Source organism: Elaeis guineensis, chromosome 5, assembly GCF_000442705.2.
Source record: "Elaeis guineensis isolate ETL-2024a chromosome 5, EG11, whole genome shotgun sequence".
Lineage (NCBI taxonomy): Eukaryota > Viridiplantae > Streptophyta > Magnoliopsida > Arecales > Arecaceae > Elaeis > Elaeis guineensis.
This window is the reverse complement of record NC_025997.2, coordinates 15,136,085-15,208,173: the sequence shown is the minus strand read 5'-3', so window position 1 is coordinate 15,208,173 and position 72,089 is coordinate 15,136,085. Positions and strand designations below refer to the sequence as shown.

At 38.5% G+C, this 72,089-nt stretch overlaps 2 protein-coding genes, 1 long non-coding RNA gene and 1 pseudogene across 3 annotated transcripts; 2 read left to right on the top strand and 2 right to left on the bottom strand.

Moving 5' to 3' along the window:
- Window positions 1–9,656: 9,656 nt before the first annotated feature.
- Window positions 9,657–11,936, bottom strand: LOC140858093 (uncharacterized). Its single transcript, XR_012141400.1, has 2 exons — window positions 11,487–11,936; window positions 9,657–9,874 (listed from the first exon to the last, which is right to left on the bottom strand). It is a non-coding gene; the product is annotated as an uncharacterized lncRNA (long non-coding RNA).
- Window positions 11,937–37,341: 25,405 nt separating this feature from the next.
- On the top strand, window positions 37,342–46,699 carry LOC105044982 (uncharacterized). Its single transcript, XM_010923106.4, is given in 11 exon segments — window positions 37,342–37,673; window positions 37,968–38,120; window positions 39,017–39,212; window positions 39,215–39,231; window positions 39,392–39,574; window positions 40,704–40,925; window positions 41,642–41,758; window positions 41,850–41,993; window positions 42,301–42,402; window positions 43,335–43,403; window positions 46,169–46,699. Coding segments are annotated over 11 exon segments (1,641 nt in total). The 5' UTR covers window positions 37,342–37,469; the 3' UTR covers window positions 46,403–46,699.
- Window positions 46,700–47,069: 370 nt separating this feature from the next.
- Window positions 47,070–48,327, bottom strand: LOC105044981 (uncharacterized). Its single transcript, XM_019850918.3, has 2 exons — window positions 47,896–48,327; window positions 47,070–47,343 (listed from the first exon to the last, which is right to left on the bottom strand). Exon 1 carries the CDS (start codon window positions 48,191–48,193, stop codon window positions 47,927–47,929), a length of 267 nt encoding a protein of 88 aa, XP_019706477.1. The 5' UTR covers window positions 48,194–48,327; the 3' UTR covers window positions 47,070–47,343; window positions 47,896–47,926.
- Window positions 48,328–49,895: 1,568 nt separating this feature from the next.
- On the top strand, window positions 49,896–61,787 carry LOC105044979 (importin subunit alpha-4-like; annotated as a pseudogene).
- Window positions 61,788–72,089: the final 10,302 nt, after the last annotated feature.

The following is a 72,089-nucleotide window of genomic DNA, read 5'->3' as shown; positions in this document are numbered from 1 at the left end:
AACCGTCAGAGAGACCAGCGGTTCCGAAGGCCTTTGTTGCCAGATGATTCGCAGCTCACCACAAGAAGATACGTGGTATTATGATCCTGCCACAGAAAAAATATGGTCATAGCTCATGGTTGACGAAAAGAATTTAAGAATGAAAGAAATTGAAATCTTGAAAGAAACTTGAATTTTCGAAAAAGAAATGAATTTGGCATGAATTATGTTGCATAATTGAAATTGATTTCGAATTGATAAACTCTATATGCTTATTTTCTATAAATGATTATTTACTTAAATACCTGATGAAATCTGTTGAAAAGTGATCATTGCTTACTGGGCTGTCTAGCTCATTACCTCCTATTTTACTATTTTTATAGATGTTGAAGAATTAAGATGATACAAGATGTGAATGGAAAAGTGATCAAAAGCAGAATCTTCATACTTTTATTTTAGGTTGAAAGGCTTATTGAATTTGATGTAAAGCCTATGAATCGTTGTTAAATTTATTGAGATATTAAAGAAGAAATTTAGATCGTTATGTTTTTAGATTTAAATTATTGATTAATTATTCCACTGTTGTTTTAGAATAGCATGATAAGATGCCTTGCATGCTTATGGGAAGAGTTTTCTATGAGTATGCGGCGGTTACCATGACCCTCGATTTACAATCTCGGATTGGGGGCGTGACAATAATAGTAGTATCAGAGCATAAGTGGATGAATTATGAAATATAGAATCAGATATAGAATGGGTATAAGTGGATAGACACTGGGACATTATAGTGTAGATCTTTGATGATTGTAGTGGGAGAAATATTTATAAATTTTGATTAAACATTGACATTATGTATAAAAAGGATCGTAAGAGATTATGACATATCGAGTTTGAAATATGATGGATAATCTATAGATCATGATATGATTAGTTAGATCTTGATCGAAAGTAATCACAAAAGGATTGATATAAAATTTTATTGTGCATTATGATTATTAATTTGATCATTGGTTATTCAAGTGAATCGTAAGTTCAAATTCGATGTGAAAATAATACTATGATATTACTTCTAGTTGAGAAGTTGACTATTATTGGCAAGATAAAGATTTGATAATAAAATATTATTCCAGGATGGACTAAGAAAAAATCTTTTATGATGCTTGATTGGAATATTTATCGAAATTGAATTTGGTATGTGGATTATATATAAAGTGGCATAATAGGATGAATGCATATTTGAGGATATTACAAAGAAATCTATTTTTTATTGATGAAATCGATTTTGAGATTGAAGGATATTCATCATACTGAAATCTTTAATCATTATCCTTAGATCTAAATAATAGATCTTATTATGTCTCTTGGAGACTACATGATGTGTATGAAATTTTAATTTAAAGATTTCGTATCTAAGTTGATCAAGAGATTTTCTGATATTATTGTTGAGGTTGTTAATGAAAAATTGATATCTTTAGATTAAGATAAAAGATCTGATTTATATTTATTTCAGATTAAGGGATCCATATGAATTTACAATTTAGAAATTTTGGACTTAAGAATTGATATGGAGTTCCTTTGCTTTTGTTAACGAGGTCCCTAATTGAATCTACTATTAAATGGAGATTTGATTTTTTTGAAGCTTGTATGATTGTTATGAAAGGATATTTGATAGATATTGAAGATCTTGATGATAGAAATTTTAGAAAAAAAAATAATGATTTGAAGTTCTTATATCTATTCTGATTATGTCCAAATTTGGTAGAGCATCGAAATATTTTTTTCATTGATTTGACTTATAAGAATTTTGATTTGAAAATTATCGAATTGAATTGACATGAGAATTAAGATTTGATTCATATTGATTATAGTAAATCTGTATGATGGTTTAAATATGATATTGGACTCAAGGGTTAATCAAGATTATTGTACACCAGTAAAAATATGAATGAGAATCGAAAGTTAATCTTTCAATTGAAATCTAAAATTTTAGATCTTTTCTATCAATAAGATAAAAAAATAATTTGATCAAACTTTTTTTTTGGTGAACCTAAGAAATTTTGATTGTTAGATCAGAGTGCGTAGCGGAAGCATGATAATCTGGATTACTTTGAGTAAGTCAGAAATATTGACCCTTTGAGTTAAAAAATTATGATAGATGATATAAAAAATTTATTGATATTAGAAAGAATAATATTTTAAAATTTTGAATTATTTTAGATATCCTAATGTGATTTTTAAAAGTAGTGCTTCCACCTACTATGCTAAAATATATATATATATATATGTATTTAGCATCCTAATTCTAGGATGAGTGGACCCTTGATTTTTTATTTTAGATTTTTTCTATCCTAGAATTAAATTTTATAATTCTTTATTTATTAGAAAGAATTTGAGATTGTTTATCGAATGATGATTTCAATCTTAGATTATTATACTCAAATATTTATCTCCAGGATATAATAAAATTTGAAGTTTGGATTCTTTTGATCATTATTATTTTTCTGACTGAATAGAAAAGATTGAGGTTATCTATTAATATTGATGATTATTCTACAAAAAATAGATTGGAGTTATTTATAATTTAATTTGATAATGAATCGATTAATTAAGAGTTGTTAATGTTTAGATAAAAAAAATTGATATACTTACTTAGAATAGAGACATTGATTTTGATTATAAGAAAAATATAGTTTTGATTTAGATCAATTTTTGAGTTATTGATTTTTATTATGGAATGACTTAATGATAAAATTTGCTTCAAGAATTAGAATATTTAAGAGTTTGAGAGTTTGAGTAAGAAAATTTCGATGACTAGAAATAGTGATATTGATTCTAATCAACATCGGTGATATTGATCTTTTCTTTATGAAATGATTAAATGATAAAGTTATATCGAGAATTAAAAAATTAAAAGTTTGAGAATGAGATTGAAATGATAAATATTTAACCTTTGAAAGTGCGAATAAGAGAAAATATTTTTAAATTTTGATTGATTGGGATGTCATCATATGATTCATAGAAGTATGTTTTTCTATCTTATGATGGGTTGAAATTAAGAGTGGTTAATATTTTAAAATAAATAAAAAAATAAATGAATGATGATGAATGAAGTTCTTATGCAAGAATAGAGACATTTACCTTCTTCTATTCACAAGAGATAGATTTAATTTTAATTTGAGTCGTGAGATATTGAACATGATTTTTACAGAAAATGAGATCATAATTTCGAAATTCTGAAATATTGAAAATCTTTAAGATGTTGATCTTGATAAATAAGGAAATGGATGGTTCCGTTTCAGATCAATATTTGATGTATTTACTTTTTTCTTATGAAATGATTTAAGAATGAATTTATATCAAAAATTAGAATATTGAAATATTTATGGATGAGATTCAAGTAAGAAACTATGAAGACTCAAGCAAGAAAAAAATTTGGAGGACGAAATTTTTTTTAGAGGTGAAGAATGTTATAGCCCAAAGCCCAAGCCCATCTAGCAAGACCCAAGCCCAAAAAAAAAAAAAAAAAAGAAAGCAGGGGAACCGGGAAGAAGACTCCCGGTAGGAGTCTTCTTTTCCGATTAAACCCCGGCAATCGGGAGTCCTAGGACCCCCAGGAGTCCTAGGGCTCTCTATAAAAAGACCCTCCCCTTCCTTAGAAGCCGATCATCGGTCCTCTTCCCCTCTCTTTCTCCCTGATTTCCCGATTGGAGCCGCGGATACTCATTTTGTTCTCGCCGTGATTGCTCACCGACGAGGTCACCGGAGGCCGAAGTAAGTTTTCCTCCACTTCCTCTCTTCTTTCCCCTTCTTCCTGTGCCTTTGTGCGCGACTGCCGGCGACGGGTGTCGCCAATTTTTGATCAGAGAAGAGACTTCTGTTTTGGTCTCTTCTTCCCTTGGGTTTTCCGACGCCGGCGATCACAACCGACCGCCGGCCTTGCCTCTTCGAACCCGGGAGAGTGGCCCCCCTCTGCCGCCGGCCTCCGTCGTGACGGTTGTGGCTTGAACGGTCGGGCAAAGGAGGGGACCCGTCGGTCCCCTGTTTCGGCCATGAAGGAGCCTGAGAGAAAAGAAAAAAAAAAGAAGAAAAAGAGAAAAGAAAAGAAAAGAAAAAGAAGAAAAAGAGAAAAGAAAAGAAAAGAAGAAGAAGGAAAAGAAAAGAAAAAGAAAAAGAAAAGAAAAAGAAGGAAAAGAAAAGAAAAAAAAAGAAAAAAAAAGAAAAAAATAATATAATAATAATAAATAGGATTTTGTCCTCTCTCTTCCGTCAAGAAAAAAAGAAAGAAAAGAAGAAAGAAAAGAAGAAAGAAAAATAAAATAAATAAATTAATAAATAATGATATAAATAATAAAATATGAGAAAAAGAGTTTCTCCCTCTTCCCTCTCTCTCTTTAGCCTGAACTAGTATTTTCTCTCTCTAGAATTGGACTTTCTCTCTCTACTTTCTCTCTCTAAAATTCTCTCTCTAGATTATTTCTCTCTCCTAAGATTTTTTAAAATTTTGAGAAGAATGATGATGAATTTAAATGATTCTCGTAATGAATTTTTGATCTGTGATCGTCGGACGATACACCGACATCCACTTTGATCAGATCAGGTATTTTTAGATTTTATTTCTCATGATCTTATTGAATTGTCCACATGATAATTTCAGTATGATTTGATCTGATCGATCAAATTTGTTGAATCATATTGTCTAAAAAATTCAAGATGAGTTTTCTCTCTCTAGAATTTTCTCTCTCTAAAATTTTCTCTCTCTTGATTGATTCTCTCTCTAAAAGGGTTAGTGAATGAAGAAATTTTTTTTAATAGTCCTGATCTGATTCTAATGAAGAATCCTGATCCATGATTGTCAGATAGCGTACTGGCACCCACCTTGATCAGACCATGAATCTTTAGATTTAATTATCCATGATCTCGATTTAATCATGATTTGATCATATTGATTTCACCACTCGAGATATTAGACCAATCGTAATATTGGATTGTGTCACTTGATCAATTTGAATTGTACCTCATGAATTCTCTCTCCTCTGATTTTCTCTCTCTACTTGATTTTATGAAATCGATAAAGAAACTTCGATCCTATCACTTCGAATCCGATTTGATCTGATAGTCAAACTTTGGATCGTTTAGGTCCTAATTAGATTTTGATTAGATAAAATTAGATGATCGGACCTAATCTAAACCGTTGAAATATGGTATTCGTATTCTTTCTAATTATTGAAATTAATTATGTATAGGATTGTAGATGTTTGATCATGGGATATCGCGATATGATCTACAAATAGAATTTTTGGAAGAAAAAAATTTATAGAATTATGTGGGTTTATTGGAATGCGTTCGAGGTAAGTAATGTTTCACTTTTTTTAGATTTATCGGCAAATTATAATGTATTTTTCTGACATGATTTGTGAAACGATGCATGAATTGGATGAATGATATTTTGTTATGAAAATATCTTATTTGAAATGTTATGATGAAGCATGATTGAACATATTGATTCCATGATGTATTATATTGATTGATTTCGATACTACATGTTTATATGTTTTATTATCGAAATTAGAATATGAAATATGATTTATGAAGAATTATGATATAAGAAACATTATGAATTGACAGCCTGACTATGTAAAGGACTCTGCCAATGGGGGCATATACGTTGGCAATTGATTTGTCCTGAGGGTTCATGTCGCCAGAGAGACCAGCGACAAACCGTCAAAGAGACCAGCGGTTCCGAAGGACTTTGCTGCCAGATGATTCGCAGCTCACCGCAAGAAGATACGTGGTATTATGACCCTACCACAGGAAAAATATGGTCATAGCTCATGGTTGACGAAAAGAATTTAAGAAAGAAAAAAATTGAAATCTCGAAAGAAACTTGAATTTTCGAAAAAGAAATGAATTTGGCATGAATTATGTTGCATAATTGAAATTGATTTCAAATTGATAAACTCTATATGCTTATTTTCTATAAATGATTATTTACTTAAATGTCTGATGAAATCTGTTGAAAAGTGATCATTGCTTACTGGGCTGTCTAGCTCATTACCTCCTATTTTACTATTTTTACAGATGTTGAAGAATTAAGATGATACAAGATGTGAATGGAAAAGTGATCAGAAGCAGAATCTTCATACTTTTATTTTAGGTTGAAAGGCTTATTGAATTTGATGTAAAGCCTATGAATCGTTGTTGAATATATTGAGATATTAAAGAAGAAATTTAGATCGTTATGTTTTTGGATTTAAATTATTGACTAATTATTCCACTGTTGTTTTAGAATAGCATGATAAGATGCCTTGCATGCTTATAGGAAGAATTTTCTATGAGTATGCGGCGATTGCCATGACCCTTGATTCACAATCTCGGGTCGGAGGCGTGACATGTACAAAATGAGTTAAATTCAATTTCTGTATAATTTAAAGTCCAATCCTACGTAAAATAGATCCTAAAAAGGTAAGTATAGATTTTTCAAATTATTATATACAAAAATAATTTATTTCTAATCTTAAATAAGTTTTTATAATTTATTAAAAAAAATAAAAATCTCTCTTTAGAACTAAAAGAAAGAGGACCCGCATGAAATTGTTGCCGGACATAACAAACTTTCCCATCGGTACTCAACCCCTCTCTCCCTCTCTCTCCCTCTCTCTATTTATATAAAAAAAAAAACATATTTGTCCTTGATTTGAGCATAGTTTTAAAAAAAATTATTTATAAATCTCTAGATGGATCCAAAATTATTTTTAAGTCTCTGAACTTTTCAAGTTGAATAAAAAGTCCCTGAAATGCTAAGAAGTTATTTCTGTATAATCAAGGTATATATCTGTATAACCTGAATATTAATGTGCATAACCAGATATTGAAACCAGATAACTTGCGTAACTGGAACATAAATCTGTGTAACTTGAACCTAAATCCGTGTAATCTGAACATAGACTTGTGTAACCAATCTGACTGAACGGCGGGGACCTAGAAATAACTTCTTAGCATTTCAGAGACTTTTTATTCAATTTGAAAAGTTCAAAAACTTAAAAATAATTTCGGATCCATCTAGAGATCTATAAATAATTTTTTTCTAGTTTAAAATAGCTCAAGTGTTTTTTTTTTTTTTTTTGAAAAAATATGGATCTCCTGGTAGCTGGTTGGTCGGCTGTTGAGCAGGTTGTCTTCACTTATCCACTGCACTCTTTCTTTCTTCTCCTAATTAATCCTCGTGTGTGCATTAATTTGCTTGTGTTAAGAAGAGGTCATCAAGCTAGCAGTAGGAAGACCAGAATAAATGCATTTCACCTTATGTAAAGGGAGATGGATGCAGATAAACAAACTTCAACCCATATATATCAAGACCAGGTTTATGAGAAGACGATGAGAATAGTTTGGATATCCAAGTTGCATTGGGTTTCTAGTAAATGACATCACTAGAAGTATAGATTATAGAACGTAGAACGCCTTTCAAATGCAAAGAAATCAAATCAATGATCGTGTACAAAGCCATGTGTATTCGTCAACATGGACTTTCTTTTTTGATCCTACATTTTGGGCGGGTGGGTATTATGGGTTGCGCTAATTAGCAATGAGTTGTGCGAATTGGCAATAATTTGGTGCAACCAAACTCCAGCAACACCATAGAATCCCCCCACCCACTTCCGCACAAAGATTTGAATTAGAAATATTTTAGGGGTGGTGAGCCGTGTGATGTTGAATGGCAGTTTGTATTCTTGTAACATAACGTTTATTATAATGAAGTAGTACATATGCTCGTATGCACGTATGCATGATTGCGTATATTATTGTAGTCATTATAACAACATAATGACTAATTTACAAAAGCCAGTTTTACAAAGCTAGACCTCTCCCAACAAACAATACGGCTAGAAGGACTCGCTTGGTTCACCAAAAGTGAGGAGTGTAGGGAAATTTTTTTATTTGATTAAAATTTAAAAAAAAAATATTTTATAAAAAGATATTTTTTATATTTCATCAAAAATAAAAATTCATAAACAAGATAGATTTTAATATTTTTTATTGGATAGAAATTTAATTTTTTTTCTTTCCAAAGTATTCTTTTAAAATTTAGCACTGAAACTCTATAAAATATCAATAGATAATTGAAATAAAATACCGAATAGTGATATATTTCTAATTATATTAATATAACATAATATCTATATGAATATAATATTATATTGAATATTATATTTATATGTATGAATAAATTTATTATATTTTTGTTGCCTGAGAGCTCTCATGAGAGATTTTTTTGCGATATATAGGCCTGCAGCTAGTATCAGGATTAAGACAGCCTAGATCTAGTGAGTGGCTACTCATCCTAGGATGAGATTCTTCTTTTGAAAGTTGTCTAGGACTGACTTCAAAGGCGCACTCTACTCAGGGACAGAGGAATGGAGCTTGCGGTCTCCTAGCCAGTTTGCGGGTTGAAGGATGAGTTGATAAAACATAACCTCTTGCATTGCTCAAGAGCAAGGTTGATCTGGAGGAGGATGGGTGGTCAGTCATGGGAGGTGAGTATTGTTCTTTTGCTGACCCACTTCTTAAATGCAATTCATCAGAGTATTGTTGAGGGGTCGACCAATGCCTAGAGAGAAGAATAACATATGTCACCTATCAAATCTGGCTCTTTAGAAACAGCTTGATCCTTCAAAGCAGAGATGGTACCCGCTCAGCATTGTGTTTGGCTATCGAGTATAGCCGCTTCACACTGTTTAGTCCCTCCCTCGATGTCTCTGATTCCTAGAACTTGCATGCTACTTCTATGGTGATCCCGAGGGTTAGTTTTATTTTTTTAGAGCCCCGACCTTCGGAGTATATCAAGATTAATTTTAATGATAGTGTCTAAGATGGTAGAAGTGGTGCCGGTTTTGCCATCTAGAGGTCGAATGCCAGATTACTGGTGATCGGGGGATCATATCTCTTTGAGCCTTGCATACCAAGTGCAGAGCTTCGCACCGTTTGGACTAATATTGTCCATGCCCGACAAGAGTTACGAACCGAGAGGATCATTATTGAGGACAACTGTGCCACCATGATAGGCTAAGTTCAGAACAACGCAACTAGATACCCACCCACTCCACGACATTCAAATCTACCTTAGGGACTTCACGGTGGTTTCTGCTCAACACGTCTTTCGAGAGATAAATAATACCACTGATTGGATCGCCTCTTACATGACAAGCATACTGGTGACTAGATCTGGCATTAGGGCCTGACATACCCACGAGCCTTGTGGGATATTTTATTTTTTGACTTTTTGGGATGACTCATGCTAGATCGATGTAAATACATGTTTGTACCAAAAATAATAATATAATATTAATATATTAGTATTATATTAATGTAATAAATTATTATGATCTAATGTTAATATCGTTGATTAGGTCATCTCCTACATGATTGAGCATACTGATGACTAGATTTAGCATCAAAGCTTGACCTGCCCATGAGTCTTATGGGATATTTTATTTTTTTGACCTTTTGAGATGCTAGATAGTTTATATTTTTTTTTCAGAAAATAAATGCTCAATCTAACATAAATCATTTTGAAAGAAGACACTTTCTCATATTCAACCAAATATACCAAAATCATATTCTTAAAAAGTAATCTCATGAAAAGTTAATAGAAAAAAAAAAAAAAAATTTTACGAACTAAATGGGTCCAAAATAATTTTATTGAAACATCGTCTCAATTGCGTCCATGCTCAGAATTCCCAGCATCGTTACCAAATATTAAGATTACAAAACCCACACCACAAATACTGGCAAGCTTCCGGATCGCCCTGCTCCCGCAGCACATGCAAGTGTTCTGTTTGTGTGATTGCTTCAGCAAATAAGCCTACATGGCTTGATCCTGTTTCATGGGTCTCACCAACTGCAAGCATAGCTTCAGCACTGTTCATTTCATCTGATTCCTTTTGCTCAAAAATAAAATAAAATATCACATGCATAAAACAAGTCACAATCTTTATTTAGTCATATTATTTGGGAGGGTTAGAGGATGTGAACGAGTGGATTTTTAGCATCTTTTCTTCTTCAATCAAACTCGGATCAGGTTCCCCTTGATAATTTTGTATAATGTGTATAATAAAGTAATAAGTGGTAGAAACAAAGAGGCTTAAAGGCAGTAACTTGGGAAAAAAACTAGGTAGACTCCTTCAATACTTTGAATTCCCAGATGGCATTCAAATATACACTCTAGAACAAGTGTGCATACACCAAGAGACTTTTTTAGCTGGCAAAATTAGCATCTCTAATGATTTTTTGAACAGTTGCTAGCTCCTTTTTTTGTAGCCCACCTACTTAGAATATCAACTTAAAATCATATAATCTAGATCTCCTTAATCAACTCTTGTAGATAAATAAATAAACAATGAATGAGCCGACCCATGTCCTTTCCAAGAGACGGAAGCGTGAAGGCTTCAAAAAGTTTGAAAGCTTTTACTTGGAAGCTAGATCATTCCTATATGTCGTGGTATTGAATTTATGCCAATAGGTTCCGTATTTTGCATTCTCACTATATCTGTGCAAAGGAGGTGCCACCATACTAATGCCATCTGCTGCCTTCCAAAGACTAACACTGACAATAATATTATATTGGAGGAACATAGAATCCCCAGAAATCTCAACCCCTTGCACTTTGTTGTTATCAACCTATACTAGACTCTTGCTGAATCCCATCAAAGTTCATAGCCCTTGTCCATAGAGTCTGGATAAATTACAATCTTTGATTTGGAGGACTTCATCATCCGAACGAGAAACTGAGATCATTCCTCCTGGATTAAGGTTTCTCTGCATCACCATCTATTAGGTTGTTGCCAAAAGACCATCACCACCCACTGATCAAAAGGACAACTTTGCCTCGTACGATCAAAATACCATACTGGAAACAGGGGAAAGTCACCCTTAAACTGAAGGGAATCAAGTAAGGGTTCATTATCAGACCTTTGTAACTTACAAGTTCATTTTATGATACAGGAGCAATGGATTCTCGCCACTAACATCAGCCTAAACCCATAATACTATCCCCAGTCATCAGAACTCACAATGGACTTGAACTAATTTTGGAACGATAAATTCAGCAAACACTTTGCCTGCTAGCAGTGCAATCAAGTGGATAATTCCAACCTAAGCAACTACAATGGCAAAGCTGACCCTAATCTACCAGCATATTTAGACTGCCATCCATGAATCAGAGTTCTGATTACAAGAATACTTAGATTACTAATTTGTGTCACTTCCATTTCAGATCGAATAATGTGACATTACCGATCATAAAACGACCCGTTAATCCTATATGTAAATTTCTGTATAAGGACCGAATCTGCTGCCAAAACTTCGAAGTTGTAATTATGCCTAGTCTTAACTCCTGAAGGAGGGGATTTGGATTTCCAACATATAAAACAAACGGAACCAAACACAAACAATATATGCTCTCCCCAAATTCTCTAAGACAACAAGTTTTCTTATATGAGTTTGTGCCTCACCATTTGTGTTCCGTAGAGCCTAGCTCAAATGCTGCAACCACAGAAGACAAAGAACAGACACATGGTGACCACCAAGGCGAGGGTCTCGAATGCGACGACGAGGGTCCAAAGGATGCTGTCGACGAAGGAAAAGCCGATCCCCGGCCACTGTGACACCGTGCCGGCCCAGCTTGGGGTGAGCCCGGAGAGGTCGAACGATGGCCACCGGAAGATGGAGCTTGGCATGCTCCAATTAAGGCTGGTGATGCCATCTCCCATCCACCGGAGGATTGACGGAGGTGATGAAGCTCCTCGCATCTCTCCTTCTCGCCGTGTCGATTGGTGTTGGTGTTGATATCCGCGGTCGAAGGGTGGGTTAGGTGAATGATCACGTCTAGCGACCGTTCATGTCTGCGTGGGTCATCGTCGCTCATTATGTACGAGCGTACGAACCGCGGGATGGGCAGGAAACGGCTCCCTTTCTTTTTGTTTTTTTCTTCCTTTTCTGGCTATTCATTAAATACAAGACAGCGATAAAATAAATTAAATATTAATTTTTAAAATCTTATCATTAATATTGACATCCACATGGCAAACAAAGAACCATGAGCAAGCTGTAGGAAGCTTTCATCATAAATATTGGCTCCATATGGTACTCGAGGTACTCTCTTTTTTTTTAAAAAATTTTTCTTTAATAAAATTTTGAAATGCAATGCAATAAAATAATAATTTTTATCAGAAATGGAAGGTTTAGATTAACCAATGGTGACATTAGCTTCAAAGCTAACTAACATGAACAATCTCAGTAATGATCTAATTATTAAGCAAAAATTCAACTAAATTTATAAGTAAAAAAACTAAAGAACTATATCTGTGACTATCTAGAGTATAACTAATGAATTAAACTATCTAAAGTTTGACTATAGTGATAAGTAAATTAAGTAATTAATTTTAAAAATTTTATCATTAATATTGACACCGATATGGCAAGCAGAGAACGGTGAGCAAACTGAACCTCTAAAAAATTTTTATCATTAATATCAGCTCCATATCATGCATGATATATTTTTTTATACTTTCTTCAATTAGATTTTGAATCACATTGCGATAAAACAATAATTTTTATAACAAATATAATGCTTAGATTAACAAATAGAGATATTTGCTTCAAAGCTAACTAATATGGGCTAGCTAAGCAATAATTTAACTATCAAGCAAAAATTTAACTAGCCTTGTAAGAAAAAAAAATAAAAAATAAATTAAAAAAGTATAAAAGCTAAGAAAACCTAGAGAACTAAACTATCTAGAGTATAACTTTAACTTCTCACTTCACTACCAAGAGCTTCGTAGATAATAAGGACTCCACCAATTGATGTTGTTGTAGTACGCTGTAACCAAGGATTCCATGAACCAGCCTCGCCACCAATCTCGGAAATTAACCAACACTTGCAACAAAATCCACCGTGCAGAAAAATACTTTGGGGCAAACATGAGTTAAGGTGCACTTAGGAGCAAGCAACATTTGTTGATTGACGAATAGAGGGGATATGTAATGCGTATTCATAGACTCTGGGATCTCTTACAAGTAATAGGATTGATTATATCCTCAAAATTAGAAAATAAGTCAAAAAATAAGCTCTTAATGCTTATTAACTGTTGGTGCAAAAATCTGCTTGCGCCGAAGAAGCTGGAGTCGAGGGAGTCACGGTCGCCGTCGGGACTTGCAAAGGAAGTCTAAACCGGAGGTGGGATTGCTCCGACAAGACCCTCCGACGCTCAAGTCAGTTCTCTGCCTCAACAAGAATGGAGTACTCGAACGGAGAATTTAGCAGACTTTTTAAATAAAAACGAGAGCTTATGGAATAACGTATCTGGGATCCCTCTTTTTATAGGCGGAGGGCTCAACAGACTGATAGCGATGTTCATAACCGTCTCATAGTGGGCCGCCCACCGTTAGGAGAAATTTATTGCGAGGAGTAGTGGAGTAGACCCGTGGCCCTCACTGCAACGCGCCACGTGGAGTCTGCCGCAGGGAGTGGAGCGGCGTCCGTTGTCGCGACTTGTCAGTGGATGGAGGAATCGCGCAGTATCAGTTACAGAAGGTGGAGCAGGATCGTGGCCGTCATAGCGGTCTGTCAGGGAATGATGGAGCTGCGCGGAATCCGTCGCAGGAAGTGGAGCAGGATCGTGACCGTCATAGCAGTCTGTCAGGGAATGATGGAGCTGTGCGAAATCCGTCGCAGGAAGTGGAGCAGGATCGTGGTGGTTGCTGTGTTGCGTCAGAAAGTGCAGATTCGTTGGCTGAAGTTCGGCAGCGGTCGGAGCTGGTGACGGAGCCTGGCTCCCGTAGGAGCCCGGACGGAGTCCTCCTTGTGATTGAAGTCGTGGGCGGAGCCCGGACTCCTACGGAGTCCTCTCAGAGTTGAAGCCGTGGGCGAAGCCCGGCTCCCGTAGGAGTCCGGGCGGAGTCCCCTGCAATTAAAGTCAGGTGCGAAGTCCGGCTCCCGTAGGAGTCCGGACGGAGCTTACCGGCAGTTGAAGTTGGCGACGGAGCCCGGCTCCCGTAGGAGTCCGGGCGGAGTCCTCCTTGCGGTTGAAGTTGTGGGCGGAGCCCGGCTCCCGTAGGAGTCCGAGCGGAATCCCCTGCAATTAAAGTCAGGTGCGAAGTCCGACTCCCGTAGGAGTCCGGACGGAGCTTACCGGCAGTTGGAGTTGGTGACGGAGCCCGGCTCCAGTAGGAGTCCGGGCGGAGTCCTCCTTGCGGTTGAAGTTGTGGGCGGAGCCCGGCTCCCGTAGGAGTCCGGGCGGAGTCCTCTCTGAGTTGAAGCCGTGGGCGGAGCCCGGCTCCCGTAGGAGTCCGGGCGGAGTCCCCTGCAATTAAAGTCAGGTGCGAAGTCCGGCTCCCGTAGGAGTCCGGACGGAGCTTACCGGCAGTTGAAGTTGGCGACGGAGCCCGGCTCCCATAGGAGTCTGGGCGGAGTCCTCCTTGCGGTTGAAGTTGTGAGCGGAGCCCGGCTTCCGTAGGAGTCCGGGCGGAGTCTCCTGCAATTAAAGCCAGGTGCGAAGTCCGACTCCTGTAGGAGTCCGGACGGAGCTTACCGGCAGTTGAAGTTGGCGACGGAGCCCGGCTCCCGTAGGAGTCCGGGCGGAGTCCTCCTTGCGGTTGAAGTTGTGGGCGGAGTCCGGCTCCCGTAGGAGTCCGGGCGGAGTCCTCTCGGAGTTGAAGCCGTGGGCGGAGCTCGACTCCCGTAGGAGTCCGGGCGGAGTCCCCTGCAATTAAAGTCAGGTGCGAAGTCCGGCTCCCGTAGGAGTCCGGACGGAGCTTACCGGCAGTTGAAGTTGGCGACGTAGCCCGGCTCCCGTAGGAGTCCGGGCGGAGTCCTCCTTGCGGTTGAAGTTGTGGGCGGAGCCCGACTCCCGTAGGAGTCCGGGCGGAGTCCCCTGCAATTAAAGTCAGGTGCGAAGTCCGGCTCCCGTAGGAGCCCGGACGGAGCTTACCGGCAGTTGAAGTTGGCGACGGAGCCCGGCTCCCGTAGGAGTCCGGGCGGAGTCCTCCTTGCAGTTGAAGTTGTGGGCGGAGCCTGGCTCCCGTAGGAGTCCGGACGGAGTCCTCTCGGAGTTGAAGCCGTGGGCGGAGCCCGGCTCCCATAGGAGTCCGGGCGGAGTCCCCTGCAATTAAAGTCAGGTGCGAAGTCCGGCTCCCGTAGGACTCCGGACGGAGCTTACCGGCAGTTGAAGTTGGCGACGGAGCCCGGCTCCCGTAGAAGTCCGGGCGGAGTCCTCCTTGCGGTTGAAGTTGTGGGCGGAGCTCGGCTCCCGTAGGAGTCCGGGCGGAGTCCGCAAGGGTTAATCCTGTTGAGAACTTCGACTGTGGGTATTTTATACCCAACACCAGTCCCCCTACTTCCGAGTTTGAATTTTGAATGAAGTATAGAGAGATTGACATAGCCGAACTCGAATCCTGCGCACGACCGTCCTCGAATATTTTGACATTAAATGTGCGCGTGCTGGAGTCTTTTCGAATCGAGGCGATACGAAGGGACCCTTCAAAATTCTCGCCGGTACACTGGCCCAGGTACGGCACCATAATGGCTCTGCCGACCCGTCAGCCGCTTTTAGCCGCCCGTCGGGGGGAGTGGGACACGTGTCGGGTGCGGGCTGGTCTGGGGGGATTCGCGATCATTATGGCACCGGATCCCAGGGTCTATTTAAACCCGTCCTTCCACCTTTAGGGGTCCTATTCCGTTCCAGAGTTCTATCAGTGTCTGCCTTCCCTTTGAGAGCCCTGTTTCAGTTGGTATCTTCTCGGGCCGTAGGCACCCTTCCAATCGTCCCTGTCTTCGTCCCTCTGCATCTCTCAGAGCGATCTAGGTTAGTTCCAGCACCTTCATCTTTCTTCCCGCCACTTAGGGACCTCTTCTTTGCCATTATTTTTTTTGTATTCCTCTGAGTTAGTTTCCTGTGACCTCTCGCCCCTCATCCTGTCCGTCTTCTTCGGGATCTTTAGAGCCCTCATTCGAAGTTATTCGAAATGTCGTCCGGCTCTTCTGCTCCCTGCAGTTCCGGGAGTTCTTCCGCCTCAAACCCCCAGGTCCCTTGCTCTGTAGACGAACCTGCGTCTGGGGCTGGGCTCCGCTCGGTTTTTGCGTCGGGCGCCATTCCATGTTTCCTGACTCTGGAGGAACTCCTTCTGATAAGGGTTCAGTATGGAGTTCCTCCGGAGTACGACCTGGAGCTGCCTGGCCCCTCTGACCGGGCTAGCACTCCCCCACCCGGTCGTTTTTGCCTGTATCAGGAGGCGTTCCGTGTCGGACTCCGGCTTCCGCTTCCATCCTTTGTTGTCGCCCTCTTCCGCTTCTTAGACATCTCCTTGGCTTCTGTGGCTCTGAATTCTTTTAGGTTTTTGATAGGCTTTCTCTCCCTTTGCCACGTAGTCGAGGTCCAACCGTCCCTCTCCCTGTTTAGGCACTTCTATACTTTCAAGCGCCATCCTTCGGCGAAGGACTGGTGGTACTTTTCCCTCCAGTTCGGCAAGAAGGGGTTGCTGAAAGGTGCCCCTTCTTCAATTCACAATTGGAAGGGAAAATACCTCTTCGTCCACTGCCCGACCCTGAGGCTGGGCCTGCCCCCTTGGGGCTCTCTGAGGGATTCTGTCCGTCGGACCCCCAGCCTGGGGGAGGATGACCTCCAGGCTGCCCGAAAGCTCCTTGCCTATTCCGCTCCTTCCCTTCCCAATCTTCTGAGGGAGCAATTTTTGTTCAACATTGGCCTGAGCCCCCAAGATCTTGCGAGTATTTCATCTTTTCCTTTATCTTCTTTTTTCCTGCCTTTCTTCTTTTTCTTTCTCTTTTTTACCTCCTCTTCCTTCTCTCTCTTTTTTTCCTCTCTTTCTTCTTTTCTTCTCTTTCTCTCTTCTTTTTTTTTTTCGATTTCTGACTCCTGATTGATTGGTTTGCCTCTTTTTTTTCTCTTTTATTTTATTTTTTTTTAAGAAATGGACGCCGAAGCAGCGCGGATGCTTGCTAGGGGCCTCAGGGCCCACAAAAGAAAGGGTGTCGCGACCTCTGGATCGACGAAGAGGGCCAGGGCGGAGGAGTCGAGCTTGGCCGCACCCGCCCAGCCAGCTCCAGCGATCGACATTCCCTCGGATGCCGAGGCAACGGCTCCCCGGACCTCCTCGAGGAGTCCGCCGACTGGGGCCCCTGTTTCGGGGGTCCGCTCCGCGGAGGCGCCCGTAGCCGAGAGGGGGAAGAGAAGGAAGTCGGTGGCCCGCAGGGTGAGTAGCCGTCGAACTGCTGCTGACGAGTCCCTCTGCTCTGAAGAGGGGCCGGAGAATCCCTTCAATGACAGGGACTTGATCAGGCGGTTGATCGACGGCTGCATTCTGCCCGACGTCGTCGAAAGGATCGACCGCGCCGATCCTGAGCAGCGGGCCTGGGACTCTTTGGGGTCCTTCCTTGAGGTAAGCAAATCTTCATTTACCTGGCTATTCGGCCCTTGTTCTGATCTCCTAGCCGCCCTTGCAGATTGGGCACCAGCTCCTCACCAATATCGAGGCATTGAACCGTACGAGGAGGGACATCATCCAGGTGGAGGAGCGTTGTCGGGCCGAGGTTGCTCGCCTCCAAGAAAAGACGGCCGAAGTAGTCACCCTCCAAGAGGCCCTGGAAAGAGAGAAACAAGCCCGGGAGGAGGAGAGGCAGACCTTGGAGGAGTCGACGAGAAAGGCGGAGGCCGAGGCCACCAACTTGGCTGAGCAGACTTTGGTCCTGATCTCGGAGGCCAGAGTCCTTGCGGTAGAGGAATTCAAGACCTCCACAGAGATGAGAGACCTAAACGTCCAATTCGGCCAGGAGGCGTTCATCAAGGGGTTCGAGCTCTGCCAAGAGAAGGTGGCCAGAAAATTTTCGGAGCTCGACCTCAGCTTCCTAGGCGAAGAGTCCGAAGACGAGGCCGGTCCCTCGCCAGCCACCACTGCTATCGCTGCCCCCTTGCCGGGGACGCCGAGTTCTCCAACCCCCGCCCCTGAGGTCTGAGACCTCCGACCTTGTATTTTTATTTCATCGCAATTTTTTTCCTTCTTTTTTTTTATCTTCAAGAATTATCCAATCAATAAAGTTGAATTTCTTGTCGCGGATGGCTTCTCCTCCCTCCCCTTCTTCTCTCTGCTTTTCTTCCTGCAATGAGTCGTGCTTTGACGCTTTTGCCTTCCGATGGCAGTATCCTGCAGAAGCACTTTCCCTGCCCCTGGGGATCCCGCTGAAGTCGACGATCCAGCGGCTGAAGAAGGAAGTCCTTCACTTGACAAAGAAGTCAAAGAAGATGGAAGGCGAGCTTCGTAGATTGAGAGAAGGTCATTCTGAAGCCACCACGGAGGCCACCCACTTTCAAAATCTCCACGTGAAGGGGATCATGGAGTATAGCTGGAGGAAGGCGGATTTCACGAAGGAGCTCGCGGAATGCAAGAAGAGCACCAGCGATCAAATTTGGGCTCAGACCGCCAAGATTAGCACCCTCAAGGTGGAACTGTCGGCCGCGATGGGGAAGATTGGCCAGCTGGGAGGAAGTTCGTCCCGGCTCTTGGCTCGGGCCGACGGCGACCAACAGTGATCGAAGAAGGTCTCCAACCTTCAGCGGCAGCTTCAGGACGTCGAGGTGAGCCACGACGTGCATCGGGCCAGCTGGCGCAGGCAGGTGGAGGAATATAAAGGGAGACTCAGGGCGGCGACCGACGAAGTCGCCCGTCTCCAGAGGCAGCTGGCTAACAGGGATCAGCTTACTTTCGTCCGGGATTCTGATGAGCTCCAGTCCCTAAGAGGAACCGTCGAAGGAATTTCTGTTGCCCTCGGAGAAAAGACAGCCGAGCTGCAACAACTGAAGATCCAACTGGCATACGAGCAGCGGGCCGTCGCGGACGCGGAGGCGGAATCTGAGGTCTTGAGGAAGAGGCATCGAGAGGCGGAGGTCGAGAGCCAGCGACTTCGTCGGGTGCTCCAGGACGCGCTGCAGAGAAGGGGGGAGCTAGAAGAAGAAATTGAGAATCTAAGGCAGTCCTGGATGAGGGGTGGAGCAGATAACTCTAGGTCGGAGGGAGCAGAGCCTCCTTAGAGCTCTTTTCGTCCTTCTGTCTTTTCATGTATATACTTCTCTTTTTGTTGTTTTGTCCCGCTTTTGTCGTTTTGCTTTTCTTTCCTTGGCCTTCCGGGCTTTGTAGTGTGTATTTCGAAAATGGAATGAAAAGGGTGTTTTGTGTTACCTCATCCGCGCGTTGTATTAAATTATCGTCTGTCGAACTTTTCTTGTCGTTCGACTTGTCTGATGTTGACGTCGTTGGGAGGCGCCCAGTCATCGATGCGTTAGCTTGCCTTCCTCGTCGTACATGGCTGCAAGCTCGAGCTTGGCGGTCCGAACTCCGCATTACTTCGGAGACGTCGCTGTCTTCTTGACCTGTGTCGGGAGTCTTCTTAGAGGCTGGGGGTGTTTGGTAGGGACCCCCCATCTTTGTTGGGATGAGGTTTTTTAGGTCTTTGGTGCGGTTCGTCCTTCATCTGTTTCCGTCGTAGTTCGTCACCCTTCCTTTTTAATTTTCCTCCTCTTCTCAGAGTGAGGGCCCTCCCTTCATTTTTTGCGGGGTTGCATAGGAGCGTGGAGGTGTCGCTGAGGGGCTTTTTTCCTTCATCCGATCTTGTTGGGCGGTCAGGTTTCGTCATCACCAGGACGAGGTTCTCCTCCTGTTCCTGCGGGGGCACGTAAGGGCCATTGCCAGGGCGGACGGAGTCTTTCTTGCTGCAGAAGTCGTGGGTGGAGCCCGGCTTCCGTAGGAGTCCGGGCGGAGTCTTCCTTGCTGCAACAGTCACGGACGGAGCCCGACTCCCGTAGGAGTTCGGGCTTTCGACCTTGCTCAAGTCAGGGCGAGGTTCTCCTCCCGTTCCCGACATGGCCGTGGGGGCGCGTTAGGGCGCTGTAAGGCCTCTCCCCCCATCCGGTCTAAAAGAATTGGGCCTTTGACTTTGCTCATGTCAGGACGAGGTCCTCCTCCTGTTCCTGACATGGCTGTGGGGGCACATTAGGGCACTGTAAGGCCTCTCTCCCCATCCGGTCTAAAAGAATCGGGCCTTTGACTTTGCTCATGTCAGGACGAGGTCCTCCTCCTGTTCCTGACATGGCTGTGGGGGCACATTAGGGTGCTGTAAGGCCTCTCCCCCCATCCGGTCTAAAAGAACCGGGCCTTTGACTTTGCTCATGTCAGGACGAGGTGCTCCTCCTGTTCCTGACATGGCTGTGGGGGCATATTAGGGCGCTGTAAGGCCTCTCCCCCCATCCGGTCTAAAAGAACCGGGCCTTTGACTTTGCTCACGTCAGGACGAGGTCTTCCTTCTGTTCCTGACATGGCCGTGGGGGCACATTAGGGTGCTGTAAGGCCTCTCCCCCCGTTCATTTATAGGTTTCCCGAGTTCCACGGTTGCGGGAGGTCTGCTCCTCCTTGAGGCCCTCCGGTGATGGAGTCGATGGTCTCGATGGGAGGTCGGTTCCCGGGTTGCTCCTCCCTTCTTGGTGGTTCAGGTTGCGGAAGGGCCCTTGGCCGATCTCCTCTACCCTCAGGCCTGCGTCGGATGAACCTATCAAGTCGACCTCACCGGATGAGCTCCTCGATCTCGTCCCTGAGCTGGATGCATTCCTCCGTGTTGTGGCCGTGATCGCGGTGGTAGAGACAGAACTTGTTGGGGTTGCACTTTTTGGGATGTGTGCGCATCCTCTCCGGCCTAGGGAGCTGCTCCCTGACCTCCATCAGTACCTGAGCTTTCGAGACGTTGAGGGAGGCGTAGCTGCAGAATCTCTCCGATGGAGAACCCCGCCGAACCCCGCGATCCGAACTTCTCTGCCTGCGCACCCGGGGTGGAGTATGGGTACGCTTGTGCCCAGGAGGAAATCGAGAACGCGGTCGAGCTTCTCTTGGCCTTTTTTCGATTGCGGGCTTACTCGAGTCTCCCGCCTGCCGCTCCCTCGCTGTCTCTTCATCCTTTATTTTGAAGGCTTCTTCCGCTCGAGCGTATCCTTCAGCCCGAGCCAACAAGTCAGCAAAATCTCTGGGGTACTTCTTCTCCAGGGAGAACAAAAGATCATTCTTCTGAAGGCCACCCTTCAGAGCGGCCATTGCGACTGATTGGTCTAAGTTTCGGACCTCCAGTGCCGCGACGTTGAAACGGTTGATGTAGGCCCGAATGGACTCCCCTTCCCTCTGCTTGATATTGATGAAGGACTCCGAACCCTTCTGGGGGCGCCGGCTGCTGACAAAATGGGCCACAAATTAGTGGCTCATTTGATCGAAGAAAAAGATGGTACCCGATTTCAAAGCCGAGTACCAGTTCCTCACCGCTCCCTTCAAGGTGGATGGGAAAGCCCGGCATAGAATGGCGTCGGGAGCGCCGTGAAGCAGCATCATCATCCGGAAGGCCTCCAGATGATCAACCGGGTCCGAAGTCCCATCGTAGCTTTCGAACTGGGGGAGCTTGAAGTTTGGCGGGATCGGTTCCTGCATGATCATTTGAGAGAAGGGAGGGTCAGTACAAATATCCTCACCATAAGCGGGGGGAGCATGGCGGAGTTCTTCGATCCGCCGATTCATCTCCTGGAGCCTCCGATCCAGAAAATTCTCCCGACTTCGAGTCTCGAGGGTCCTCTGACAGAATGGGGGTAGGGATCTTCCAGGGGTGGAGTCATGATCCGATTGAGGGCTCTCCACCCTCGGGTTCATTTTCCCAGGAAGGATGGGGCGGCTGGCCCAGGTGGCCCGCCCTGCCGCCGAATTCTGGTGTTTCGGAGACACCCTTTCCAGGCGTACTGATGCCTGCGGCTGCTGCTGCTGCATAGCCTGCACAGCTTCTGCGAGGCCTCTGACCTGCTGCGCCAGCAGATCAAACTGCTTCGCGCCGACCGCCGCCACCGGAGGAGCAGGAGGAGGTTGAGAAACAGGAGGGGAGGCTGGAGCCTGAGATCTGGCCACGGAGGCCGTGGACCGTCGCGTGGATGCCTTGCGGGGAGGCATCAAGTAAGGATCCCGTGGGGGAAACAAGGAGTGGGTGCCGGAGGAGACGATCGGAGGCGGCTCCGTTGAGCACTCCTTTAAGAACAAAGGTACTGCGAAGGTTCAGGCCCTTCCTCTAGCGCCAATTTTGTTGGTGCAAAAATTTGCTTGCGCTGGAGAAGCTGGAGTCGAGGGAGTCGCGGTCGCCGCCGGGACCTGCAAAGGAAGTCTAAACCGGAGGTGGGGTTACTCCGGCAAAACCCTCCGACGCTCAAGTCAGTTCTCTGCCTCAACAAGAATGGAGTGCTCGAACGGAGAATTTAGCAGAGTTTTTAGATAAAAATGAGAGCTTATGAAATAACGTATCTGGGATCCCCCTTTTTATAGGCAGAGGGCTCAACAGACTGATAGCGACGTTCATAACCGTCTCGTAGTGGGCCGTCCACCGTCAGGAGGAATTTGTTGCGAGGAGTAGTGGAGTAGACCCGTGGCCCTCACTGCAGCGCGCCATGTGGAGTCTGCCGCAGGGAGTGGAGCGGCGTCCGTTGTCGCGACTTGCCAGCGGATGGAGGAATCGCGCAGTATCCGTTACAGAAGGTGAAGCAGGATCGTGGCCGTCATAGCGATCTGTCAGGGAATGATGGAGCTGCGCGGAATCCATCGCAGGAAGTGGAGCAGGATCGTGGCCGTCATAGCAGTCTGTCAGGGAATGATGGAGCTGCACGGAATCCATCACAGAAAGTGGAGCAGGATCGTGGTGGTTGCTGTGTTGCGCCAGAAAGTGCGGATTCGTCGGCTGAAGTTCGACAGCGATCGGAGCTGGTGACGGAGCCTGGCTCCCGTAGGAGCCCAGGCGGAGTCCTCCTTGTGATTGAAGTCGTGGGCGGAGCCTGGCTCCCGTAGGAGTTCGGGCGGAGTCCTCTCGAAGTTGAAGCCGTGGGCGGAGCCCGACTCCTGTAGGAGTCCGGGCGGAGTCCCCTGCAATTAAAGTCAGGTGCGAAGTCCGGCTCCCGTAGGAGTCCGGACGGAGCTTACCGGCAGTTGAAGTTGGCGACGAAGCCCGGCTCCCGTAGGAGTCCGGGCGGAGTCCTCCTTGTGGTTGAAGTTGTGGGCGGAGCCCGGCTCCCGTAGGAGTCCGGGCGGAGTCCCTTGCAATTAAAGTCAGGTGCGAAGTCCGGCTCTTGTAGGAGTCCGGACGGAGCTTACCAGTAGTTGGAGTTGGTGACGGAGCCTGGCTCCCGTAGGAGTTTGGGCGGAGTCCTCCTTGCGGTTGAAGTTGTGGGCGGAGCCCGGCTCCCGTAGGAGTCCGGGCAGAGTCCTCTCGGAGTTGAAGCCGTGGGCGGAGCCCGGCTCCCATAGGAGTCCGGGTGGAGTCCCCTGCAATTAAAGTCAGGTGCGAAGTCCGACTCCCGTAGGAGTCCGGACGTAGCTTACCGGCAGTTGAAGTTGGCGACGGAGCCCGGCTCCCGTAGGAGTCCGGGCGGAGTCCTCCTTGCGGTTGAAGTTATGGGCGGAGCCCGGCTCCCGTAGGAGTCCAGGCGGAGTCCCCTGCAATTAAAGTCAGGTGCGAAGTCCGGCTCTCGTAGGAGTCCGGACGGAGCTTACCGGCAGTTGAAGTTGGCGACGGAGCCCGGCTCCCGTAGGAGTCCGAGCGGAGTCGTCCTTGCGGTTGAAGTTGTGGGTGGAGCCCGGCTCCTGTAGGAGTCCGGGCGGAGTCCTCTCGGAGTTGAAGCCGTGGGCGGAGCCCGGCTCCCGTAGGAGTCCGGGCGGAGTCCCCTGCAATTAAAGTCAGGTACGAAGTCCGGCTCCCGTAGGAGTCCGGACGGAGCTTACCGGTAGTTGAAGTTGGCGACGAAGCCCGGCTCCCGTAGGAGTCCGGGCGGAGTCTTCCTTACGGTTGAAGTTGTAGGCGGAACCCGGCTCTTGTAGGAGTCCGGGCGGAGTCCCCTGCAATTAAAGTCAGGTGCGAAGTCCGGCTCCCGTAGGAGTCCGGACGGAGCTTACCGGCAGTTGAAGTTGGCGACGGAGCCCGGCTCCCATAGGAGTCCGGGCGGAGTCCTCCTTGCGGTTGAAGTTGTGGGTGGAGCCCGGCTCCCGTAGGAGTCCGGGCGGAGTCCTCTCGGAGTTGAAGCCGTGGGCGGAGCCCGGCTCCCGTAGGAGTCCGGGCGGAGTCCCCTGCAATTAAAGTCAGGTGTGAAATCCGGCTCCCGTAGGAGTCTGGACGGAGCTTACCGGCAGTTGAAGTTGGCGACGGTGCCCGGCTCCCGTAGGAGTCCAGACGGAGTCCTCCTTGCGGTTGAAGTTGTGGGCGGAGCCCGGCTCCCGTAGGAGTCCGGGCAGAGTCCGCAAGGGTTAATACTGCTGAGAACTTCGGCTGTAGGTATTTTATACCCAACATTAACTATGGTGAGCTTTTAGAAGATGGTTTCTTCTGATGTTGAACTAATTACCTTGGAAGGGTTTAGACGGTAATTATATTGCCATTGAACAACATCTAATGATGATAGGTCTACCTTTTGGTGCTGTCTCATGGTGATAGGTTTAATGTCGAATGCCCTAATCTATATCTTCAAGATTGGATTCGGCTCCATGATCTTTGAACAATGCTCTAGAGTTTTCAGATGATTGGTGGGACAACACTCATATATAATGGAGTTGTGATAACCCAGCCAGCCCAAACGAAAAAAAAAAAATTTAGGTCATTATGTTTTGGATTTAAATTATTGACTAATTATTCCACTGTTGGTTTAAGATAACATGATAAGATGCCTTGCATGCTTATAGGAAGAGTTTTCTATGAGTATGCGGCGATTGCCATGACCCTCGATTCACAATCTCGGATCGGAGGCGTGACAATTATAGTGGTATCAGAGTATAAGTGGATGAATTATGAAACATAGAATCAAATATAGAATGGGTGTAAGCGGATAGACACCAGGGACATTATAGTGTAGATCTTTGATGATTGTAGTGGAAGAAATATTTAAAAATTTTGATTAAATATTGAGATTATGTATAAAAGGATCGCAAGAGATTATAACATATAGAATTTGAAATATGATGAATAATCTATAGATCATGATATGATTAGTTAGATCTTGATCGAAAGTAATCACAAAAGGATTGACATAAAAAATTTTATTGTGCATTATGGTTATTAATTTGATCATTGGTTATTCAAGTGAATCGTAAGTTCAAATTCGATGTGAGAATAATACTATGATATTACTTCTAGTTGAGAAGTTGACTATTATTGGAAAGATAAAGATTTGATAATAAAATATTGTTCCAGAATGGACTAAGAAAAAATCTTTTATGATGCTTGATTGGAATATTTATCGAAATTGAATTTGGTATGTGGATTATATATAAAGTAGCATATAGGATGAATGCATATTTGAGGATATTGCAAAGAAACCTATTTCTTATTGATGAAATCGATTATGAGATTGTAAAATATTTATCGTACTGGAATCCTTAATCATCATCCTTAGATCTAGATAATAGATCTTATTATGTCTCTTGGAGAGTACATGATATGTATGAAATTTTAATTTAAAGATTTCGTATCTAAGTTGATCAAGAGATTTTCTAATATTATTGTTGAGGTTGTTAATAAAAAATTGATATCTTTAGATTAAGATAAAAGATCTGATTTATATTTATCTCAGATTAAGAGATCCATATGAATTTATAATTTAAAAATTTTAGATTTAGGAATTGATATAGAGTTCCTTTGCTTTTGTTAATGAGGTCCCTAATTGAATCTACTATTAAATGGAGATTTGATTTTTTTGAAGCTTGTATGATTGTTATGAAAGGATATTTGATAGATATTGAAGATCCTGATGATAAAAATTTTAGAAAAAAAAATAATGATTTGAAATTCTTATATATTCTGATTATGTCCAAATTTGGTGGAGCATCAAAGGATTTTTCTTCATTAATTTGACTTATAAGGATTTTTGGTTTGAAAATTATCAAATTGAATTGATATGAGAATTAAGATTTGATTCATATTGATTATAGTAAATCTATATGATAGTTTAAATATGATATTGGGCTCAAGGGTTAATCAAGATTATTGTACACCAGTAAAAGTATGAATGAGAATCGAAAGTTAATCTTTGACTTCAATTGAAATTTAAAATTTTAGATCTTTTCTATTGATAAGATAAAAAAATAATTTGATCAAAATTTTTTTTGATAAAGCTAAGAAATTTTGATTGTTAGATCAGAGTGCGCAGCGGAAGCATGGTAATCTGGATTACTTTGAGTAAGTCAGGAATGTTGATTTCTTGAGTCAAAGAATTATGATAGATGATATGGTTTGATACAAGAAATTTATTGACATTAGAAAGAATAATATTTTAAAATTTTGAATCATTTTAGATATCCTAGTGTAATTTTTAAAAATAGTGCTTCCACCTACTATGCTACAAAAATATTTAGCATCCTAATTTTAGGATGAGTGGACCTTTGATTTTTGATTTTAGATTTAGAATATTCTAGAATTAAATTTTATAATTCTCTATTTATTAGGAAGAATTTGAGAGTATTTATCAAATGATGATTTCGATCTTAGATTATTATACTTAAATATTTATCTCCAGGGTATAATAAAATTTGAAGTTTGGACTCTTTTGATCATTATTATTTCTCTGACTGAATGAAAAAGATTGAGGTTATCTATTGATATTGACGATTATTCTACAAAAGATGGATTGGAGTTATTTATAATTTAATTTGATAATGAATCGATTAATTAAGAGTAGTGAATGTTTAGATAAAGAAAATTGATATACTTACTTAGAATAGAGACATTGATTTTGATTATAAGAAAAATATAGTTTTGATTTAGGTCAATTTTTGAGTTATTGATTTTCATTATGGAATGACTTAATGATAAAATTACTTCAAGAATTAGAATATTTAAGAGTTTGAGGGTTTGAGTAAGAAAATTTCAATGACTAGAAATAGTGATATTGATTCAATCAACAATGGTGATATTGATCTTTATGAAATGACTTAATGATGAAGTTGTATCGAGAATTAAAATATCAAAAGTTTGAGAATAAGATTGAAATGATAAATCTTCGACCTTTTGAAAGTACGAATAAGAAAAAATATTTTTGAATTTTGATTGATTTAGATGTCATAGTATAATTTACGAAAGTATGTTTTCTTATCTTATGATAGGTTGAAATTAAGAGTGGATAATATTTAAAAAATAAAAAAAATAAAAAAATAAATGAATGATGATGAATGAAGTTCTTATGCAAGAATAGAGACATTGATCTTCTTCTATTCACAAGAGATAGATTTAATTTTAATTTGAGTCATAAGATATTGAACATGATTTTTACAGGAAATGAGGTCATAATTTCGAAATCTTGAAATATTGAAAATCTTTGAGATGTTGATCTTGATAAATAAGAAAATGGATGGTTCCGTTCAGATCGATATTTGATGTACCGACTTTTTTCTTATGGAATGATTTAAGAATGAATTTATATTAAGAATTAGAATTTTGAAATATTTGAGGATGAGATTCAAGTAAGAAAATATGAAGATTCAAGCAAGAAAAATTTCAAGGACGAAATTTCTTTTAGAGGGGAAGAATGTGATAACCCAGCTAGCCCAAACGAAAAAAAAAAATAGAAAACAGGGGTCCCAATCAAGAGTCGGAGACGAGTTCCCTCCGGCTCTATTTAAGGAGGAGAACCCTCCTCTCTCCTCTCATCGAGAAATCTCGGGGCAAAACGACGGCAATCGTCAGAAATTCCTCACGGAGACCCGTCACTGTGCCATCCAATTTCTTGTCGGAAAAGCTTCACCGACGACGGAGGTAAGCCTCCTCCCCTTCCTCTCTTCTCCCCCTTCCTTCACGTGCCGATGTGCATGCTCGTCGGCGACCGGAGTCGTCGAATTTTGTTGCGGAAGTAACCTTCCTTTTTGCCATTTTTCTGTCGCCGGTGGTCACCGCCAACCATCGATTTTGGCCTCCTCTTGCCGCCGGGTCGCCTCTCCTCCTGCCGACGGCCTTCCCATGCTGGTTGCACTGTCGGTCGGAACATCATCGAGGGGACCTCAAGGTCTCCTGTTTCAGCCCAAAAGAAACCCACGGAAAAGAAGAAAAGAAGAAGAAGAAAGAAGAAGAAGAAGGAAAAGAAAAGAAAAAGAAAAGAAAAAGAAGAAAAAGAAAAGAAAAAAAGAAAAGGAAAAAGAAAAATAAAAGAAAGAAGAAAAATAAAATAATAATAATTTAATAATAATAAATAGGATTTTCTCCTCTCTCTTCTGTGAAGAAAAAAAAGAGAGAAAGAAAAGAAGAAAAGAAAAGAAAAATTATTAAATTAAGTAATAAATAATGATATAAATAATAAAATATAAGAAAGAGAGTTTCTCTCTCTTTCCTCTCTCTTTAGCTTGAACTAGTATTTTCTCTCTCTAGAATTGGACTTTCTCTCTATTTTCTCTCTCTAGGATCCTCCCTCTGGATTATTTCTCTCTTCTAATGTCACGCCCCCGACCCGAGATTTGAATCGAGGGTTATGGCAACCGCCGCATACTTATAGAATACTTTTTCCATAAGCATGCAAGGCATCTCATCATGATATCTTCACAAATAGTTAAATAAATTTTTCAATATTTAATAATCAAACCTTAATTCAAATAACAAATCAAAACTCAGTGTTAAAAAAAAAATAACTGTCTGACAAGGTCAATACTAAAAACAAAACTAAAAGTCTTAAATAAATTCTGAGAAAATCCTAAATCAATGAGCTAACTCCATCTCTAATCGCTCTTCCAACCGAAATTCCGCAGCAAGCTAATTTTCTGGATCTGTAAGAAAAACATAAAACTCATCATGAGCTAAATAGCCCAGTAAGCAGTGTATACCTTTAACTGAATAAATCAGGCAAATAATACTATGCATATCGATTTACTAATAATAACAAATCAATATGTAATTTCATAAAATCATATTCATACTATCAATCATATATAAAAGTCAATTCATCATAATTTTTAATTATGCTTTTCATCTTAAATTCATCAATTTCTTAAGTTCTTCTTACCAACCATGACTATGACCATATTATCCCTGTGGCAGGGTCATAATACCGCGTATCTGCTTGCGGTGGGCTGCGAATTATCTGGCAGCCAAGTCCTTTGGAACCGCTGGTCTCTCTGACGGTTTATCGCTGGTTTCTCTGGCGACATGTCGCTGGTCTCGCTGGCGACATAAATCTTCAGGACAGTCAAATTGCCAACGTATATGCACCCATTGGCGGGTCCTCCACACAGTCAGGTTGTCAATTTCATATTGTCTTCCAATTCATATATTATTTTCAAAATAATATAAATAAATGATATTCGAGTCAAATCAACCATGTTATTCTTTGTGATCATACATCATCATAATAATTATTCAACAAATAACTTTAATCATAAATAATTTCTACAATTAACTTTAATCATAAATAATTTCAATAATTATTTCAATAAATAATTTCAATCATAAGCATGCATAAATTTATTTAATTCAAAATTTTATAATTTATCAGATAAATTCAATAAAAGTAAACACTACTTACCTCAAAAGAAAATCCAAACTAAAAATTCTAGGAATCTCGAAAATCCTTCTCTGAACCTGATACGTCAAATATCACATTTTTAATCAAAATTTCATCAAATTAAAACTAATTAAAATTGTTAAAATCTAATGTCCCCACGAGGATCAACTTGACAACAGCATCCAGGATTTTTGAACTAATCCATGGATACCCTAATTATATTTATTTATTTTAATTATTTTAATTATTTATTTATTTATTATTTTATTATTTATTTTATTATTATTATTATTTTTAATTATTTCTATAAATCCTAAAAATCTAAGAGAGAGAGAGAGAGAACAGAGAGAGAGTTTCTTTCTCCCCTTTTTTTTTCTTCTTTTTCTTCTTTTTCTTTTCTTCTTCTTCTTTTTCTCGGCCCTCCCCACGTCGGAACAGAGGACGGCAAGGCCCTTCCTTGGCCGGGCTGTTCAAGCCACGGCCGCCACGGTGGAGACCGGCAGCAAAGGGAGACTGCTCCCCCGGTCCCAGAGGAGCTTGGCCGGCGGTCGATTTCGATCGCCGGCGTCGGAAAATCCAAGGAAAAAGGCCCAAAACAGAGTCTCTTTTCCGATCGAAAATCGACGACACTCGTCGCCGACAGCCTCAAGCAAAAGTACGAAAAGAAAGGGAAGGAAGAGAGGAAGGAGAGGAAGGCTCACCCCGGCCTCCGGTGACCTCACCGGCGAGAAATCACAGCGAGAAACCCAACAGTGTCCGCAGCTTCGATTGAGAAAAACGGGGAGAAAGAGAGAGGGAGGAGGCCGATGGTCGATTCTAAGGAGAGGGAAGACATTCTTATAGAGGGTCCTAGGACTTCGAGAGGTCCTAGGACTCCCAAATCACTCGGATTTTGCCGGAGAAGAAGACTCCTATCGGGAGTCTTCTTCCCGATTTTTACTCTGTTTTCTATTTTTTTTTTATTTTTTTTTTGTTGGGCTTGGATCCTGATGTCATGGGCTTGGGCTATAACACCTAAGATTTCTAGAATTTTGAGAAGAATGATGATGAATTTAAATGATCCTCGTGATGGATTTTTGATCTGTGATCGTCGGATAGTACACTGACATCCACTTTGATCAGATCAGGTATTTTTAGATTTTATTTCTCATGATTTTATTGAATTGTCCATATGATAATTTCAGCATGATTTGATCCGATTGATCGAATTTGTTGAATCATATTGTCTGAAGAATTCAAGATGAGTTTTCTCTCTCTAAAATTTTCTCTCTCTAAAATATTCTCTCTCTTGATTGATTCTCTCTCTAAAAAGGTTAGTAAATGAAGAAATTTCTTTTAATAGTCCTGATCTGATTCTAATAAAGAACCCTGATCCATGATTGTCTGACAGCGTACTGGCACCCACCTTGATCAGACCATGAATCTTTAGATTTGATCATCCATGATCCCGATATAGTCATGACTTGATTTGATCATGTTGATTTCACCACTCGAGATATTAGACCAATCGTAATGATGGATTGTGTCACCTGATCAATTCGAATTGTACCTCATGAATTCTCTCTCCTCTGATTTTCTCTCTCCACTTGATTTTATGAAATCGATGAAGAAACCTCGGTCCTATCACTTCGAATCTGATTTAATCTGATAGTCAAACTTTGGATCGTTTAGGTCCTAATTAGATTTAAATTACATGAAATTAGATGATTAGACCCAATCTAAATCGTTGAAATATAGTATTCGTATTCTTTCTAATTATTGAAATTGATTCCGTATAGGATTGTGGATGTTTGATCATGGGATATCGCAATATGATCTACGAACAGAATTTTTGGAAGAAAAATTTATAGAATTATGTGGATTTATTGGAATACGTTCGAGGTAAGTAATGTTTCACTTTTTCTAGATTTATCGATAAATTATAATATATTTTTCTGACATGATTTGTGAAACGATGCATGAATTGGATGAATGGTATTTTGTTATGAAAACATCTTATTTGAAATGTTATGATAAAGCATGATTGAACATATTGATTTCATGATGCATTATATTGATTGATTTCGATACTACATGATTATATGTTTTATTATCGAAATTAGAATATGAAATATGATTTATGAAGAATTATGATATAAGAATATTATGAATTGACAACCTGACTATGTAAAGGACCCTGCCAATGGGGGCATATACGTTGGCAATTGTTTGTCCTGAGGGTTTATGTCGCCAGCGAGACCAGCGACATGTCGTTAGAGAGACCAGCGACAAACCGTCAGAGAGACCAGCGGTTCCGAAGGATTTTGCTGCCAGATGATTCACAGCCTACCGCAAGTAGATATGTGGTATTATGATCCTGCCACAGGAAAAATGTGGTCATAGCTCATGGTTGACGAAAAGAATTGAAGAACAAAAGAAATTGAAATCTCGAAAGAAACTTGAATTTTCGAAAAAGAAATAAATTTGGCATGAATTATGTTGCATAATTGAAATTGATTTCGAATTGATGAACTCTATATGCTTATTTTCTATAAATGATTATTTACTTAAATGCCTGATGAAATCTGTTGAGAAGTGATCATTGCTTACTGGGCTGTCTAGCTCATTACCTCCTATTTACTGTTTTTACAGATGTTGAAGAATTAAGATGATACAAGATATGAATGGAAGAGTGATCAGAAGCAGAATCTTCATACTTTTATTTTAGGTTGAAAGGCTTATTGAATTTGATGCAAGGACTATGAATCATTGTTGAATTTATTGAGACATTAAGGAAAAAAATTTAGGTCGTTATATTTTAGATTTAAATTATTGACTAATTATTCCGCTGTTGGTTTAAGATAACATAATAAGATGCCTTACATGCTTATAGGAAGAGTTTTTTATGAGTATACGGCGATTGCCATGATCCTCGATTCACAATCTCGGATCGGAGACGTGACAGGAGTCCATCTTAGTTTTGATTGCATTATGTGTAAGCCTTCTGGAATTTCTTTTCCAATGACTTAGGTACCATCTGTTGGCTTCTGAGGGTGGTCTCAGCATCATCAGAATAGTATTGATGAGATTCAGACTCTCCTACTTTCGACGATAAACTTGTGGCAGTCAATTGTCTTCCAACAGTAAATATCAAATGTTGAATATGTACTAATGGTGAACTTCATATCATTGTTTCAGAATTAGCCTCGTCTGGGTTTGTTGGTGCCATCAAACCCTCCATGTTGGTTCTTAGGAGTTCCAGAATTTGGACCCAAGTTTGCCGACTACAAGGTCAAACTGCTTCCATTCTCTGGCTTGCACCTCCAATTAGCTACAGAATATGAGCTACGGCCAGAATACATAGAAGTCTAGCACTTAATGCCACTGATAAAATCTCTACAAGCACATGTTTACTTTTTCGAGAATGCAATCTCATATAAACTATTTTTTTATACAAAAAGGTTGATGTAGGGTAGTGCTACTTGGATTGTAGATTGCGATGAACAAACTGGCTATAAAAAAAAAAAAAAAAAAAAGAATGCAACAGTAAATAAGTATCCTCACTTCAAGCAAATAGCTCGTTACTATACACAAGTAAACAGGCTCGGATACGGTGACCTAAAATAAAAAAAAGGATTAGATACTATTAGTTGCTTTCTAACCAAGTCAATAAAATGCTTTCGCCATAATCTTGGCTGCGAAAAAGTACAGTTTCGCATACAATCACTTGAAATGGGACATTCTTTTTCTTTTCTCTGACAAAAGGAATTACGCCGAAGCCTAATCTGAATTTAATGAAGCAGAACAAAACTGCGAAAGTTAAGAGAGGGTATCAAGAGTGAAAAGCAAAACAGACACGGAAGAGAGATATCCACAGCACTCTCAATATCAGTGGAGATATTTTTCTCCATTTTTTGAACAAGAACTCGTCGTGTTTAGCATGAAAGTATATGGAGTTATAAGCATTCTTACAAAGTCTAGTCTTTTTATGGAAGACTCTTGCATTCCTTCTGAGCCAGTTGCACCATCAAATCATAGAAAGCAACGCATCCTAGCCTAATCAAATGAAATGGGTCATTCTATTTTGATCATTCTAGATTGTTTAGCCTTGGAGCAACAAATCATCTTTATAGCAAACAATCTTTTTATCTGAGCAATTGTAGACTCGCTGCAGACAAATCCTTATAATTTGATTTGGACAAGATACACTTCTAGCTAAATTTTGCTTCCAAATATTAGAGCCAACTTGTCTCATGTATTCATTGTACAACCAATATGCTTATTTATTATCTTTAGACTCTGTGTTGACTATTAGTTTTGGTTTATGTTTTATTAGACCATCACCTTTTAGTTCCTCCCTTTCTTTCCCAGCATTACCAGGTGAGTCTTAGCTTATCTACTAGAAACTTAGAACTGACTCTCTTGCCATCTTCCTCGAGCTGGTCCATGGCACCTTCTTTTACCAGGAGATTGCTTGAGCAGCCCTTTCTTTCTCTAGGCCGGGGAAAAGGCTGGCCACCGGACTTGCATCATCATCTAGGATGGTAAGGCCACACTTTCTACCCCACTCAATCAGAATTTTCACAGAAAGAGACCATTATTATCCATTGATTGACGTATGGTATGCCATCTTGATATTAGACTCCGTATCGATGGATAAATTATTGCTGGACCACACCTAGGTGGACCAGCACAAAGCTCGGAGCACATGGTGGACAATGCACAATCAAAAATTCATGAAATACAAGGGTTATTGTGGCATGTTATCCACCATGGGATTTGAGCGATCTATCTGACCATGGTCCCGACAATAATTTCTCACATCAATGCCATCTTGTCACTATCTTAATACGTCTAATATAGGGATTAATTTAGCACTAATATATGATTTGAGAAATGTACCGATACTTGATATATCGAATAGATAATAATATTCCAATAACTAACATGAACGAATTTGTGGGATTGACCCTAAATAAATACGATAACATTTTTTTTTGATATAATAAATACAATAACATTGATGTGTCATGGTTATTTAGGCTCCATTAGTTAAATTGGTACGGATTGGTTTCTTGCAGGTTAAATGGTTGCTGGAATTCATGGAGGTCCCAAACTTTAGCAGTGATGCCCGATCTTTTTCAAATAGAATTATTCGTGAATTTGATGTGGATGATGCCTTAGAAGTGAAAAGGATAGAAAATTTAACTAACCATCATGATCTCAAGGCGGTGGCATACTTTTCGAAAGAGAGAGATAGATTTTGCTGAGAGTCTGCAAAGGTGATCATTCTGTTGTTTCTCATATATTTTAGAATATCTAATTATATCTTTCTTAAAAAAATGACTGTATTATGCTATTCATCGAAAGCCTTGTTTTATTTCTTTACCAAAAAAAAAAAAAGACTTGTTTTATTTTTCCCACTGTGGTACTAAATTATTACCCTTGTATCAGGTACTTGAGTTAATTCATTTTGCATGTACTTGCGAGGATATAAACAACTTAGCATATGCACTGGCGATGAAATCAGCATTCAACACTGTAATAAAAGGTACAATATTTGACCATACAATTTTTTTAAAAAAAATTATACAACATATTAGAGGTGCACATGGATTTGGGTCAGCATAAGGACTGAATCAAATCATTTTTATTGCATTGTGTAGGCTTGGGTTTTATATTGGATTGGACTGTTGGATCGTGTTTGCATTAATGGACCAGATAATCGACCCGATCTAGCAATTATCAGACCCGTTTTGACAATCCGTATGCATACATAATTTAGGAGGTATTTGATTTATAAATAAAATCAAAATAAGAATGGGAATGACTTGGAATCGAAATCAGAATGGGTAAATCTTTCAAAATATTTGATTCGTGATTGAAATTGGAATCGAAATTGGAATAAAAAATTAAATCCATAGAGAAGAATAGGGATTGAATTCTATATAGATTGATCCATTCCCATTCCACTCCGAAATCGGAATCGAAATGGGACTCTTTCCAACCAAACGGTTGGAGTGGGAGTCACCCATTCCGATTTCGATTCTAGATCCCCACTCCTCCCAACCAAATACCCACTTAATGGGTTAGAGTTTGTGCCATTAAAGATCTTCGTTCATAATGGTTAATATTATCTATTCCATCTATTTTTGGATAAATAGGTTTGATTAAATATTTACTTTGCCTATTTGAACATTTGGATAATCTTAGCGCATGCTTGGTTTAGAGAGTTAAACTCTGCAACGAGAATGGGAAGAAATGACTCCTATTCGAACCATTTAGTTGAGAGGAATTTTATTCCCATTCCGATTTCAAGAGATAATAAGAATGTTTAAATCTTTCAAAATCTAATTCCTACTCTTATTTAATATTCAAATCTTATTTTAATTCTAATTCTGATTCCGATTTCGATCACAAACCAAACGTGTTAGGAGATGCGGTCATTTTGATTCTCATTCCAATATCAATTTCAATCGTGAACCAAACACGCCCTTAATTTCATCAATCTCTTCCTTGTATCTTTATAATCTCCATTAAATTTTTGACATTTGTAGAATAATCTTGTGGCTAAGTTTATGGGCACGAAATTCTTCATTTGTTAATTTATAATTTGTATTATAAATAGCTTCATTTTTTTATTTTATACAAAATATAAGGTTGTTATTTTTATATTTTAGTTGATGTTATTTTAGTAAATATCTTTTATGATAACTTCTTTTATATTTGTTGAGGATGAAGTCTTCATACTGTTTTTGAATGAAATCAATAATTTACTTGCTTTTTCTTTTAAAAAAAAAAGAGAATATGAGAACCATCCCATACCAGTTTGATCTTTATTACATTGGGTTGGGTGTTCCAACTTCAACTGGTTCAATTACGATTCTGATGGGGATTGAGATGGTTTCTAGTTAGCTCCAAGCTAAATCAACTTGATCAATGTATGTCCATACAACATATTATAATTTTTATAATAAAACTAATTGAAATTATAGTCCAATACATTGCGTTGAAAAATTTATAAATTTTTGTATCATTGTTCCTTGGATTCTCAATATTTTTGCTATAAGCAGATAAAGAATAACTCGTAGTTCAATTTCATTCTTATATGCATTCATCTTTTTATCGAGACCCAATGAATTAAGATTTGTGTTCATACGGATTTGTATCTATATTATTTTATTATAATATCGATATGTAATACGGCATGACATAAGGATCGATATAGTATAATATAATATATTTTGTAGTGGATGGTATAGGATGGTACAGCAAGCTGTGCCATATATGCTCTTGCTAATAGGACACACAGTAGCCTCGGTAGCTGATTACTAATAACCCAGGAGGAAGGGATACAATGAAGGGGAAGAAAAAAAAAAAAAAACTATTCATCTTAAATTGAATTTAAAATAAAAAGTATAAAATTTGATACAGTGGAACTAAGATTGGACATTGAAAGAGCATAGCTCATCCAATTCCAAGCCGATCAATAGAAAAGCCAATAGTTTCGAAATTTAATCCAACCCATCAAAATATTTAATAATTTTTCATCATTATTATCGACACCCACACGATGAAGCCCAAATTCCTTTTTGCCAATCCCCCCAACCCCCAAAACATCAGACCGATCAATGATTTCCTGTTTCCTTTTTGTTTTTTGAGAGCAGCTTTTGCTCGAGCGAAACCGAAATGGCAGAACCCCTGTAGGATTGGGTTCAGGAACTGATCGAGACCAGCCATATATCGCTTTCCTAAGATTTTGGGGTTTTAAAGCGGACTTTCCCGCTCCGGTTCATCCCCTGCACCCGGTTCCCACCGTCTCTGCCCTAAAAAACCTGAGAGCAGTCGCTCAGAGGAGACAGACGTTTTCCTTCTATCTTCTACGAATCTCAGAGGGGATTTCCCCTCCGATCGCAATCCATGGAACCCGCCGTGGCTCCCAGCTGCGCCAGGACATCCCTCGCCGCCCTTTCTTCTTTGAGCCTCCCTAGATCGGCGCGGCTCCCGATCCTTCCCACCACTTCGTGTCCATCTATTGCTTCTTCTATCCACAACCCCGTTTCTCCCAAGAATTTATGCTGCAGAGCTTCTCTGGCTGCAGATCCCAGAGTGCCCGTGACTGAGGTAAGCCTTCTTCCCGATTCTATGTGGAATTTTCGCAAACAGAAGCGGTGGCGTCTATCTCTACCATGCCTTTGATTAAAAAAAAAAAAAAAAATCATATTTTTATAACCGGATTGGAACTTTATGCTTCTTTTTATCTGCAATATGGGCAAATCTTATGGGGGAGCACTTTGTTATTCGAGCTTAGAATGTACCACATGGCCTACGGGTCTAGGTTTTGCTGTATGTCTAGCAACATGATTGAAATATATTGTTCAAGGAGGCTTTTTTTTTTTTTTTTTCCCTATTTGTTAGACGAAGAAGACCCATGTTGAAGAGACTGCAGACATGGAATCGTTCAGCTTGATGAATTTGTCGCCGTTGGATGGCCGTTATGTACAAAAGGTCAAAGATTTGCGGCCAATCTTCAGCGAGTATGGGTTAATCCGGTATCGTGTTATAGTTGAGGTGAGACAATTGTTCAAACCTGATTTGTTTTCGGAGTGTTGGTTGTTGATTGTGGTGTATTTGTAGCTTGGTGGTGTTGTTCTCCGTTTTAGTATCTTGGAGCACTGATAAATTCGTACATATTTGTTTTTCCTTGTCAATTGTTCTGCTTCAAAGTGAATCTTTGATTTAGAAGGGCCCTGTAATTAATGGTTATCTTATCTCATAATCCGCCGCATTTGTGCTACCGTATTAGTTGAATAAAGAAGTAGTCAAATAAAATCATTTTTGTTGTATTTGAAGGCAGTTTTGACAGTCCGTTTCTTGTTGTTCTTAGAAAAGAGGCTACTGGTTATAGTGGTTTATTTTAAGTGGTCCAGAATCTAGTTTAGCCACTAAGAAGGCAAACTGTAGTTTTAATATTTTTGACAGGCAGTACCTCTCACCAATTTACAAATAACTTGATATACACAATAATGCATGATGATCAACAAAGTCCTATTAAAGGGTGTTTGCAATCTATACCTTATTACTTTCATTTATGACCTGTTTAGGACCTTTCAGTGATCTTTGGCTTGTTAGATAGCAAACAGCAAAATATTTCAACTTCTGATGTTGAAGGTACTCTAATGACAGAACTGGGTTCTGATTAAAATATCAGGTTAATTTGTCAAAGTTTCATCGGTTATTGCCGGTTTTTATCAGCAAATAATCATTACCTATTCTTCTTCTTCTTCTTCTTGAAGTGATTGATAGTAGATTCTAGAGTTCTGTTTGAAGTTTTGCTGATTATTCTTCTTAATATCCCACAATGAATGTAGAAGAAGGATTTGTATAATCAGTGTAACTTGATGGGCTATCACTTCTTGAAGTTGGTATATACATTGTTTAAATGGTGTAGAATTGTCTCCTTTCAGGTCAAATGGTTGCTGAAACTTTCTCAAATTCAGGAAATCACAGAAGTCCCAAGCTTTAGCAGCGAAGCTCAATCTTTCTTGGAAAGAATAATTCATGAATTTGATATAAATGATGCCCTAGAAGTGAAAAAAATTGAAAAAGTGACCAATCATGATGTCAAGGCAGTAGAGTACTTTTTAAAACAGAGGTGTAAATCTGTCCAGAGGTAGCAAAGGTTAGCTTTCTGATTTTCTATTGGTTAAAAAAATGTCTGTATTTATCTGGTTAACACAAAATAGCTAAGATATGTTACTCATCATTTTCTTTTTATAATCTGGAATGGCTTAGAATTTTTTCTTTGTAATTTGGTTATTAAATTGTTTCTTTTCTATCAGGTACTTGAGTTTTTTCATTTTGCCTGTACATCTGAGGATATAAACAACCTAGCCCATGCGTTGGCATTGAAAGAGGCATTCAACACTGTTATATTTCCTGTTATGATTGAATTATGCAAAACTATACGTGACATGGCAAAGGAGAATGCACATGTCCCTATGTTGTCCCGCACTCATGGGCAGGTATGCTAATCATTCAAGATAAGAGAATAATTTCTTGCATATGATGTTACCATTGGTTCTTTGAGAGTGTAAGTTTTATTTTTCACATTAACAAATTGAAAATCAACATTAATTTTGCTTTCAACAACTAACATCGATCTTGTCTGTGTTGTATATATCAGAAGAGGTATTAATGGAAGAGGAGGTGGGGATGGGGGTGGGGAGTGCTATTTACCGGGGGCAAATGAGTGGAACTAACATAATAGCAATGTTTCAGCCAGTAGATGTACCTAGTGAACAACAGATTCATGCTACACTTTTGAGCTGTAACATTGTGGCTCACTTGTTGAGTCTACAATAACATTGTAGGGTCTGAACCTCAGGCATGCATTGTGTGGGTGAATCTAATAGCTGTCAAAGAGACAAAGAAAACGAATTCTGGTTAACTTGAATCTTTCCTTAAACAACATGTGTTTATGTCTATAAGCACATTCCCTACTAAGGATAAAACAAAATACAAAATGTGATAGTTGTAGCAGTAGAAGTTTGGAAGTTATTCTGTAACATTAATGGAATGTCTTGCAGAAAACTTATGGAGGAGAAGAAACTTCCTATCTTGCAATATATATAATGTATGACGTTTAAACATATATGCATTTTTTCATTCATCATACTAGAAGAGGATTGGGTTTCACGCACTTTCCCTCCAAACTAAAAAAATGTGATTCATATTAGCTACAATTTAAGGGCCAATCCTTACATGAAAGACATACTACAAAATATTCTTTACCAAACTGATTGAATTGATCAAGTAGGATTGCTGTGAACGTATTCCCTATAACATTATCCGATCCAATGCAATAGATTTTTCTTTTCAACATACAAAATTTGATGGGTTCTGGAAGCATAGAAATTCTACTGTAATAGAGTTCAATTTGATGGCCTTCAGAAAGTGTTTGTTGACACATTCAACTTTGAGATCTCTAAGTGCTAAAATATTACTCTGTTTTGACATAATACTTGTCCAAGCGACCCAAATAGATGGAATGGCTTTCTGATCATGGTGATAATTATTGTAAGGAAGATTTTTGCCTACCCAACTAAAAAGATGTTTTGTAATATATGATTTTTGTTTTTGGTCATCTTGTAGCCAGCATCCCCTACTACTTTGGGAAAGGAAATGGCAAATTTTGCTGTTAGACTAAGTGAGCTAGGAAAGACTTTCACTGAAGTTCAAATATTGGGAAAGTTTGCTGGTGCAGTTGGGAACTACAATGCCCACAAAGTTGCATATCCTGATGTCAACTGGCCAAGAGTAGCAGCAGAGTTTGTGAGATCTTTGGGCATAGATTTCAACCCTTATGTGACACAGGTATGTTTTTTCCGTTCATTTCTTTGTATATTTTGTACTTTAAGGATTTTCCTTTTGTTATTCGCGTCATTCGCTTTATGTTTTTTATTTTTTTACACGATTTCTAGAAAGACTTTAGGGGAGTTTGCTTGCCAGAAAGATAATGCGTTAGTCATTTCCTCAAAATTATCATGAGTGAAACAATTTTAAAGATAGATGAATGATTGTTACTCTAATGATAACCATATCTAATCTACAAATTATTGTTCAGATATGTCAGTTCTCAAACAGCAACTTTTACAGCTCTGACCAAGTTGTCTACATCGCAGAAATGTGGGCTCATCTTTTTTTCTTTTTTTTTTTTTTATAATTTTTAACTTCGTTATTTTTTCCTTTTCCCTCTCTGTGTGTATGCATGGAGAGGTTGCATAAGCTTGAGGCAATTATAAGATGCCCTGTCCTTTGTCTTGCCTTGTTTGTTGTGGTGCCATTCGTTATAGGTGGGACAAACTGGCTGTTTGTTATCAAGTTGGCTTGTACATTGTTTAGCCTTCACCATTGCAACACTTCATCCGTACTAGTTGCTTTACTCATAGGGCTGAGGAGGTGGAGTAGGCCTTTCATGTAAACCCATCTAGACATCCTTAATTACAGGAGAAGGGGTCGCATCATCCTTAATATAGTCCACATACTGCGTTTATGATCCTGAGTTAATTGCTTGCTTTTTCATTATGCAGATTGAGCCTCATGACTATATTGCAAAGCTTTTCAATGCAGTCACCCAGTTCAACAACATTTTGATTGATTTTGACAGGGACATTTGGAGCTACATATCATTGGGTTACTTTAAGCAGGTATCTCTTTTGCTACTCACACACCTACATTGTTAATCTTCTTTTTATTTCCCATGAATTTTTAACTTAGACCCTTTAATGTGCTACACAGATAACTAAGGCTGGTGAAATTGGTTCCTCCACTATGCCTCATAAAGTCAATCCTATTGATTTTGAAAATAGTGAGGGTAATCTATGTTTGGCTAATGCTGTTTTATCCGCCCTTAGCATGAAGTTGCCCATTTCACGCATGCAGGTATTGTTTAATCATCTTCTCTCTTTCTCCATGCTTTATTCTTAATTAATAGACATTAGAAACTGGGAAATAGGCATATGCTTCCTTGAGCTATATCCTGGCAGTGCCTTATAATCTGAAGCTACCAAATATTTTGGGCAAATGCTCCTGTCTTTAGACTTTGTTATTTGCTTAAACCTTCTAGACTGTGTCCAGTTCATCGATTGTAAGATAGGTTCGTTACCTATGCGTTTCACTTTGGTAAGACAGCTTTATTGGCCAATATTTATGGAGTAGCGTAACTCTTACTGTTTACAATGATTAACAGCGGGACCTTACGGATTCAACTGTCTTGAGGAATTTGGGTGTTGGCTTAGGGTATTCTCTCTTGGCTTATAGAAGTTCACTACAGGGAATTAAAAAGCTACAGGTAAGCAATTGATATTTTGTCTGATTGAGAAATTTAGACTTACGCTTTCATGATCTGGTTATCAGCTTAATAATATTGTGATTTTTTGCTTTGTACTTTGTTTTTATGACTGTGTTCTGGAATCTGGCTTTGGTGATGCTTCATAATTACATGTTCTGGTCATGTAATCAACAACATTACACACCAATTTGCTTACTAGTTCACCGTTACAGCTTCAATACTGTATCATAAAATGTTTATGAAAAATCTGAAACATCCTTTCACACTATGGTAGAAATGTACATCGTGCAGCTGACACATCTGATTCCCAGTAAACATCCCTTCTTCAGCACCCTATCGTTTGGCATAAATGGCAAGAAGACCAATGGTGTTAAGAGGTTTACATGTTGTACTTTAAGATGGACGAACCCATATCTGATAGTCAAATTATTTATTATCATTGAATTTATATTTTATTTTACTGAAGCATAATGCAGCATATGAAATTTAACTCTTAATGTCCATTAATCTAATAAAGGTTGTTTCGTTATGCGTGTGTGGTACATGTATGCTTTACAAATTTCATGTATGTGCCTCTATGCTTGCATTCTGTGCAGTCTTGCATGCTTACACATGCCCCTGCTCATGCAGATACACACATGCACAGAGAGAGAGAGAGAGAGAGAGAGAGAGAGCAAACGCTAATTTGGATCAAATTGTTGTACTTCCAGTGATCACATTTATATATTATCCTAAATGTTAATGATTGTTACAGGTGTATTATGTGGCATCCATTAGTGGCCAACCATGTAATAGCCTAGAACATAACTATTTACTATATGCTCTTTCTTGAATGACTTGAATAACCTGTCAGGACATCTTTCAATTCTATGAAACACTTGTTTTTGGAATTAATCTAGCACAATGTACAAATAATCCTTTGTTGTTTCCAGGTGAATGAATTTCGACTAAATCAAGACTTGGAGCAGACATGGGAGGTCCTTGCTGAACCAATACAAACGGTAGCATTTTATATCACTTTTTTTATTTATTTATGATCAAGCAAATTTAATTGTAGCTGCAGGGGTCCAATGTTCTCAATCATTGTCATTATGTATTGATGCAGATAGTTCAGTTTTTATCAAGAGATAAGCACTTAGCATTGCAATAATCCAACTCATTAAGTATTTGATCAGCACCACCCATGTTATCAATGAAACAAAATTTTGGATATGGATACATAAAAATATATTTCTATCAGCTATCTTATCACAATGATTTTTTCTGATTGAAAAACGATTATAATCAGACTCATCTTGTAATCATCATGCAGAGACACCTGCTAGTCACATATAAGTTTCCATTGAGATAAGGAAGATTTACTACATTTGAAAGTGTTGATGGTATGGATTTGTTTCCTGTGCTGAATGTATGAAGCACTTGAGGATCCATACTGAGCCATGCTTAATCCAAAACTAGTTGAGGTCGGCTACATAAATCATTTTCCTCCATTCTGCACTATTTAGGGCCACACTTTTTGAAAGATGTAGCAATATCAATTCCTTACTACATCCTATATGATTTCTGGTCCACCTCCATCTCTCTTTTCTTTTACATGTAGCAAATCACTTCTTTGTACTTGTGCATCCATGGCCCACATGATGCATGTCTAAATTATCTAAGTTGTCCTTTTAATTTGTCATTTATTGGAGCAACCTCTACTCTTCTATGTATGGTTTTATTTTTTATTTTATATATATATATATATATATATATATATATTTGTATTACCACACATCCATCCCAACATTCTTATTTCAACGACAACTCATCTTGTGTGCACGTTGTTTTCTAACTGCCCAACATTCTATTTTATAAAACATGGATCGTTGTATGGCTATCCTATAAAATTTTTCCTTCAACTTGGCAGGAGTCCTATGATAACATAATATCTGGTTACACTTCGTCATTTTAACTAACTTGCTTGAATCCTATAGATAAATCCTCTTCAGTCTCCCCTTTCTTGTGAATGGTTGATCCAAAATACCAAAAATAATCACTCCTAGGAATTTCATGATCCTTAATTTTCAACCCTGTCCTCATCTCTATTTCTAATTTTACTAAAACTACAATCCATATATTCTGTCTTGGTTCTACTGAACCTAAAATCTTTAGATTCTATTGCACTCCTTCATAATTCCGATTTACAATTAATTTGACCTTAATTTCTCCACTAAGCTTATATTATTTGCAAGTAGTCTGCACTGAGGAATTTTATCTTGAATATACCTAGTAAGCTCATGCATAAATAACACAAACTTAGAGCTGGTTCTTGGTGCAAAACCCATTGCGTTGACAACTTGCTAGTATTACCACCAATAGTTCTCATACCAGTAATCACTTCATTATACATATCTTCAATCACATTAATATATCTAATCAAAGCTCCTATCTTTTCTAAGACGCACTATAAGACTTTTTAGGGATTTTATCATATGCTTTCTTTGAATCAATAAGAACCTTTTGAGAATCTTGTCTTTTTTCTTTATATTTCTCCATTAATCTTTGAAGAAGAAAAATAGCTCCCATAGTCAACCATCTTGGCTTAAACCAAATTGGTTCTCTAATATTTTTGTGTCACATCTCTATCCATGCCCAATCACCATCTCTTAAAGTTTTATGGTATGGCTTGTAAGTTTGATACCATGATAGTTAGGAAATTTTTGAAGATCTCTTTTATTCTTACTAATCAGTACTACAGTGATAGTTGGGTTTGATGATGGTTAGGATATTCATCAGGCATCTTCTTGGCCCTTGAAATCTTATTAAATAAATTAGTCAATCAAGTTAATCCTACGCTACCTAAATGCTTCCAAATCTCAATAGGGATTTCATCAGACCAAACTTATGTTCATCTTTTTCATAGCCTCCTTAGCTCAGGTACTCTAATTCTATGTGTATACTTAACACTTATATCCTGAATGAAACTAGATGATCCATGATCCTATTCCATTATACAGATGGAACGGGACTTGATGACAGCTAAGTTATACAAGTAACTAATAAGATTATTAGAATGAGGTTTGTAATATAATCCGACATTATCCACACGTAGACACAAACACAAAAGACATGTTAGTTTAAAATCACAAACATATTTTCCTTTTCTAGGAATGCCGCTTGCTATAGTGAGAGGGAGGATCCTATCTTTCTTCATAGCTTCAATGTCTGCAGTTGTGAGCATCCAATCCAAATCCCATATCTTAACCAACACTAAGGGGCTGTTTAGAGCCCTCTGGGTGGTGCTGCAGTGACGCTCAAGCTGCAATGCAATGGAGTAATAGGCAATCCATCTGCAGGGGCTTCAGTTTATTGTTTGGATGGTGCTGGTGATAGGGGAGAGGGCAATGATGACAGAGGGAAGAAGGCCAGGGCAGGAGGTGAGGGAGGTAAAGGGGTGGCGATGGTTGTGGGGGAGGCAGTCCAAGGGTGGTGAAGGGGTGGCAGTGGGTAGTGGTGACAAGGGGGATGGGGGCTGGGCAAGAGGCAGGGGAGATGAAGGGGTTCAGAACCTCATTTTTAATCATTTCAGGAGACAGTTAAGAATTGGAAATACCTTGTTCCATTTATTACGACTTCTCTTTGGATTCACACTCCTTAGAATACTGAAACTTAACCTGATCAAAGCTATTGCATTAACCAGGGAACTTTTCTTCATCCTCCTGGCTTTGTTCCAGAATGACCATAATAATTCCCTGGTGGGACACGTCTGCTTTCCATTTTGCAGGTTATGCGGCGGTATGCTGTTCCTGAACCATATGAGAAGCTGAAAGAGTTGACTAGAGGAAGGGATGTTACCAAGGAGAGCATAAGAGAGTTCACGGAACGTCTGGATTTGCCCCAGGAGACCAAGTCACTTCTTTTGGATTTGACTCCTCAGTCTTATCTTGGAGAAGCAGAGAAATTAGCTACAGTCATTGACGATGCTGTGGATTTAGAGAATGGATTTAAGCTTCTATAGATCAGTATCGTTGGATGTTACTGCGGTCCTTGACTTCAATAAAGGAGCTTCAATAAAGGAGCCAGGCTGGTATTCACGATCTACCCTGCAACCATAGGTGAATCTTTTCCTTCTGTTTTTTCTTCTTAAATGGAGAATGACAGCACAAAGAAGCAAACAACTGTAGACAAATTGCCAAGGTGCAACATTTATCCTTCATTATGTTTTTTTTTTATTAATAGTAAAAGTAATCGAGGTTCTATCGGTCCTCCGACTTTGATGTTTGCCAGAATATATATAGTCTTTATATTTTCTTCATGCTCGTATTAACTGAATTTTTGCTATGAACTGAGGAAGGCAAGGAAACTTGTGTTTTAGTTACATTACATGCTATCATCATGACTGTTCATAGCGCAGCTAGATGGTCTGAAGGACATGCGTGTTGTTGTTCCTTTTGCGCTTAATTCATTCACTTCAACCGATATCCTTGGTTTTTTGTGGACATGAAAATTTCAACCGCTTCTACTGCATGGCGGATCATGTGTTGAACATCTCCGGATCTTGTCGCACCTCGCACCCCGAATTCAAATCGCAACCCCGTGTGGACCCTCCGAGACTTTGCGCGGTAATTCAATAGCATCAATCACTAACCAAATTGATACAAACAGCTTCAAAACAAGACAAGAAATGTGGGGGCGACAAAGCAAATAAAATCCATCCAACACATCAATCACGGGCAGTTGGTCTCGTAGCAAAGATTTTTGTTACATGATCTGTAGAGTTTGAGATGATAAATTTGCCCGCCAAGCAATTGCACTCGCACCATTACAAGAGGTCTATAAATGGTGTAATTAGAGGAGAAGAAGAGGCACAGCTTAACCACCGGGAGGGGGCCATGGACATAGGAAACCACTGGGCTCTGTCCACTAAGGAGAACGGTGAGAGTCAACAACTCTGGTAACCTGGCCAAAGTAAACCATATCAAAATCGTTACAAAATCATAACATCTCCAATTCGCACCCTATCACACCCTATCAGATCCAATATGTTCCGCTGATCCCAAATTCTACCCGTGAACACAAAATCAGGATCCGAACTACCTCTTGATAGGTCAATAAAGAGTAGGTCCACTGATAAAGATCATAGCAATGGCCGACAGGTGACAGAAAGTTACAGCTTACAAAACAATAAAATGGAGGAGGTTAACAAAACTAAACATGTTTCTCACGACACATGCCACATGCCTCGGTGTGGCACCTAACCTTCCTAACCACTCGTCACCACCACCAGCTGGCCATCATCCCGCGGCAAGACCACCGGAGACGGCAAGACCACCGGAGAACACAAGGCCAGTGCTCCCATGGTGCCTTCCAAAAAACGAAAACGAAAAAGAAAAAGAGAAGGCCAGTGCTCCCATGGTGCCTTCCAAAAAACGAAAAAGAAAAAGAGAAGGGAAAAGCAAGAAAAATCCATTATTTGACCCCCGGAATTTGAGACGGTGGGCTACAACTCACCGAGTAATTAATTGCACCCCAAGCAATAGCCTCATATGGTGCAACCGCAGCAGACAAAGAAGAAGCACAGCATGGCAACCAAGGCAACAGACTCGAAGGCGGTCACGAAGGTCCAGAGGATGCTGTCCACCATCGAGATGGGCGAGAAGTTGATATCCGGCCAGCTTGATGTGAGGAAAGAGAAGTCGAACTCTGGCCAATGGAAGATGGACCATGACATGCTTCTGGTGAGGTTGGATAGGTGAAACTCCGGCCATCGGAACATGGAGACCGGCGAGGATAACAGGGTCCTTCCCATCTCTCTAGGATATTAAGGGAAGACTGAAGCTTTTTTTGGTTGCCTGTGCTTATCTTATATGGGAAGGGGTAGCGATTGATGTAGAATTTTCTTTGTAATATTTGGAGGAGAGGGTCCCTCCCCACCTGGCTCCTTTTCAAACAAGGTGATCTTTTTCGCCCGCGGCCCTGGTGGGTTGCCGTAAATTCCCCGTGCTACCACATGAATCCTAATCTCTCGGTTCGGCTTTATTTGTGCGTAACGATGGTGACGGCCCACAAGTTGCCAAATTCTCTAAGAAATCTTCACCATCACATATCAGTAAAGATCTTTCCATTCCAGCACGCGAGCTTTCATTCCAAATGTAACAACAGTAACGAGATTGTATCATCAGGTTTTACAAGTAATCAAACATTTTTTCAAAAATAATATTCAAATTTTGCGTGAAATATATCCATATATGGGTTGAGGGCCATCTATTAGATAAAAAAATCGTGGGAGTATTTGAGCATGTATGAAGCATCCCGTCACAAATGGGCTTCTTTTTTTCCCTTTTTTTTTTTTTTTTTGGTGAATTGGATATATTATAGTGTTGAAGTTAAACCCGATTACTAGTTTATCTCTATCTTCTGGAATTAAGTTTATTTAATAGATTAAGTATATCATTATATTTTCTCTTCATCTAGTTGATAAAGTCTACCTAATTTGATTAGGTATATACTTTAATTGCTCTTATCATTTTTAAAGCTACTACAATAAATATTTGTTGATTCTCTTTATGGCTGAAGTTAACAAAAGCTTTCTTTTAAGTATTTTTCTTTTCAGTGTGCTCTTTTTGCCTTTATAAGTTTGTCCTATCAAATTAGTATCAGAGCAAATGACTCCTAGAGCATGTTTTTCTTTTTACCATCAGAGCGAGCAATGACATTTCCCCTTCTGCACCACTATTCCTTTGGTGCTCCTACTAGCTCGAATCTCTAACATGGGCCTCTACTTCTTGTTAGAGTTGATCATAAGCCGGGTCTCAAGCCTGAATTACATTTATTTTTAGTCTAACTAGCTTGGAAGGTTGGGTCTTTTTAAAATATGATATTTGTTGTGTCCAAGTCAGCTCATGATCCGCTCTATTTCTTACCCAATCCTTGATTTCATGGGTGGTACTTGATCACCATATTCATTAGATCTTTGACGATATCTTCTTCTTCGTCGGCTTCTTCTATTCTTACTTCTCTTGATGTTGGATGGCAATTCAGTCCTCATGGCAATATTTAATGGCTCAATTCAACACTTTTGCCTCATGTTAGATGAAAAATTTGGATCATTATAGTATCCAAATGCAGGGTCTCTTTAGTTATTAAGAAATTTTTAAAATTGTGGAGATTGAAGTTATTGAACTTGAGGAGAATCCAACTGGCGCTCAGCAATAAGCCTACCAAGAGACTAAGAAGAAGGTCTGGAAGGCATTGTTTTCCATTTATCAAAGTATTAATGATATGGTGTTTGAGAAGATCTTTGGTGCAACTACAACAAAGCAAGCATGGGATATTTTAGAACATCCTACAAAGGAGTTGAGCAAGCCAAAAAGGTGATATTTTAAACTTTGAGGCATCAATTTGAGCTTTTGCAAATGAAAAATACTAAAATTTTTTGTGCCTATGTATCTTGAGTATTGTCCTTGGCAAATCAAATAAAAGCAAACGGAGATAAGATAAAAAAACTTGCCATGGTGGAAAAAATCTTGCAAACATTAATGGCAAGATTCGAACACATTGTCATGGCAACTGAAGAGTTGAAGGATCTATTCACAATGAAAGTGGATGGATTAATGGGTTCATTAAATGCTCATGAACAATGGCTCAGTGAGACAAGTGAAGAGAGATCAATCAAGCAAGCTGTACAAGCTAAGCTTCCATCAAAGTGAAGAAGAAAAATACTAGTACTGCAAAACATTATAGTAGAGGTTATGATAAAGGCAATGAGATAATTATAAAGGACATGGAAGTGCTCACAGCCATAGTACACTAAATGGCAATAATGAGTCTCACCATTTAGATGGTCACCAACCGAATTCAGGCCTACGAAGTTTAAAAAGAGAATATGAATGATGGCGAGAAAGACATGTCAAGTTAAATATTAAATGCTATAATTGTTAATATTGTTGGTATTATGCATCTGGGTGCAGAATCAGCAAAAATAATCAGTCTGTAAAGCACAAGAAGCAGGTGATGCAAAATATCATACTCTCATAATGTTTTCCAAAGAAGAAGATACAAACAAAGATACTTGGTGTTTTGACATTGGCTATACAAACCATATGATTGGAAACAAGAAGTTGTTCATTGATTTGGATGAATCGCGGTGTGGTTATTGTCAGACTTGCAGATGACAATACAGTGCTGACAATAAGTAAAGACAGGATTCTTATACAACTGAAAATGGTAGTCACAAATATATTTTTGATGTATTTTTTTTTTTGTTCATGGCATGAAGAGTAATTTACTCAATCTACAATAATTGGTTGAAATGGGGTATTATATCGGTTAGTAATAAGCATATTGTCATCTATGATGATAGAGGTAACTTCATTCCAACTAAAATTAAGAATGATATTTATTGCTACTTGTGCTATTGTAAAAAATGGGCCATAGTTGTGGCATCTTAAATTTGATCATTTGAACTTTCTAAAATTAATATTTTAATAAAATAAATATTTTCATTTTTTAAAAAAAATCATTCAGCTACCATGTTGCTAATATGTTGATCATTCTAAATTAACATCGTGAGGTGTTTCAGAAGTTGACTCAATTGCTTATAATCGGAGTAATTTAATTATCAACAATTAAAGATCTATACACGGCCACAAGCAAAGTTACCAATAGCAACTAAACATGGAGGTTGCCTGTTTTAAAAAAAATTTAAATAGCTTCATAATGAAGCAAGATAAAATGTGAAAGTTAACTAACTTTTGAAGTATGATTTTTGAGTTATGTGATGCTAATCTGTTATTGCCATAGCTCAAGCCAGGCATGGCTTATTTTCATACTTAGTAATCTGAAAATTTGTACTATTGTTTTAGCTCATCAATATGTAACTTAACATGTCAATACTAAGATAATACATATTGCATGCAAAAGATACATCTATCTCTCATTGACAATCACTGATTGAGCCAGATATAAACAATCAATAAGGAAACAAGTGAAAGAGCAACATAAGAATCGACTCAAATTTTTTAATGTCACCTAAATAATTTTCAATTTGAAATATCAACATAAACTTCAAGATGATTTGTGCAACATTTTTTGCTAGCATTGCTTAGCAAAGCTCATCCATATAATGTTAAATTTGCATGATGGTAAATATGAAGATTTGTTTCTTCACATAAAATTGGCCAAATAGTATTACAAATATTTAGATTATGTTGTATGGTTGCCATGAATATAACATTAAAAATACAATATATCATACAAAAGAATAATATAAAATTAGCTGCTAAGTATTACAACTTTAGATTACTTCATATGGTTGGTGTGAGTGCGACATAAAAGATACGATATATCATACAAAAGAAATAACATATAGTATAACAATAGCCTGAGTATAAGCCAACAAGAAACATGAATGAAAAAATAAAAAATAAAGCAAGGAGTATTTAAATAATGTGTGAGTTGAGGTGCAAGGAACAAGCATCATGTAAATGATGATAATATATATTTATTGATGAGCATGAAAGAAATATAATTGGTATGCATGGAATGTAAGGAACAGGAACTACGTAAATGATGAAATTTGGGTGAATTTGATATGGTATTTCTTGACAAAATGGAGAAAAGATATCCACTTTAATAAACTTACAAGCAAGATTTACATGCAAAATCAAGAAGATATCCACTTCAAAAGAGATATATCAAATAAATAACAAATACGAAAGATATCCAGTTCAAATGTGTCCAAGATAAACATTTCAATGGGAGAGGAAGCAGCATATTTGGCTTCCATAGATCTTTGCTTACAAATAAAAAATCTTGCGTCTGATTTCATAGCCAACCTTTAATATTCCTTTCTTCGTATAGCCTTTCTAGAGAGATTGATAAAAATAAGAGATTAGGGGGGAATAAAAAAAAAAGGTTCAAATGCTACATTAATCATAGCCATCAGATATTCTCTCTCTCATTTTTTACATTTTCTTAAAATATATTTTGATAAAAAAAATGTGAAAATTGAAGTTCACTACTTTTGGGAATTCCTGTTGCTGATAATAAGGACAAGATATGTTGCTACATCAATTCAGCCCATGGGTATCCACCAACAAAGAAATTTGGCCCATGCAGCTGACCCAAGTGGACTGGATTTGAAGGAGATAACCCAAATAAAAGGGTATAACATGATAAGGGCGTCGAAAATAATACTAAAAACAATTTAAAAAATCTTATTCAAATATCATTAATATCATTTGATGTATATTGTGAAATTTCATGTTTTAATTAGTATTTTTATAACAAGATCCTTTTTTACTTTGATAAAAAAAATGAAAAATGAATATATTTTATTGGGTTCTTTGTGATATTTTCAATGCTTTATCGTTAAAATATTTCAAAAATTTATAACTTTTATACATTCCTATACTTATATATAATTATTTCTTACAAACTCTCTAAGAATAAATAATATGGATATAACTAATATTCGATTTATATCTGCATTGATTCAAAATAAATATGGATGTGCCAATCTGATTTATATTCATCTTCATTTGGAACAAATATGGATATTAATTTTGGTATATGTGTAATATTCATATTCATATTTGTATTTATTAAAAAGTATGGATACATATATGGATATACTAGTATCTTTCCATGTCTAATCTATTTTCGTTTTGTGCTTGTTTTATTGTTTGATAGGGTGGTAGAGCACTATATTTCATAAATGTGTGATAGTATACATTTAAGAGAGAAGGGCATACTTTTTTCCCCGAAAATATATCATACACAATCTACCATAAAAGAAATCTCTTAAGATTTTTGGAGGCACAAAGAAGTGTCAAAGCATAAAGGACATCATGGAGAAGCTATTATAATGCAAAATGTGACTCTTTTCAACTAGCTACATTAAATGTTCTCAATAATTTTAGGATAATTAATAGAATTTGTTTATGAATGTACCCCCACGAATATCACGGGCTCAAGTTGGTGGGATGGGTGGTCCAAGCTAATAAACCCATGTGGTATCTTTATTATTGGTCAGCGGAGATTATGATGATCTGTGATACCCAATCTTGTAATCCTCATCATAATTGGCTCCTACTCGAGAGAGAGGCTTATCTATGGCTCGGCTCCTACCCGATTCCATTGGATCCTCCTTGAACCGCATATCTCCTATTTAAGGACTCACATGACTAATAAATGTTGAGATACACAATGGATTTAGATTCAATACTGCTTATCATAGATTCACAGTCTAGAAGTTTAAACTAGCAGGAGGATCCATATGGCTTCCCTTTTATCAGTCAATGTGGGACCGTGACACCAAGCAACCTAACCTGCACTTAAAGCTTAATTTTGACAAACTGTCAATTCTCTTTTAGCATAAAGGTTGAAGTCGCATATGTGGTGACTATCATAAATTTGAAGGCCATTCATCTAGGAAACTCCCTTCCCTCACCTTTTAGGCATCCTCATGAAGCATCATCAGAATGGGAAACACCCACTAAATATCACAAATATCCAAACTGTGATCCTGTATGTTCCAAGAAAAATTACTTTAAAAAATCAATTCGCCATGTATTTTTGTGCATCACATAGAGTCCAACTTTAGAAATCTCCCATTGGTCTCTTAGTGATTTTATCATTAGTTGATTGTTTTAGTAACTTCGAGCGCATAACTATCATTTATTTCTATCTTTTTTTTTTTGGTTCAGTTTCTTGGTGTTGATGGTCTTTATATGTTCCGCCAGCTGGATAATCTACCTTCAATGGTACAAGGAGTATGGTCTGAGAATATGCTACTTTGCAATTGGAAGCGACGAGACAGTTCAGGAAGCTTCTGTCAACTGGTATTTATACATAAGTGCCGCACAATTTGAACTTTTTTCCTTTGGGAAACAGAGGATATCTGTTATATATGATTTACCTTTTTTTTTTTTTAATAGAAATGGAAGTAGTGAGAGGCTAGCACCAGTCTTTTATTCACAACAGAAATTTGCAAGAGCAAAATGAAGAAACACCGAAGGAGTGGCCTGGTGGAATGGATCTTTGCTTCCATGCAAGTGACCTTGATTCGAGTTTTTGTGAATGCCCGGGGCTTTGATTAAATGGCAGGAAACCTTCCATGCCAACTTATCTCAAGGAGCTAAGCTTGCCAAATTGTTCCACAGCAATACATAAATATCAGTCATCCGTTACCCTCGGACATTTGCCCGAGATTGGATTGGGAGGATGACTGGCCATCCTCTGAGGAACCATCTTCCTTTACTGCCTTTGCCAGGCATAGACCTCCTCGTCCTATCCTCCAAACTGAGACCTCGGGACAGGGCTCTGACTCCTTTCAGCAAGAGGGTGGTGTTGAGAGCTCCAATCTTGGTGGTGAGATCAGTGGTGGGCTTTCTCTTTCTCCATTCCTTGAACATGCTATTTCTCTTCCACTCTAGATGCTAGTTGTCACGCTCCCAACCCGAGATTGTGAAACGAGGGTCATGGCAACCGCCGCATACTCATAGAAAACTCTTCCCATAAGCATGCAAGGCATCTTATCATGCTATCCTAAAACAACAGCGGAATAATTATTCAATAATTTAAATCCAAAACATAATGACCTAAATTTTTTTCTTTAATATCTCAATAAATTCAACAACAATTCAAAGGCTTTGCATCAAATTCAATAAACCTTTCAACCTAAAATAAAAGTATGAAGATACTGCTTCTGATCACTCTTCCATTCATATCTTGTATCATCTTAATTTCTCAACATCTGTAAAAACAGTAAAATAAGAGGTAATGAGCTAGACAGCCCAGTAAGCAATGATCACTTCTCAACAGATTTCATCAGGCATATAAGTAAATAATCATTTATAGAAAATAAGCATATAGAGTTCATCAAATCGAAATCAATTTCAATTATGCAACATAATTCATGCCAAATTCATTTCTTTTTCGAAAATTCAAGTTTCTTTCTAAATTTCAATTTCTTTTGTTCTTCAATTTTTTTTCGTCAACCATGAGCTATGACCACATTTTTCCTGTGGCAGGATCATAATACCGCGTATCTGCTTGCGGTAGGCTGCGAATCATCTGGCAGCCATGTCCTTTGGAACCGCTGGTCTCGCTGGCGGTTTGTCGCTGGTCTCTCTGGCGACATGTCGCTGGTCTCGCTGGCGACATAAATCCTCAGGACAATCAATTGCCAACGTACATGCCCCCATTGGCAGGGTCCTTTACATAGTCAGGTTGTCAATTCTTATTGTTTCTTATATCATAATTCTTCATAAATCATGTTTCATATTCTAATTTCGATAATAAAACATATAATCATGTAGTATCGAAATCAATCAATGTAATGCATCATGAAATCAATATGTTCAATCATGCTTCATCATAACATTTTAAATAAGATATTTTCATAATAAAATATCATTCATCCAATTCATGCATCGTTTCACAAATCATGTCAGAAAAATACATTATAATTTGCCGATAAATCTAGAAAAAGTGAAACATTACTTACCTCGAACGCACTCCAATAAATCCACATAATTCTATAAATTTTCTTCCAAAAAATTCTGTTCGTAGATCATATCGCAATATTTCATGATCAAACATCCACAATCCTATACAGAATCAATTTTAATAATTAGAAAGAATACGAATACCATATTTCAACGGTTTAGATTGGGTCCGATCATCTAATTTTATCTAATCAAAATCTAATTAGGACCTAAATGATCCAAAGTTTGACTATCAGATCAAATCGGATTCGAAGTGATAGGACCGAGGTTTCTTCATCGATTTCATAAAATCAAGTAGAGAGAGACAATCAGAGGAGAGAGAATTTATGAGGTATAATTCGAATTAATCAGGTGACACAATCCAACATTACGATTGATCCAATATCTTGATTGGTGAAATCAACATGATCAAATCAAGTCATGACTAGATCGGGATCATGGATGATCAAATCTAAAGATTCATGATCTGATCAAGGTAGGTGCTAGTACGGTGTCTGACAATCATGGATCAGAGTTCTTCATTAGAATCAGATCAGACTTATTAAAAGAAATTTCTTCATTCACTAACCTTTTTTTAGAGAGAGAATCAATCAAGAGAGAGAATATTTTAGAGAGAGAAAATTCTAGAGAAAGAAAATTTTAGAGAGAGAAAACTCATCTTGAATTTTTCAGACAATATGATTCAACAAATTCTGATCGATCAGATCAAATCATGCTAAAATTATCATGTGGATAATTCAATAAGATCATGAGAAATAAAATTTAAAAATACCTGATCTGATCAAAGTGGATGTCGGTGTATCGTCCGACGATCACAGATCAAAAATCCATTACGAGAATCATTTAAATTCATCATCATTCTTCTCAAAATTAAAAATCTTAGGAGAGAGAAATAATCTAGAGAGAGGATTCTAGAGAGAGAAAATAGAGAGAGAAAGTCCAATTCTAGAGAGAGAAAATACTAGTTCAGACTGAAGAGAGAGAGGAAAGAGAGAGAAACTCTCTTTCTCATATTTTATTATTTATCTCATTATTTATTAATTAATTTTATTTTTCTCTTTCTTCTTTTCTTTCTTTCTCTTTTTTTTTTCTTTTTCTTCACGGAAGAGAGAGGAGAGAAAATCCTATTTATTATATTATTATATTATTATTATATTATTTTCTTTCTTTCTTTTTTTTTTTTCCTTTTTCTTTTTCTTTTCTTTTTCTTCTTTTTCTTTTCTTTTCCTTCTTCTTCTTTTCTTTTTCTTTTTCTTTTCCTTCTTCTTTTTCTTCTTTTCTTCTTCTCCCGTGGGCTTGTTTTGGGCTGAAACAGGGGACCGTGAGGTCCCCTCGTTGGATGGCCGACCGACGGCGCAGCCGGCATGGGACGACCATCGGCAGGAGAGGAGACGTTCCGACGGCAAGGGGCGGCCAAACCGGTGGTCGGCGGTGACCACCGGCGACGGCAAAACGGTAAAAAAAAAAAATCTTCCGCAACAAAATCCGACGACTTCGGTCGCCGGCGAGCGTGCACATCGGCACGGGAAGGAAGGGGAAGAAGAGAGGAAGAGGAGGAGGCTTACCTCCGTCGCGGGCGAAACTTTTCCGGTGAGAAATTGGACGGCACAGCGACGGATCTCCGTGAGAAATTTCCGGCGATTGCCGCCGTTTTGCCCCGAGATTTCTCGATGAGAGAAGAGAGGAGGGTTCTCCTCCTTAAATAGAACCGGAGGGAACTCATCTCCGACTCTGATTGGGAGCCGACGAGAGGAGGAAGAAGACTCCCGAAGAGAACTCATCTCCGACTCTATTTTTCTTTTTTTTTTTTTCGTTTGGATTCTTACATGGGTTGGGCCGTCACACTAGTTCATTGATTGGCAAGGAAGTTTCTTGAGTGTTGGGCTCGAGTGGTTGCCTGGTGTCACCAGCGGCTACCTCATCGATGAAAAATTGTGTGCCGTCCATCTCCTATGGCATTGACCCAAGTAAATCGAGTTCAATCCAAGACGGGCCGGTGGGTTCGTTTTCAAATTTTTCTCCTAATAGGTTTGCTGCCATTTCATCGTGTGTTGGGCTCGAGGTCCTTGCGACCCTATCTTCTTCAGATGATCTCATTAATTGGTATTTTTCTTCTTCAAAAGATCATGATGAAGGCCTCTTCACCGTGCTTCTTTCTCTTCTGATAAAAGTGATGGCCTTTTAAAATCTATTAATGATCTTCATCACTTTTGTAAAGAGTAGGAGGTTGTTGGGATTGTCTTTTTGACCAAATTTTCAACCAAATCTGACGTGACCGATGCTGTGTAAGTTGTGGAGTCTTTGGTTTCTTAAGTGGATCCATTCTTTCTTTGGATGAGCGGAATGAGTCACATGACGCGACTCCCTCTCCCTACAAGATGAGGCTCTTTTTTTTTTTTTTTGGACGCTGACATCGCTCCAGCCTTAGGAATAAAATTTTTATGATCGGATCGATCATGAAAAAAATTATGATCGGATATATTTGAAGAATATCCATCAAAAAATAGGTGATCATACATACGTTAAAATATTAAAAAAAATAAAATTTAAAAATATTTGAACAGATGAACATCATATAATTTTTTTTTTTATGGATCTCCCAGTATATGTGCATAGAAGATGATAACGATCCGACATAATTCCTTCGATTGATCCGACTACAGTAATTTTTTCCGGCTCTCCTCTCTTCCTCCCTCTGTTCTGCCTCGAAAATCTTCCAGGTCAAAAGCTGCTATTGCCGTGAAGGAAGCCACTGCTAAACTGATCCCTGTGAGAAGGAGAAAGAGAGACTCTAAGGTGACTGCAGATAACTTAGATCCCCTCCTCCCAATCTCTTCCCTTCCTTAGCGCTTGCTTCTTGATTGGGGTAGAGCATGTGGATTCGCTTTTTCTGAAGAGATTGCAAAGGACGTCGTTGATAATATTCGGGAGCTGGAGAAGGGGAAAGCAATGGCGACTCTTTCAGTTCAGCCATGATCCTTTCTCCATTGGGTTTTCTGTCGCGATGGAGATTTCTCTACGTCGTCTGTGTTCCTACTCTTATATCGGGTGGAGGTCGCTCTTTTGTTTTGGGCTTTGGCCGGATCATTGGCTGGCCCGGTTCTTTTGTTTTGGCTTGGAGTTGGAGTATGGTTGATATGCTCTGTTATATCTGATTTACATACTTTATTTGTAGAGCGGCATCCTCCGATTGAAGAGGTCATTAAGGCAGGTGTTGTCCCCCGGGTTGTGGAATTTCTTTCAAGGCATGACATACCTCAGCTGCAGGTCCATTTTAACTGTATTTTTGCATATTTCATTTGGCGAGGAACTTTGTTTAATGTTGACAATAAACTTAGCATTTTGTTTTTTTTTTTTTTTTCCAACCCAGTCTGAGGCTGCATGGGCCCTGACCAATGTAGCTTCTGGCACCTCAGAACACACACAAGTTGTTATTTGAGCAGGGCGCTGTTCCAAATTTTGTGAAACTTTTAAGTTCACCAAATGATGAAGTTAGAAAGCAGGTTAGTTTGTATTCTTTGCCTTGTTTCTCATGTGCTGATGCAGAGAATAATCTCTACGGATGCCTGCTTTTCATGTGCAATGTGAGATCAGTGAAAAACTATTTTTTGGTATATTTAAACATGCTGTTTGGGCTCTGGGTGATATAGCTGGTGACTCGCCAAGTTGTAGGGATCTTGTTCTTAGTCATGGTGCCCTCCCCCTGGTAATGGCCCAGATAAATGAGCATTCAAAAATATCAATGCTGAGAAATGCTACATGGACATTGTCTAATTTTTGTCGTTTAAAACCGCCTGCATCTTTTGAACAGGTTTGGAAAATTAGACTGAAGTCTTTTTCTAAATAGTCATTATGTTCTTAGAAATCTATAACTGTTGATTTGTATATTGGCTCCTTTTAATTGTTTCTTTTAGTTGATCATATTAGACAAGGCCCGCACTGCAGATACTTCAGCACCTTATTTATTCCACTGATGCAGAAGTTCTAACAGATACCTGTTGGGCCCTGTCTTATCTTTCTGATGGGACTAATGACAAGATTCAGGTGGTGATACAAGCAGGTGTTTGTCCACGTCTTATTCAGCTTCTCCTGTAAGATGCTAATCAGCCTTTTTGCTTCTTTGGCTCATGCAGTTTTCATATGCTCTCTTCCTTTCTTTCTTTCATTTTCTGCTCCTTTTTCTAATTATATAACTGACAAGATCTGTATCCCTTTTAGTCATCAGCTCCCTACAGTTCTCATTCCTGCCCTCAGAACAGTGGGGATGATGCTCAGACCAGGTATGAACTGTGCTACCGATTCAAGAAAAGAAAGAGAGGCTAAAATTATTTTTGGCTTGTTTATTTTTCATGTCTAAGTTGGATGTACTTCCTTCTGCATTTCCTGCTTCTTTTCATCTTCTGTCTCCTTTTTCTTTTACAGAATAAATGATAAACTCTAGTTTAACAGTCAATTATAGAATAATTTGGTTTGCCAGTCCATTCAGTACTTAACAGAATGATGCTGTTGCAACTTCAGGGAATTGGTTTTCGTATGGGAGATCAGTTTATGTGTTATTCTCAGCTGCAATAGGCAATTGGTACAATCCTTTGAAAGTAAGGAACATATATTTGCAGATTTCTTGTGTATTTTTTACTGTATGTAAAGTGCCCATGGGCCTTTCTGATAGATCGTTCATTCACATATTTTGTATTTAAGGCAAGCATCAAAGTGATTTTCCTTAAATATTGAATTAACTTTCGTAAGTAGTTTGCTGATAGATGTTCATGCTGATTTGAAGGAGGATATTGCTAATGTGCAAATCCCCCTCACAGCCTGTTGAGATATAGGTTAGAGTTTAGTAAGAAAGTATGTGCTTGGAGGTGATGGCTTTACTCAATAAACTGTTAGAATTAATTACGTGTGAGGTATGACAAAGTGATGATGAGACCAGCAATGTATCTCTGATGATGAAAGTGCAAATTAAGTCACTTGTCTGGTGCCAAAATGAATAGCATCACTACATATTTGTTGGAGAAGATCGATGTGTTAATCTAACTTGCTGACCTGAACATCATCTTGTAATTTGAACTCAACTATTGTATTTGTTGTTGGGATTTGGTGACTTGGTGAAGTGATAGCCTTAATCACTATTTGGTTCCCAACCTGAATTGAAACTTCCTGGGCCTTGGTGCCTTTGCAAATATCCAGTGATTAATCTTCACTTGATTGCTTGTAATGGAAACTTGGAGTGGTCTTAATCATACTTCTTCCCTCTTATTTACATTACTATTGCTACATGCAGAAAATGAATAAAATCTACGCTTGAACACTAAAATGCTACATGTAAAATCAGTAAGTGTTATCTTTATTCAAGTGACACTTGGTTTTCTTGTATGGGCTGTGCTCTAATGATGGCTATTTTAGGTACTAGAGTATCTTAGATACCTGCTGAATAACTTACTTCTTATTAGGATTTGAGTCACAACCTCCTCATTTCGAACCAGCTGTCTATGATATCTCAAGAACTGGTAATACTTGAGATGTTTGATCTGAGAGTGGGCTGGACTAGGTCCAGGATTCAGATGTGCTGCCAAGGTGGGGGAAAGGATTCCTTGAGGGGAGGGGTCTGGGATTAATGGTGCAATTTAAGTGTATGATTCATCAAATCGGTTTTCACCTATTTAAATCGATTCATTTATTTAAAGCTATTGATGAGTCTGATGATACATATCTGTTTGATACCATGTTTCAAGTGCCAGAACTGCCTTTATAGTGCATGCTTAGATGAGTTAGAAAATGAAATTAGCTTTTAGAAAGCTGGCACCAAATAGCTGGATCAAGGTTTGCTGGTTGAAGTTATGTTTATGTACATACATGCTTACATGTACATATAAACATGCATCAACATTCATATCTGTCACGTCCCAAATCCGGGACATAACACGGCCATGCTACCGAGGGATGTAGCCCACGATAACACGAAGCCAATCCATCATAATCATCTAAAATCCGTCAAATAAAAAGATTCAATTCTATTATTCATTAAATAATCGAACCAATATTGGTTCAGAGCATCTAAATCCAAAAGCAAGTACTAATCCGAATTTCAACATTCATAAATAACTACAAATCCATGATTATAAAATAAATTAAACTTCTGTTGCCAAATTTTTCAGCTTGCTATGCCGATCTTCAAGCTTGGATTCCTTTTGCCGATCCTAACCTTATTTCTCTGTTCAAACAAAAAGAAAACAAAAAGAATATTAGCTACACTAGCCCAGTAAGTAGAACTTGCGCTTCCTTATCGGATCAAGCATAAGTTTTTCATGATAATGCAATATTTAGAAAATAACAGATAATACAAAATAAAGCATTTCATAGAGCATATAACAAAACAAGTTATAAACTCATCATGCATGCATAAATCATGTATATTTCACAATCATGAATCGTAAATCATTTTCATCATGTATTCATGTCATGTTTCAAAACATTGCTCACAGATATTCGTGCTAAGGTCACTATTATACCCGTGACAGGGTCATATTTCTTAATCGACAGAGTTCTTAATTCATGTGCCAACTTTATACCCGCTGGCAGGGCCATGTTTCGTGTGGATGCTAGCTCCGGATGTCGACCTTCCCGAAGGGATTCATTCATAGCCATCTGAGAGCCTTTGAAATCATTATATCTTTTTCTTAAAGCATACATATACATAGATGGAAAAATAATGAAATTCATACTTCATAATCATGCTATTTTCATAAGACATATTCATGAAATCAATGCTCATAATAAAACATGCTTTTTTTCATATCACATATGCCAATCCTTACTTTATGAAAAATTATGATTTCATCAATAGCAATTCTTTACATAAAAACATGATCATTTAAAAATAAATAAGGAGCATAAGATCCACTTACCTCGTTCATCTTAGATCTTCAGACTTCGTTAGAAGAATCAGCTAATCCTATTTAAAATATCAAATCACTATCAAATTCTATTCCATAAATATAACAAGATTAAATCATAAGGAAAGAGGACTGTTGTCCGGATGTGTCGGACCATCCAGATACCAGGGCAATTCAGGATCTCTGATCTGAAAGTCAGATTCAAGTGACTTGATCAAGAAATCATGAAGCACAGATCGAATTAAAGTCAAGATCAATCAGTAGAGTTATTTAATAATAAATTTGAAAGATCTTTGATACGATCAGATGAGGTTGACATACAGCACGGACATCAAAGCAATTTCGGATCATCTTGTTAGAGTCAATATGAACCCCTAAAAGATGAAGGCATGACTCGATACAGGAACCACAGACCCTTTTTAGAGAGAGAAAATCGGTCATGAGAGAGAAAGTGGAGAGAGAAAGTGGAGAGAGAATCTTCGTATCCTTCAAAAATGACAATCATGATTGAGATCATCAGAGGTTATATCAGGATGACTTAATATGGATTAACCATGATCGATGTTATCAATTTCGAAGAAGGATCGGATCAGGATCTAATCTACTGCACGAATTTCGGAGCAGTCTCAGATCATCATATTTTCATCTCAAGTTTATCCTAGGGTCTGTGATGCAATCAGAGAGAGAGAATGATCCTAGAGAGACAAAATCCATAATGAGAGAGAAAGGTCTAGAGAGAGAAAATAGAGAGAGAATCTAGAGAGAGAAAATGTAGAGAGAAGGTAGAGAGAGAAAGTTCAATTCTAGAGAGAGAATGACTTAAGAGAGAAATGAGAGAAACTTTCTCTCACATGTATTTTTTATTATTATTATTATTCTTATATATATATATATTTTTTCTTTTTCTTTTTCTTTTCTTTTTAGAGAGAGAAAATAGAGAGAGAAAGAGAGAGAAAGAAGGGAGAGGAAATTTTTCTCTTTTTTTTTTTAATTTTATTTTTATATTTGCATTTTCTTTTCTTTTCTTTTTCTTTTTCCTTTTTCTTTTCTTTTTCTTTTTCCTTTTTCTTTTCTTTTTCCTTTTTTTTCTTTTCTTTTCTTTTCTTCTTCTTCTTCTTCCCGGGCTTTCGTTGGGCCGAAACAGGGGAGCTCTTGCTTCCCTTGTTTCCGACAAGAAGAACCCCCCTCCTGACCTACAACCATCGTGGCCGGAGGGGCAACTCCTGGCAACCCTCGACTGGCCGAGTCCAACGACCGGCGGTGGCCAAACGGTGCCGAAAATTCAAGAATAGCCAGAGAAGAAACAGGGGTTTTCTTTTCCAGCAAAATCTGGCGACCCCGTCGCCGGCAATCGTGCCCACAGGCACGGGAAAGAAGGGAGAGAAGAGAGGGAGAGGAGGGAGACCTTACCACAACCTCCGGTGACCCCCACCGGCGTGAAATCGCGATGAGCACAGGTCGAGGGGCCGCGGCTTCAAACGAGAAAATCGGAGAAAAACTCCGGCGATCGTCGGTGCCTGTTGGATCTACACTTAGAGGAGAAGAGGGGGTTCTTATAGAGCTCGTCCTAGGGTCTTTTAATGGCCCTAGGACTCCGATTTTTGATCGGAAATGGGGAAGAGGAAGACTTCGTTCGGGAGTCTTCCTCCCTTTTTTTTTTTTTTTTTGGGCTTAGTGGGCTTTTGGTTTAATGGGCCGGGTTATCACATTCTACCCTCCTAAAAAAAAATTTCGTCCTCAAAATTTAACATACCTTCATTTTCACATAAGTGTGGATATCTCATCTTCATATCATCTTCAAACTCCCATGTGGCCTCTCTCTCTTCATGATTACTCCAATGAATCTTTACATATGGAATGATGCGCCGTCTTAGAACTTGCTCTTTTCGATCAATAATTCAGAGAAAAAATTCTTCATAGGTTAGATCTTCATTAACTTGCAATGGCTCATACTTTATCACACTTGTTTGGATCAGGTACAAATTTTCTTAGTGGTGAAATATGAAAGACATTGTGCACTTTAGATAATTCTGGTGGTAAAGCTAGTTTGTAAGCAACATCTCCTACTCGGCTCAAAATTTTCAAAAGGTCTAATAAATTGCGGACTCAGCTTGCTAAGTCTCCCAAACCTCATGACACTTTTTGTAGGTGATACTTTTAGAAAATTATAATCACCAAAGTGAAATTCCAATTCTCTTCTTTTTCTATCTGTCCAACTCTTCTGTCTGAATCTTTCCTTGATCAGATAAATTTTCTCTCTAGCATCCATTTATTATCAGTAAAATCCTTCCTTATTTACAACTAACGTATTTCATAATATCTTTTGATTTAAAGGATTAATATTTCTAATCAATTCAGACCATCACACTTTTGCTGCGCATTCTGATCTCAACTTACCAAATTATCTAAGTCTATCAAAAATAAAAATATTTTTTGTATATTAAATCTATCAGAGATAGATCCAACTTTCAGATTTCATATACAATTAAGGATAAAATTTAAGGTTTCCTTGTCATTACTATTTCTTAGGCATAGCACATCAAAATTAAATCTTCATTCACCTTCTATGTTTGAACTTATTACATAAGCTTCACTACTCCTCAAGAATCCAATATGTCTAGAATTAATTTGAGTTAACCTTCGATTTACCTTACAATCATTTAGACAACTTCCAAACCAACCTTTCTTTGCAAAGAAATTAACATCAAAATCAGCAAAATTATCATATCCTTTATCCATATAGGTTTAGCATTCCTATATCATCAAATATACCTAACATAATATATCAATACCTCCCACTTCATTCTAGGGTCTACACTTCTCGTACTCAGGTCAACCTTGCTAATTGAAATCTATAATATACTCATTAATTTTATTATAGACCTCATATGCCACTTATGCATAAATTTCATCATAATACCTATTGATTCGAAATCAAATTATTGAATCCTTTCTTTTATATCTATCGTGTTCCTCATGATCTTAGCCTCAAGTTCAAATATCACTAAAGTCACAATCCCGAATAATGCTAACCTTAAGCTCAAATACCACTTAAGTCATATTTTCTAGTGATCATAACCAAAACTTTATATCATTCTATCACATCCTTAATGATCATAATCTTAAGCTCTGATATTATCCATTATACTCCACTCGGTCACATCCTATTGATCATACATAAAGTTTTGATATCACTTTATAATCTCAATGATCTTAAACCTAAGCTCTGATATTATTCTATCATATCCTAATCATTTATATCATTTATATCATAATCTCCAATAATTATAACCTAAGCTCTGATACCATAAAATGTCACACCCCAAATCTGGGACATAACACGGCCATGCTACCGAGGGATGTAGCCTATGATAATACGAAGCCAATCTATCATAATCATCTAAAATCCGTCAAATAAAAAGATTCAATTCTATTATTCATTAAATAATCGAACCAATATTGGTTCAGAGCATCTAAATCCAAAAGCAAGTACTAATCCGAATTTCAACATTCATAAATAACTACAAATCCATGATTATAAAATAAATTAAACTTCTGTTGCCAAATTTTTCAGCTTGCTATGCCGATCTTCAAGCTTGGATTCCTTTTGCCGATCCTAACCTTATTTCTCTGTTCAAACAAAAAGAATATGAGCTACACTAGCCCAGTAAGTAGAACTTGCGCTTCCTTATCGGATCAAGCATAAGTTTTTCATGATAATGCAATATTTAGAAAATAACAGATAATACAAAATAAAGCATTTCATAGAGCATATAACAAAACAAGTTATAAACTCATCATGCATGCATAAATCATGTATATTTCACAATCATGAATTGTAAATCATTTTCATCATGTATTCATGTCATGTTTCAAAATATTGCTCACAGATATTCGTGCTAAGGTCACTATTATACCCGTGACAGGGCCATGTTTCTTAATCGACAGAGTTCTTAATTCATGTGCCAACTTTATACCCGCTGGCAGGGCCATGTTTCGTGTGGATGCTAGCTCCGGATATCGACCTTCCCGAAGAGATTCATTCATAGCCATCTGAGAGCCTTTGAAATCATTATATCTTTTTCTTAAAGTATACATATACATAGATGGAAAAACAATGAAATTCATACTTCATAATCATGCTATTTTCATAAGACATATTCATGAAATCAATGATCATAATAAAACATGCTTTTTTTCATATCACATATGCCGATCCTTACTTTATGAAAAATTATGATTTCATCAATAGCAATTCTTTACATAAAAACATGATCATTTAAAAATAAATAAGGAGCATAAGATCCACTTACCTCGTTCATCTTAGATCTTCAGACTTCGTTAGAAGAATCAGCTAATCCTATTTAAAATATCAAATCACTATCAAATTCTATTCCATAAATATAACAAGATTAAATCATAAGGAAAGAGGACTGTTGTCCGGATGTGTCGGACCATCCAGATACCAGGACAATTCAGGATCTCTGATCTGAGAGTCAGATTCAAGTGACTTGATCAAGAAATCATGAAGCACAGATCGAATTAAAGTCAAGATTAATCAGTAGGGTTCTTTAATAATAAATTTGAAAGATCTTTGATACGATCAGATGAGGTTGACATACAGCACGGATATCAAAGTAATTTCGGATCATCTTGTTAGAGTCAATATGAACCCCTAAAAGATGAAGGCATGACTCGATACAGGATCCATAGATCCTTTTTAGAGAGAGAAAGTCGGTCATGAGAGAGAAAGTAGAGAGAGAAAGTGGAGAGAGAATCTTCGTATCCTTCAAAAATGACAAACATGATTGAGATCATCAGAGGTTATATCAGGATGACTTAATATGGATTAACCATGATCGATGTTATCAATTTCGAAGAAGGATCGGATCAGGATCTAATCTACTGCACGAATTTCGGAGCAGTCTCAGATCATCATATTTTCATCTCAAGTTTATCCTAGGGTCTGTGATGCAATCAGAGAGAGACAATGATCCTAGAGAGACAAAATCCATAATGAGAGAGAAAGGTCTAGAGAGAGAAAATAGAGAGAGAATCTAGAGAGAGAAAATATAGAGAGAATGTAGAGAGAGAATGTCCAATTCTAGAGAGAGAAAGACTTAAGAGAGAAACTTTCTCTCACGTGTATTTTTTTTATTATTATTATTCTTATATATATATATTTTTTTTTTCTTTTTCTTTTTCTTTTCTTTTTAGAGAGAGAAAATAGAGAGAGAAAGAGAGAGAAAGAGGGGAGAGGAAATTTTTCTCTTTTTTATTTTATTTTATTTTTTAATTTTATTTTTCTATTTTGCATTTTCTTTTCTTTTTCTTTTTCCTTTTTCTTTTCTTTTTCTTTTTCCTTTTTCTTTTCTTTTTCTTTTTCCTTTTTTTTCTTTTCTTTTCTTTTCTTTTCTTCTTCTTCTTCCCGGGCTTTCGTTGGGCCGAAACAGGGGAGCTCTTGCTTCCTTTGTTTCCGACAAGAAGAACCCCCCTCCCGGCCTACAACCATCATGGCCGGAGGGGCAACTCCTGGCAACCCTCGACTGGCCGAGTCCAACGACCGGCGGTGGCCAAACGGTGCCGAAAATTCAAGAATAGCCAGAGAAGAAACAGGGGTTTTCTTTTCCAGCAAAATCCGGCGACCCCGTCGCCGGCAATCGTGCCCACAGGCACGGGAAAGAAGGGAGAGAAGAGAGGGAGAGGAGGGAGACCTTAGCACAACCTCCGGTGACCCCCACCGGCGTGAAATCGCGGCGAGCATAGGTCGAGGGGCCACGGCTTCAAACGAGAAAATCGGAGAAAAACTCCGGCGATCGTCGGTGCCTGTTGGATCTACACTTAGAGGAGAAGAGGGGGTTCTTATAGAGCTCGTCCTAGGGTCTTTTAATGGCCCTAGGACTCCGATTTTTGATCGGAAACGGGGAAGAGGAAGACTTCGTTCGGGAGTCTTCCTCCCCATTTTTTTTTTTTTTGGGCTTAGTGGGCTTTTGGTTTAATGGGCCGGGTTATCACATTCTACCCTCCTAAAAAAAAATTTCGTCCTCGAAATTTAACACACCTTCATTTTCACATAAGTGTGGATATCTCATCTTCATATCATCTTCAAACTCCCATGTGGCCTCTCTCTCTTCATGATTACTCCAATGAATCTTTACATATGGAATGATACGCCGTCTTAGAACTTGCTCTTTTCGATCAATAATTCAGAGAAAAAAATTCTTCATAGGTTAGATCTTCATGAACTTGCAATGGCTCATACTTTATCACACTTGTTTGGATCAGGTACAAATTTTCTTAGTGGTGAAATATGAAAGACATTGTGCACTTTAGATAATTTTGGTGGTAAAGCTAGTTTGTAAGCAATATCTCCTACTCGGCTCAAAATTTTCAAAAGGTCTAATAAATTGCGGACTCAGCTTGCTAAGTCTCCCAAACCTCATGACACTTTTTGTAGGTGATACTTTTAGAAAATTATAATCACCAAAGTGAAATTCCAATTCTCTTCTTTTTCTATCTGTCCAACTCTTCTGTCTGAATCTTTCCTTGATTAGATAAATTTTCTCTCTAGCATCCATTTATTATCAGTAAAATCCTTCCTTATTTACAACTAACGTATTTCATAATATCTTTTGATTTAAAGGATTAATATTTCTAATCAATTCAGACCATCACGCTTTTGCTGCACATTCTGATCTCAACTTACCAAATTATCTAAGTCTATCAAAAATAAAAATATTTTTTGTATATTAAATCTATCAGAGATAGATCCAACTTTCAGATTTCATATACAATTAAGGATAAAATTTAAGATTTTCTTGTCATTACTATCTTTTAGGCATAGCACATCAAAATTAAATCTTCATTCACCTTCTATGTTTGAACTTATTACATAAGCTTCACTACTCCTCAAGAATCCAATATGTCTAGAATTAATTTGAGTTAACCTTCGATTTACCTTACAATCATTTAGACAACTTCCAAACCAACCTTTCTTTGCAAAGAAATTAACATCAAAATCAGCAAAATTATCATATCCTTTATCCATATAGGTTTAGCATTCCTATATCATCAAATATACTTAACATAATATATCAATACCTCCCACTTCATTCTAGGGTCTACACTTCTCGTACTCAGGTCAACCTTGCTAATTGAAATCTATAATATACTCGTTAATTTTATTATAGACCTCATATGCCACTTATGCATAAATTTCATCATAATACCTATTGATTCGAAATCAAATTATTGAATCTTTTCTTTTATATCTATCATGTTCCTCATGATCTTAGCCTCAAGTTCAAATATCACTAAAGTCACAATCCCGAATAATGCTAACCTTAAGCTCAAATACCACTTAAGTCATATTTTCTAGTGATCATAACCTAAACTTTATATCATTCTATCACATCCTTAATGATCATAATCTTAAGCTCTGATATTATCCATTATACTCCACTCGGTCACATCCTATTGATCATACATAAAGTTTTGATATCACTTTATAATCTCAATGATCTTAAACCTAAGCTCTGATATTATTCTATCATATCCTAATCATTTATATCTTTTATATCATAATCCTCAATAATTATAACCTAAGCTCTGATACCATAAAATGTCACACCCCAAATCCGGGACATAACACGGCCATGCTACCGAGGGATGTAGCCTACGATAACACGAAGCCAATCCATCATAATCATCTAAAATCCGTCAAATAAAAAGATTCAATCCTATTATTCATTAAATAATCGAACCAATATTGGTTCAGAGCATCTAAATCCAAAAGCAAGTACTAATCCGAATTTCAACATTCATAAATAACTACAAATCCATGATTATAAAATAAATTAAACTTCTGTTGTCAAATTTTTCAGCTTGCTATGCCGATCTTCAAGCTTGGATTCCTTTTGCCGATCCTAACCTTATTTCTTTGTTCAAACAAAAAGAAAACAAAAAGAATATGAGCTACACTAGCCCAGTAAGTAGAACTTGCGCTTCCTTATCGGATCAAGCATAAGTTTTTCATGATAATGCAATATTTAGAAAATAACAGATAATACAAAATAAAGCATTTCATAGAGCATATAACAAAACAAGTTATAAACTCATCATGCATGCATAAATCATGTATATTTCACAATCATGAATCGTAAATCATTTTCATCATGTATTCATGTCATGTTTCAAAATATTGCTCACAGATATTCGTGCTAAGGTCACTATTATATCCGTGACAGGGCCATGTTTCTTAATCGACAGAGTTCTTAATTCATGTGCCAACTTTATACCCGCTGGCAGGGCCATGTTTCGTGTGGATGCTAGCTCCGGATATCGACCTTCCCGAAGAGATTCATTCATAGCCATCTGAGAGCCTTTGAAATCATTATATCTTTTTCTTAAAGTATACATATACATAGATGGAAAAACAATGAAATTCATACTTCATAATCATGCTATTTTCATAAGACATATTCATGAAATCAATGATCATAATAAAACATGCTTTTTTTCATATCACATATGCCGATCCTTACTTTATGAAAAATTATGATTTCATCAATAGCAATTCTTTACATAAAAACATGATCATTTAAAAATAAATAAGGAGCATAAGATCCACTTACCTCGTTCATCTTAGATCTTCAGACTTCGTTAGAAGAATCAGCTAATCCTATTTAAAATATCAAATCACTATCAAATTCTATTCCATAAATATAACAAGATTAAATCATAAGGAAAGAGGACTGTTGTCCGGATGTGTCGGACCATCCAGATACCAGGGCAATTCAGGATCTCTGATCTGAGAGTCAGATTCAAGTGACTTGATCAAGAAATCATGAAGCACAGATCGAATTAAAGTCAAGATTAATCAGTAGGATTCTTTAATAATAAATTTGAAAGATCTTTGATACGATCAGATGAGGTTGACATACAGCACGGATATCAAAGTAATTTCGGATCATCTTGTTAGAGTCAATATGAACCCCTAAAAGATGAAGGCATGACTCGATACAGGATCCATAGACCCTTTTTAGAGAGAGAAAGTCGGTCATGAGAGAGAAAGTAGAGAGAGAAAGTGGAGAGAAAATCTTCGTATCCTTCAAAAATGACAATCATGATTGAGATCATCAGAGGTTATATCAGGATGACTTAATATGGATTAACCATGATCGATGTTATCAATTTCGAAGAAGGATCGGATCAGGATCTAATCTACTGCACGAATTTCGGAGCAGTCTCAGATCATCATATTTTCATCTCAAGTTTATCCTAGGGTCTGTGATGCAAT

What these genes read in the sequence shown, in the direction of transcription:
- LOC105044981 (XM_019850918.3), bottom strand. Translation starts at nt 48,193, where the DNA reads ATGGGAAGGACCCTGTTATCCTCGCCGGTCTCCATGTTCCGATGGCCG.